Source organism: Centroberyx affinis, unplaced genomic scaffold (assembly GCF_046629955.1).
Source record: "Centroberyx affinis isolate AG114_WGS23_722 - 3 ecotype Tasmania unplaced genomic scaffold, CSIRO-AGI_Caff_v1 ptg004623l_1, whole genome shotgun sequence".
Lineage (NCBI taxonomy): Eukaryota > Metazoa > Chordata > Actinopteri > Beryciformes > Berycidae > Centroberyx > Centroberyx affinis.
In genome coordinates, this window is record NW_027282230.1 from 118,457 (window position 1) to 188,523 (window position 70,067).

Here is a 70,067-nt window from a genome sequence, read left to right on the forward strand (position 1 = left end):
TGTATCTGTATGTGTGTCTGTGTCTGTATGTGTGTGTGTCAGGGTTTGGGGAGGTGGCTGCAGGAATTGTAATGGGTCAGTCGTGTTGGTAATAGCTAGCCAGCTGGTATGGCGAGTATTCAGGGCGGGGGCAGTGCATTGTCCTCTCATGGCTCTAACAATGCCCCTCTGAGCAGTCCACACATCTACCAGTCACTGGCCTCTCTCTCTCTCCCTCTCTCTCTCTCTCTCTCTCTCTCTCTTTCTCTCTCTCTATCTCCCTCTCTGCTTTTCTTTCTGTCCTCCATATTTATTCAGCTATATTGAAGCTTTGAAGATGTGATAGCTGTTAGACCTGTATGGGCGCCATGAACCAGAGGCCATAGTGTCTCTGACCTTTGAAAAACTCAAGGTCAACCAGTAACCTCTGTTAATATTACAATATACAGGTCATTCACCCTTTCACTATAACGACCCAACTGCATTTGCACTTCTATTATTACTGTAAATGATTAATTAATGCCTGAAATAATGCATATATTAATCAATGCAACGACTTTATCTATTATTAATAGTCTACATCAATAAATTAGTCAAATGCATCTGGATGCATACCTGATTTTTATCAATCTATCCCATCCATTTATCTATTCATACACTCAGTAATTCATTCCTCCATCTGTAGAGATAGGCTCACTCATCACTTTCAGTGTTTCCTCCAGAAGTTTTTTTTTGTACCACTGGGACAGAGGGATAATTCTGGTGCTGGAAGTAGAGTTTGCTCCAAGGCTTATTCCTAGTATGGGTTTCAGTAGGTGCTATGGTTTAAAATGGGACTTATTTGGATGTTTATATCATGAAATATGGATATATATGTGTTTCTTTTAGTGGAAAAAAGTCAAAGTAATGCATTTTCTTCATCTTTAAATGTTTTTAGCAGTGGGAGCAATTGTCTAGCAATGGGGAGGCTACCTCTGCTAAATGAATGCAGGAGAAACCTTTTCACTGATGGAGAGACACCCTCTTGTGGAATTTTAGTGCAACTGGATCTGTTGAAGTGGAAGACTGTGGCCCAATGTCTGCCAGCTATTTTGTCAAGGAACACTGAGAAAGTCTGGTAGAAATTTGGACTCTAATGAATGGCATTTGGAAAGACATATACAAGTTGATAGCAGTGTTGGCTGTAAGGCCTGTGTTTAACCTCGCTCCTCATGAGAGAGACTAATGGACGGGTGGCGAGATCACAGATGAGATTGTTGCATAAGATGACTGCACTAGATTTACTTACAGTCAGCTTGTATGAGATCATTGTATAAGCTCTTTATTCACTCACAGTCTGGATGCTTTTGTCTCAATCTCAGTTTGTTAGAGGTTTACTAAAAAAAAAAAAAAAAAAGATACCTGCAATCACCAACAGAGAGCAGCAGAATACAGTCTGTGAATGGGACAAACTGGTTTGTGCTCTGACTACAGGAAAGTTTAGATGTTGGCTCCATGGGAATAGAGTGTTTAGAGACTTGTTTTGTCATGCCATGAGACGTTTGGGGCATAGAAACAAGTGTCATCGTTATATCTCTAATCTGGATATGACCAATATGGGTTTTTGAAAGCACCGATACTGATAACTAACCTTAACCCTAGTTCTAATCCCATCCAAGTTCAGTTTCAGTGCTTCAGTTGCAGTCTAGGGGATTTAGAGAGTGGTAGGGCAAAAGAGGCAGGACCCCGGCCACCTTTGGACACTATATCTGTACTGCCTTAACTTCAGATTTATATCTTCTGAGATAACAACTTGCAGCTAAACCTGGCCCTTCAAACTAGACTTAATTTCCCTGCATTCTATAGCACTGATTTCGATTTTTACACTACCTTCTTACCAACATTTTACTCTCATTTCTTTCCACACAATGATACAATGATACCAAATCCAAGGATTGAACCTTAAGTATCAGTCAGTACTAAATAGTGATCAAATCCATTACTTTTAATGAACAAGATACTCACAGATCACTGGACCCAAATCACAAAATTGATTGAGACATACTACTCCATTAATGAGATCTGTCATCTTTATATGTATGGAAAAAGGAAAGAAAGTCACTTTACTTGGATTTCTAACATGTTACACATGATTTTAGTATTGGGGAAATTCTCTGATGTGATACCTTATTTAACCTGGCATCAGCCTGATATTCAGTATCAGTATCAGAAACCTTACTTTTTTCCCTCTCATTTTGTCCCATAACATCTATATCTTCATCTTACTCTGCCCACTATTTTCTCTTGTTCAACTTTCTCTCTCTCTCTCTTTCACTCTCTCTCTGTGACGTGAGTCCTGCAGTAGGACATCACCTGTTCACCTGGTTGAGGGGCTCATGCTAATCTAAAGCCTCTTAGGCTTCTTATCTACTCAGCGCTGGTTATGTGCTTTGGGCCAACAAAAATACCGCGCAGAGTTGGCCTCTTTACCATTCCTGCTGACTCTTCACAGCTCTCTCCCATCTGCTCTAACTAAGCCACATTGGCTTGGATATCATGGTTCCTCATTCCTCCTGTCCAGGGTCGTTGCTGAATATGTGGGTCTAACTTGGTATCTTTTGTAGTGGAGATTGTTTCGAGATAATGGATAAACACTACCTCACTGGTTGTCATTTATCAGTATCCGGACTGAAAGGATCAAGGGATTTAGTTAGCTGCATTCTCCGAAGTCAAAGCTGATCCAGGAGCAAATTGAGGGCACAAAAACCAGCAAATTGTGGATGAATTCAGTGAAAATAGGCAATTTCAGAACATCTGTACAACCAGAAAGGTGACAAACAAATTTTGTTTGTGCATGCATACAGTATAGGCTTACACACACATGCACACACAACAGTTGTCCTTACACTGGGCATGTGAAGTGTCATCCTATGCCCATGTGAAAGCAGTAATGCCATAATTGCCCTTATCCTATTGACTTAATCAGGAACCCTGCCGCACTCACAGGGCGCGTTGCTTCCTGATCTTCCTGCCTGCTACCCGAGGTTGAGACAACAAAACAGTATTATTTTACACTTGCATCACATCACTAGAGTCCTTTATTCATGTATACCATCACCATCATCACCACCACCTTTCTACATAAACACACACAGACAAAAAAATATTTCATATGGCAAAACAAATAAACTTTACATTGATTGAAATAAAAGATTTAGATTAATTACATTATTTAAAAAAGTTATTTTTTTTTCATCATTTCTACACTATGTACAAAGACAGCAACCCAGTTGTTAGAATATATGTGTGTGAGTGTGGAATATACAGACGCTGCTGAGTGCACAAGAGGAACCTCAAAGAGGATCTCAGTTCACAGTACAGGGGTTAGGAGTCAAGATTTAGCTGCCAATCTCAATTGTCCTCCACAGTTTTGGAGTTGCCCCTGGTTCCCTCCTGGGGCCCACCCCCTTTCCCCACGCTTGGCCTCACCCTCCAACCCTGTGCTTCAAAATTCACACACACATATTGTACGCGGGGTGAAATGGTGGCACCACATCTCCTCCATACTTCTACTCCATCTCAGGAGCATATCCAGTCTTCATTGGACAATGGAGGACTGGAGTATAAAAAGAGGGGAGTGAGGGATTTCATTTGTTCTTTGTCTATATATCAGCTACAAGCCAAAGCGCTATAGGCGGGTCAACAAAAATAAAACACTGTTTCTTGGGCTATAAATATCTTTCAACTGTACCTCTGGCTCCATGGGAGGGGGGGTTGCATAGCAACCACCATCCCCATACTAAAAGTGCCTGCTCTCCTCGCCAAACTTTATCAACAATACAAAGGAAAAATTACATACTCTCGTGAATACAAAGCAACTGACATTTTATGAATTCATATCACAACATTTAGTTGATTTATCATTGTGCTGTTTTGCACTTTTTGTGGAAATAGGAGGAACAGAAAATTTTATGAACAATGCAAACCCACAGAGTATCAGAAACCAGAAAGATGGTGAATCTCGTTAATAGTATGCTGTGAAGCAAAGATGGAACTTGAAGTGGACTTGTGAGAATGTTTTGGGGAAAATGGGAATTCAAAAGCATGCCTAATAGCTAATTCCTTATCTCTATACGTATGAATATATTATTTATGCAAGGAGTCCGTTTGTAAGGAGTCCGTTTGTAAGGAGTCCATATGGTCATAGATTTGTGTCCTTCTGAAAGCCAAATATGTGTGTGTGAAGATACTGTGTCTACATTTTAAATGTTGGTAGAAAAAAGCAATCTCACACTTCCTCTTCCTCTCCTCATCAGGTGGGAGCGGTCTCAGTTTTTGCGGGAGGGGCTCGCTCAGCTCACCGTGGCAACTGGCGCCTCACCCCCCTCTTCCACCTGGTTGCCTTTGCCCATGGCCTTCATGTTGGCCATGATGTCACTGAATGTCTCCTTCACTGTCTTCTCCAGGATCCAGCCCTCGCTCTCACTCTCTGGGTCCTCTGGGTTAGCCAGGGTGGACAGGGAGGTGTTCACATACTGCAGGCCCACTGTCACAGCAACCTGCGCAGGACAGGAGCACAGATCAGCAGGGTTAAGAGGGCCAACCTGAGCCTGGCCCTCAGAATTCATCATACCATCCTGTGAAGAACGGGGTCACTCACTGAAAAGAGTCCTGCACCAGAGCGCAGAGCTTGGAGCGGAAAACTGATTAAACCAGTGGTTCTCAGCCTATTTAATGCTAAAGCACACAAAACAAAACAACAAAATTACAGAGCCCACCAAATTATTAATTGTAATGTAATAAAATGTAAAATGCAATAAAAAAAAAAAGCCTGATGTAATCATAGGACAAAATGAGCAGCTAGACCCAAAATTGCAATAGCTGGGTGGAAAGAATTAACTATAAACTCATTAAACTGAATTTGAATGGATCAAATGCAATAATGCTGTTTGACGTAATGAACATATTACTATTAAGCTTAGCTCTAACATGTTCCAAATCAAATCTAATATGTTATATCTTATGTAAAATAAAAATAGATATCAATCAGTATCATCATCATTATTATAACATTGGGGTCTAAAGGTTATTCTTGAACTAATCAATCAATCAATGGCCTAAAGGTCTACTGACATCATTAGAAAAGTTGTTATAAAATGCCCTAGTTTTTTACTGCCCCAGCCAGGGAGACTGTCCAGTCACAGTCTCAACTGACCGTTGAGACTGTGACTGGTCACTTTAGATCAGGAGATAGGGCTCCAGGAAGTGGGTCTGTATTTGTCTCCTCCCCTAGATTAACCCATTACTCCGTCTCTGAGCCCACTATCTGTGTCAACAAAGAGACGCTTGCATAACTATTATTAAGTCTAGGACTCCTCCGACTGTGCCCCTGATCAGCTTCTGGAGGTTTAGCCCAAATCCATGTTTTTAGAACAAGGTAAATAGTTTTATCTGCAGGATTTCTAGGACAGAGAGGTTATCTATATAGTAACATTTACTGTCTGCTTGAAGCTACTTGAACCACCTTAGGTACCACTCAGGTCACTGTCGCTCATCACTGACTTCACAGATTTGTGTGTACATGTGTGCAGCCTTGCTATGGTATGGTAATCATGCTCTTGGGCCTCAACAACAACAGCAGACATTGCCAGTGGAAGCTGAGGGGAGAGTTGAAAAGAGGAGAGATGCCATGTGTCTGCTATAGGATTACCCTTTGGGTAGAAAGTAGCAGGTGAGGTAAGGTAAGCTGCATTTCCATACCAGCAGGGCGACCTGACAGTCAGGCGGGAGGGGTGATATTCGGGCAAAGAGGATAGAGGTGTTGGGAAAGAAGATGCAGTAAGTGGATATTGCTGATAGCGTGGGTGGAGTGTGGAAAAGAGTGAGAAGACAGAAAGGAGGGGTGGGTGGGTGACAGTAATGCCAACTAGGTTGAGGCTTTCCATGATTAGACCCAGACTCTTCAGCTCACTTGTCAGACTTCTCTGAACTCACTACTAGGCAATTTAAGTCCCCACCTGACTCCCAAACAAATTCACTGTGTGTTCTTGCTGATTCTAATGGGAAAAGGCTGAACAATTATTTGAATCATTAAATGGGTCATTCCATGGCATGGAGGTGGTGTAGATAGAAACATTTAACTCATTTGTTGAAAGTGAGATGTAATATAGAGGTGTAAATAGGAATAGTCAACTAATTTGTTGAACATGAGGTGTGATATAGTGGTGTCAAAAATTATATTTAACTTATTTGTTGAAAGTGAGGTGTAATATAGTGGTGTAAATAGGAATATTTAACTAATTTGTTGAAAGTGAGGTGTAATATGGGGGTGAAAAAAGAACATTTAACTAATTTAATGTTAATGATACTCAGGTGTAATTTGATACATCAGCTTTGTTCACTACCGTATAATTTCTTTCCAAGGGATTTGTGTAAAGCATCGAGTGTTTGTGTGTTTGTGTGTGGCTTTGTGTCTGTGTCCATGTGTGTCTGCCCCTGACCTCCAGCATAGTAACCAGCAGCACCAGGACTCCGATGGTGTTCATCATGCCTCCATAGTAAGACAGCATGGCATCGCGGCAGCCGCTCTTCCAGATGTTGAGCTCCTCGGTGTAGTGGTCGTAGCTGTAGTGGGCCGAATTGTTGGTCATCTGGAGCTGGATGCAGGGCCGGGGGGAGCTGGGGTTGCAGCAGCTGAAGGGGACCCCGTCCATCAGGTACTGGCCGTCCACGTTGCTGCCGATGCGGCTGACAGGATCAGGCAAAGTGTCATGTTAGTGTCATGTTATGATGGGTTAGAGGTGAAAGTGAGGTGGATTAGGGTCAGGACTCTGCCATTCTGTACTTGTAGCATGTGTGGGCTAAAATTACTGGTAGTATAATTAGCACAGGTAAAAGTCAAGTTTAAGTCCAAGTGCGACTTCTCTGCTACAAAAAATAACTATAAACTACCACTGATGATTATAACCAGCTGGTGCAGACTATTGCATAATATATCTTTTTTTTTAAGTTACTGGATAAATTCAATAAAATTCAGTTAATGAGTATTTTGGTTGTAAAGATTGGTTGAAAAGACAATTGATTGATAAAAAAAGACTAAAATCTCAGAGAGGGTTTCTGCTGTTCTACATCTATAGTGCACCGAAATACAACAGTAGTGACATGAGCAACTATAACTGACAACACTGTCACTGTGTACAATTATCAGCCAATCATCATCTTTATCAACTCTTACAGTTTAAATCAGTTTGTACTGCAGCTGAGTATCATTGATTAGGCTCATGGATGGGGTGGTGTAATTAGCATCATTAACCCAACTTTTCATTAGCCTGTACTATATACAATATAACTAATGATATTGTCTATTATGTATTACACATCATTTCTAATATTATTATGACACAGTAAGGTATATACAGTATAGCAAATGTGATATCAATAATTAAATTAAATTAAATTGCTTGACACAAATCCTTTTCTCTGAACCTGTTTTGTTTACCAGATAAATGTTATCCTGGCTATTGATAACATGAGAGTGTGCAGACACACAAACTGGCACAGTTGTGTGTGTGCTCAGTCTGAAGAGCGGATCTCAACTTTGATTGACAGTAGTAGGGCAATGGAAAGACCAGTGTGATTGGATCACAAAGACGAGAGTGATGGAGATATGGACCAGTGCTTCCTAACAACACGGATACTTAATCATGCCCCAAATAACATTTTAGTCAATACTATGGGAAAATAGCTGTGAAGCTGACAAGTGCAGAATACTGCTGATCCATACACTACCAAATACAAAGATTGCTGTTGTGGTATTTTAATTAAAAAGGATTTGAAAAAGCCAGTTTGGTTTACGAGCAAAGATAGTCTCATGGGGCTATACAACCTTTGACAATTACTGTCCTAATGGGACCTTATTGGTTAATTTTATGGTCATTGGGCCATCAGTGTTTATGGTTATTGGGAAATCTCTGCCTCTATAATGTCCTATGGGCCAGTCAGGCAGTGCTATTCCGAGAGTGTCGCCAGGACCTGCGCTGATTGGACAGGACATTAATTCTTGAAGGACATGGAAATGTAATCCAGGAGATTAGCCACTAAGAACACACTGCAGCCTTTCAAACATTTTATGCTTACACTCAAAACTCCCTTACAACTCTCCACACACAGCTGATTGATAACCATACCTGTTGCTAAAACCAGTGTAGACATAAACAGGTATGCATAAAGTGGCCACATATCACTTAATTGATGCTGTACAATTTACTTTTAATCCCACCCCCCACCCTTTTCACCCACTGTATCTTTTTTTGTCCCTAATCACCAAAGCCCCTCCTTCCAACATTATCTATAAAACTGCCTAGTAACCTCTACCCCCCCCCCCCCCCCCCCATCCAGCCTCAACCCCCCCACCTCAACCCCACACCTCCATCACCACCCTCATCCATCAGCGACTATCACTAAAGCTTGGTATCTACCTGACCTGCTAATCCTTACAATGGAGTAAAGTGAATAACGTACTTGGGTTGACCCTCCCTCACCTCAAATCCACTTATACTGAACCCTTACTTTGCATTGACACCCCCCTGAAACACCCCACCTCAATGACACCTTCATACATGGAGGCTCAATGACAATGTCTTTAAATCTAAAAGGATAATTTCACTCAGTAAGTCACATCAGACATCAAGCAGACATAGCCAATGAAAAACTGGTGCTGTGAACACACTGCTTCTTTTATAATTGTTGCTCATTTATGCTCTCTAACTGAAAATGGTTATTGTAAGGGATTTAGTTGATTTTAGCTCTGTCACTCACTCTTTGACCTCCTTTGCGCTGAAGTCCAGGTAGCGGTTGCTAACCCACTGAATCTCAAACCAATCTTTGTAGTTGTCGTTTCCGCAGCAACGGAACTCCATCTGCATCAGGTCCAGGGTCCTCTTCATGTAGCAGCGTCCCGGTGTGTCTGTGTCCTTGTAGAACTTCATGCTGTTCTTCAGTCCCTCAGCCAGGGTGAACTGCAGAGGGATCCTCATCATGAAACACAGTAGGGCCGTCAGAAATAGTAAGGCGTTGAACCCCACACAGGCCATCAAAAAGGGCTTCAACATGGGCTTCCACTTTCCAAACTTGGAAGGGTCCAGGGAGTCGTAGCAGACTTTGCCTCCAAAGGCATTCACGCCACAGGCTATTAGACCCACACCTATGAGCAGGTTGGGCAAGAAGTGGCTCTCGTTGTTGTCCATGAGTTCTGAGCGTTTACGCAGCTCGATCTTAAAGAACAGGCCCATGCTGAACACCAGCACACCGGCCATCACAGAGAACCAGTACATGAACCAGACCATCTGGGCGAGCTTCACTCGCTTTTTCAGATCAAACTTGACCTTCATCAAAGCCATTGTTCAACCTTGGATGTGTCCTTGCCAATGAACAAGAGAGCCAAAGATAAGCTACAACAGGAGCTCCAAGATTTCTAGGGTTTGAGAGTTTAAAGAAGTGCTCCTGAATGCTCCAAGCTGCAGTCTCAGTTCCCGCTTCCTTGTCTCTCTGTGATCAGGGTCTCCTCTGGCGGGTCCAACAGGACAGGAGAGTCAGCTCAGCCTGTAATCCATCCCACAGCAAAGGAGCAGAGATGAAGAAACCAGGGGACCCCTGAAGGAGCAGAGCGGTTATTTCTTCAAGGCCATCTCCTCTCCCATTGTGCCAGAATCTCCTATCTTCACCAAGTTATATTTTTGTCCAGCTTTTACCAAAGGTTTCCCTCTTTAACACGATACGATCACGCAGGTGAGGCTAATCGTGGTGTTCCTTTCTCTTGGAGAGGTGGAGGATTGCCGAGGATCCTCATGATCAAACTCAAAGTTGCAGTACGTCATGCTAAGCCCCTGTAAGCAGCCTGATCCAATTTGCAAAAATCCCTCTACACAAGATGAGCCTGATCGTAAGCCGCTGCCAGGGGCCATAATTGGTTTGAGTGTTCACGTGGTCACGGACGCCTTGATCGAATGCACCGGGAGCCCTAACGACCAAAGGTAATGGTTAGCAAAGACCTTGACATGAAAGGGGAGCTAATAATGCAGCGTACCCATTCACAGGTAGAAGTCCACAGGTTCAACACTAACAGGATGTTTACACTGTAAAGCAAATACACTGTGTTACTGAAGCCCCAGTGACCCAGTCAGAAACAACACCTTCAGGCTCACATATCAAACCATCCTGTACACCTGTACATTTGATTCATTTATTTATACTTATAAATAACTTATACTATATTTATTTATAAGCACCAGCCCAAGACATAAATTATAAGGATACGACACGTGGATGCATGACACTCAACATGGACATATGGTAGTTACAGAAAACTTTATTCTGCATAAAACAAGCTAATAAATGTAATTTAAGCGCACTCCATAATGACCTTATTGTCACTTGCAGTCCAAGCACTTGGCTGTCAGAGTCAACAGCCTGTCTGGCACAAACACAAGACACATGCTCATGCTGGCCAAATGATCAGGTCTTTCCTGGATAGCTTGTATTCTGACTCCGTAAAGCTTCATTGTGGTTGGCCCTGGGAGCTGCAATTCAGATTATTACAAACATCTCAGCTCTATAGTTACATACAATACAATTAGAAGTCAGGCAACATAGTTAGCTTAAAAAACCACAACAGCTCCATGTCGTTGAACAGTCAGACTCTTTATTTGCATCTCTTTTCAATAACAGTTACTGTTACATTCCCCCTTTACAAAACACCAGACTAGATGTAAGTGTGCTCCATAATATCAGTGTACCACTTACAATCCAAGTGGCATTAAGGGTCTGTGGATGCAAGCAGCATTAAGGCATGTATTTTCAGCCCAGGCTTTATGCCGTCCTTTATTCAAACTCTCAAAAGATTTTTCAACCAGTGCTGAGTAATTTACGGCCTTTGTAGCTGTTACATCACTGTCTGCTTCACCATCACTGTTTATTAATAAATGTATGATAACTATTTCATTAATAATCTATTTAATTAAATTAATTTTTCAGATTTTTGCAAAGCAATATTTTGTCTTTAATAACAGACATTTCTCAGTTGTTTTGCAGCTGAACCAAGAAAATGACAACAAACAAACAAAAATCACTTTGTGAATAATACTAACTTATAGACAGTAGTGCTTTGTAGCCAACAGTGCAAAAGGCTCACATTTTCTGCTTTACACAAGACTAAGTGTCCCTTGTGATGAATGGGCCATTCTGGTGTATGGTTAAAGTACTAGGTACGCCTCCACTGGACAAGCCACGCCTCCATGCATGTACACTTCAAAATGTTTAACATCGGGGTAATGTCTGATGCTGAGCCTGCAGCCCAGCCCAAACGTTCAGCTAGAGTATCTGATTATGCCCATCACCAGTAATCTGACAACTTTAACACTTGGAGTGAATACTCTGCTAATGCAGGTAGTTTGGAGCATTCCTAATGGCATAGTAGCGTTTACCTTCTAACAGAATCACTCTGCTGTACATGGGACCAATAACATTTTCCTATTCCTAACTGAAAGAAATTAGTTTCTTAAAATGGGACCCAAATTGTATGATAAAATACAGTATTAGTATCAAATATGAGCACTTAAGCTGCAGTTACACAGGAACAGACAACCTCATTACTAAAACTACACTAGGCAAATTTACATGTTGACGGCTCCACAGAGAGAAGCATCTGAAAAATTTTAACTTCTATACCAGAAATCCTGTAACATGTCACTAAACTGCACACAGCATGGTTATATTTGTGAACATGGCCACTCTAAATCACTTTACACCAAAGGATACCAAAGAGATGAGAAAGACTCAAGATCTAACACTGTCCAGCTTTCTCTGGACAGAAAGGTCGCTGCTGTTCAGGAGATGGTTTGTATTTGCTCTAGTTTCAGTTCGGCACTTCCTGTGGGTGGAGACTTGACATGGAAATGACATGGAAAACAAAAGGCTATGTCTGGGTACAGGGAATGACAAAAACGTTTCATTTGTTGGTTTCATCAGCCTGCTACTTTGGCATATTAGTGATTTTGAAACTTGAACTCTAGGGCTCCCAGCTGGTTTTTCTATCTACATCTGGAATTACAGTCCAGTTAGGGGAAGGTGTTCCTGCAGCGAGCCAGTTGAAGTCGTCCACCTGGGTCCAGTTGTTTCGGTCCCGGTCCAGACCAGACGAGCTGAAGTCCTCATCCAGGGTGGGATAAGACCAGGAGAACGGGGCGAAGCTCACCCCGTGACAGTCCTCTATGATGGCTCGGCTGGTGACATGCAGGTACACCCGTGTGTCGGTGGTGTTGTGGGTCCGCAGCTGCTGGCAGGGGAAGGCCAGCGTACTGTCCCTACAATGGTCAACGAACACAGAACTAGACACCGGCCCGCACAGGATCTCACAGCCACTGACGTGCTTTATGTGCAGCGTGCTGGGCGAGCCAAACAGACGGACCTTACAGTTAGTCAGGTGAGTCAACAGGACGTCCTGTCTCTGGAGCTCCTCAGCTGTCTTAGTCAGAACCATATTGTCCATGCTGGAGAAGCCGCACTGCTCAGAGTTCCCCGCTCCATCCACCTTGGCACTGTCAGGATCTGCAGGTGTGCCAGAATCAGCAAGTGTGTCAGCAGGTGGAGGTGCAGCAGCGACTTCCTCTTTAGCTTTACTACGAGCTCGAAAGGCAAATTTCTTCTTGGGCAAAGCCTCGTCTCTCTTCTCAGCAAGGCCAGTTTGTAGTTTTTGCAGTGACGCTTGAGCTTGTCTTAGCTCGTATTGAGTGAGAAACACCATGCTGTCGTTGAGGAATTTCTGCAGCTGCTGCGTTTTCGCCGTCACCTCCTCCAGCGTTTGGGCTGCCGCGGCCCGGTCCGCTCCGCTGCAGCCGGACAGCAGCTCCTCGATGGCCGCCCGCTCCCTGTTGAAAGTGCTGGAGAAAAACTCGCTCTTTTCCTCTGTGACAGACTGGTTCTCCTTAGCTTCCTTCCTCCGCTCGGCATCCTCCGTCCTCGTCTGGTCCCGTTTCAGCAGCCGCTCCGGGATCTTGACCGCACTGCCTTCCCCGTCACGTCCATTTCCCCGGGACTCTCCAGCCGTTACATCCATGTTGCACTGACTGGTGTTTGTTGCGGAGTGATGCGGAAGTGATGCGGAAGTGATATCGTCACTCCGCAGCAAACGGCGTTTTCATTGGCGGGATTCTCCAACGGTTGTATTTATGCTACCGTGTAACTGGTGGAAGAGGGGAACAGTAACTTTTCAAGGCACACCCTCTGTAACTTCATACCGCGTTATATGGATGGCTAGTGTTCATCTTTGGATAAGAAAAAATATAAATATACTATGTAATATATAGTCATGTGGTATAGGTGGTATACACAAAAAGAGACGAGGGGAGAGAGAGAGAGAGAGAGAGAGAGACAGAGAGAGAGAGAGAAAGAAATATGACTGGAGCGAAGCCCATGCAGTGTCAATGGCAGTTCAAACTCAACGTTTTACACACTCCAATAAAAGATGAAGAAACTGCAAGAGAACAGCATAAAATGAAATGAAATAAATAATTACTTAAAATGTTGATTATCGGTGTCAGTGTGAATGTTGTGGAGTAGGTCTATCAAGGTAACTGACACTTTGTAACTCTAGTCCTACCTGTGCATCGTCAAGGTGTGGCACACTGATTAGAGGCCCGCCCCCTACCGTTTGTGATGGTCAAGTCCAATAACATTAGGCTATCTGCTATTCATGGAGGCAAAGAAACATTACATTTTATTCTAAATAATGGAAAATATTTTGTTGATTTATGGGTGGATTTTAGTTAATTATAATTCGCCCTATGTGAACTAGAACTAGTCGTATGCAAGTGTTATGGAATAACTGTAGGATGCTCTGGGCTGCCTTGTTCTGTGCACTACCCCAACAACCCGTGCGGTGATGGCGAGGAAACCCCGTTGACAAGGCACTGCTTTTTCATGACGGTGAGTTTCCCTTTGAGTGTATTATAATTTTGTGATAAAAATTTCAAGGAAAAAACACACACAACCTCCTTCCTCCCTTCCTTCAGGGAGGGAAGAGAGTTTGAGCGGAGAGAAAAATCTATCCGAGACAGAACAGGGACAGTGAGAAAAATATATGAGTGGGAGAGGGAGAAGGAGGAGGAGGAGAAGGAGGGGGGAGCAAATTAAAAGTTGCCAAATGGAGATATTGGGTTTCAAGAGGAGTGAGACAGGAGTAAAGGGTTTGCCTCTTTCAGTCGTCTTTATGTTATGCTAATCGGGATAAATATTTATGGCTTGACACGGTTTAGTCCGTTAGCCTTGTCGACGAATTCTAACCGACGTTTTCAAAATAGGCGACGTCGACAGCGCAGCTAGCTAACCTGGACAGGCCGATGTTTACCAGTAAAATGTTGGGGTTGCGGAGCGTCCAACCTGGAGAGCTACCCGACCAAGACACCGGGCTCTTACAAATCCCACGTTTGAAACGCGTCGGTTCGGCAAATCGAGAGAAATGTGACGTTTTTCATGCTGGCAGATGAGCCAAATAGAAGACAAATGAAAGCCTCCCCAACAGAGAAAGAGAGCACGTCAGCGACGACCAGCCACAGGCTGGAGGACAGGCGTTTTGTGCTGCTTGAATGCGATTATCATTCTGTCGATTCAGTCTATTTTTGGAAATAAAATTCGCAAGCTGTACATTAGATGGCTTTCTAAACGACGATACCGTACAGTACAGTAACGTTACTGGTGGCAGGACTGCCTGGGTCAGGGACTAGCTTGGTTTGCCTCGTAGCATGCATGCTAGGACGGGCTTCGGAGGTTGTTATTTTCATCTCAAAATTACACGAAATGTTGCGGCTTTTTGGATGAGATAATCCAGTTTTAACAACCGTAATCAGAATTTGCGAAACATTTGAAAATCAAATGCTTCTTTAACCATTACAAGGGAAGGTTTAGTCAGCAGGTACTGCAGCCTTGCCTTGTCCATTTTTCTAATGCAGGCTACTAACAGTTGGATATAAAATATTTAACGTTTATTTAATCTATTATTAGATAATTGATTACAGCGATTGATTACCCGTTTGATAATTTGATTGTGCTTATGGACATTGGGGCAAACGGGGTGGGGTTTTTTTTTATTTTATTTTTTATATCTGAACAGCCTATATTGGCCAACCCTTGAAGTTTTTTCTGTGAAATAAAATTTTGTTGTGTTAATCGTTTGGCTTCCTTTTTTGTTAGGAGGAAATAGATGAAAGGTTGACATTTCTCTAAATCATATTGTAACATGGTGTCCTTTTGAAGGACAAATAAGCCTGACTGCCTGTGCCTACCCACTTTGAAGATAAAAATGGAGCTTTCTATTTGTTGTAAGCATTGAAAACCTTGTTTTTCTGTAATAGTTTTTCCATAAGCAGATTTTTTTCACTTTGTATTTTCAAATATAGATTATTTCAGTAAATTGAATCCAGCAGCCTTGTCGTTCTTTGTTCTCGCTGAACCAAAGATGGTGGCTGAACGTGTTTCAGCAGTAAAGACAGCCTATGGGATGGTAACAGCCATTTTGTAGCATTGCAGTTGTAACGTTTTGCACATAATCAGGCACACAAGGATACTTTTCCCATAACTTTGACACAGGCTACAACATATTTTCTAGTTAAGAGACACTTTTGTTCAAATATGGCATTATTAAATTAAGATGGATATATATTTAAAAGAGATTTTCTCTCAGCAAATGCCACACATTAGTTAAATACAACCATTATATAAAAATACATGTGACTTGGTCTCCAGAAACTCCCAGACCATTACTCTGCTTGGTCAGATTATGCCAGTGTTTTTTTTTCCTGTTTGTTCCTTGTATTATTTAATATCACGATAGCTGCATACCTTTGCTGGCTGACACAACATAAAGCCAACGCCTTTTTAAATGTAGAAACTCAAACAAACAACCTTTTATGGGATAAATTGTGTAGGGTGGAGTTATTTACACTCAAAAGCCCATTTTCACTCTATGGGAGTGTAGCTGACAGGAGAGATGACCAATGTGGGACAGCAGAGGAGGGTAGGGGTGGGAACTTTAGTGTCAGGGACTAGTGTCTGTAGGAGGAGATAGGGGCCATCCTGCCCTTACTTGAATACTGAGGACCACTGCTTTTAACATCTCTCTCTCTCTCTCTCTCTCTCTCCCCTCTCTCTCTCTCTCTCTCTCCCCTCCCCCCTCCATTTTACACACCCTTTCTTTCTCCCTCACCTCTTCCCCCCCCTCCCACACTCTCACACCCTATATCTCACACATATAATTTTGCTATCTTATCACTGTATTTTCACACCCTGCACCCCACTCTATTACAGGAAACAAAGGGTGTTAAATGACTGAACCCATGCTCCATGCTCCCTGCCAGAAATCTGTGAGTGAACGCGTCAGAAACTGTCACCAACCACACCAAAGATTGGCATGCGGATAAAGAAGGCCCATTACTCGGCTGTCCTCACTAAATGACATTTGTTAACTCTTTGTGGCTCATACACTGCTGCCTCAGGATAAATACTACAAGTGATCAATTGAGCTTTACTCCCTTGATTAATGAAGCCATTTGCTCAATTCACGTAGAACACTCTAGTCGTTGGTCCATATTATAATTTAAATTTCAACAATCTCCTCCTTAGTCCATATCAGACTTCTCTCTCTTCTCCTCACCTCTCCATTCTATCTCCTTCCCTCCATCGTCTTTCAGGTGTCATGGATGATGAGGACGATCGCCGTCTTCTGGATATTATAGGGTAAAGCTGGCATTTCTGTTATGGATCACTACATAAATTGACGCATTGACATTTCCATTCTCCAGATACTTCACACTGTGGGCAGCTGTTTCTACATTTGTCCTTAAGTTTCACTAAAACGGCAAAGAAAGTTAGTATTCCTCATTGAATCCAAGGGCCTCAACTAGCTGCAAGCCCCTTTTTATCCCCTGCCCATTTTAGGGAAAACTGAATGACCAATGTGGTAAAGATAATTAACCAATTCCTAACGGCCCATTCACAAGAGTTCTTGCAAGGAATGTTTTGTGCAAGGAAATACTTTAATATACTTTAATTTCATTGTAAAACGTTTTTCTGTCACACTATTGTGAACAAGTAAAGCCAGTTGCAGCTTTATAAAGACTTTACCAGCAAATAAAAATAATTATATCATATGTTGTATTTGTTTTTTAAGTACTCCCACTGTCCTAGGCCCCTTTTTCGCTAATCTTTTTTTTGTACCTTTTTCAGAGATGTGGATGCATTGAATGACTACCTCCACGGCTCCAACAGCAAGTCTGTGAGTGACTCTTGTAGAACTCATTCAAGTTTAGTGTGTTGCATAGTGTTGTTAATGTAGTTACTTAAGTCTGCGTTCCATGTACAAAGGAAGATTATTGAATTGACTCATTCTCTGTTGAGGGTTTTGACAGCCTATTCTCTCTCTGCAGATTGGGGAGGATGACGTGACAAATGCAGCTTATGGGTCTGATGGATCCTTCTTTGCCGGCAACACTGTGAGTGTTCCCATGATTACCTGAGAGACAACTTGATCCACCCAAAATAAGATTAGACGTTACTCTATGATTAGAGATTTAGTTGTTGATGTTGGACTATGTTCTTTTTCAGGGTTTTCCCAGGCTGTTAGAGTGATTTAAGTAGTAGTGTCGCCAGTGTGGTTCATTTTGCATGGAGATGGCATATTCAAGAACGGATGCTTAGGAACAAATACAAAGCTATATGAATCTAGTTGGCCCCAATCGAGGAAAATGCTCTAGTGGATCTCATTTACAGATTAAAAAAATATGTAGTATAGTTCCCTTTTTCATGTAGTTGGTCAGAAAACTACAACGCATAGGTGGGTCACATAAGACATTGGAATGAAGGGAAAGCTGTTATATCCGATCCACAATCAAAATTCTTTTTTTCCACTTTCTTCTCTCTTTCCCTAAACGTCTTTATAGGCTGGCTCCAACACTGGCCTCAAAGATGGCTCCTCTACAATGGGTGAATTTGGCGACGATTCAGCAGGGGCAGGCCTCCAGCTCTCCAACAGCCTTTCGTTCATTGAGGATGAATTGGGGGCCGGGGGCTCCCCTGGAGGGGTGGATCTTGGGGGAGAGGACCAGCCCTTCGACATCCTACAGAAGTCTCTCCTGGAGGCAGACATCACAGAGCAGACGCTGGCCCAGGAGGCCTTACTAGACTCCCAGCCTGCTCCCACCCCGGTGCAGGCGCCCGTTTCCTTCCCCTCCCAGCTGGTCTCTGGGGGTTATGGAGGGGGGGTGGGTGTGGTTACAACGGCAACAGCTGCGTTCCCCGCAGGCCAGTTCCTCCAAGGGGTCTCCCAGCTGCCCAATGGCTCGGCCCAGCACATCCAGGTGTTGGGTTCATTTGGGGCGGGTGGCGGGGTGATGACTCTGAGCAGCCTGGAGAGAACTCCTCAGATTGTGCTGAGGCCAGGGGGGCCTGTAACTGCAGCAGGGGCAGCAACAGGGGGGCAGGTGTTTGCCCCTTCCCAAGGGCAGGTAGGCCAAGTTGGCTTACCTTTCAAAAATATCCCCCTTCAGAACATCATCATCCAGAGAGGCCCCGGTGGGACCCAGACTCTTGTCCGACCTATCCAGCCTAAACCCCTTCAGGCTGGGGCTCAGACTGTCTACAGCCTGGGCCTTCAGCCCACTCCCTCCACCATGGCTAATGTAGCTAATGCTAACACCGCTAGTCCTGGGGGACAATACACAGCCAACGGATCCATCGTAGTGCACTCGCCCCTGGGGCAGCAACAAGCGCAGGGCCAGACAAATATACCACCTGGACAGTTCTTGCTGCCCAGCTCTCTGGCACTCACTCCTGCCAGTACCATCCACAACGGCCCGGCTGACCCCAACTCTAATGCCCTCATTACCAATCAGAACGCAGTGCAGATTGTTGCGGGGCAGAACTTCACGGCAACACCAGGAGGCCAGCTGATTGTGAATCCGGGTGTGGTCAGTGGCGGTCAGGTTGGAGGGACTGTGACCCAAACATGGACAGGTTTTTCTGGTGCAAACCCCGCCCCTGTCCAGACGTCCTCCGCTGCCGGGCGACTGACTCTGGTTGGCCCAGCGACTGCGGGGGTCGTGAGTCGAGGCCAAGTGTCGGCTAGCCCTGTGCAGCGCCTCCTAGTGACCCAGAATCAGAACTGCACTTCTCTATCCCCTTTGCCTGGTGTTGCTACAGCGGCGCAGGAACAGCAAGACTACAGACAGGTATAATGAAAAACTATCTATCTACTGATGGTGTTTTCATCCCACTTTCCCCTCCTTTAATGCTATGAATCCATCACCTCATTTTTTTCTTGCACACCTGTCTCTTTCCTTGGATCTGTTATTTTGGTTGTCAACTGACTGACCTCAACCTCCACTTTTTTTTTTCCCAGAATAATCCATCGCCTGCCCTCAAACAGGACAGCCGACAGGCACAGCTCAGCAACCTCCATGGTAACAAAGGCAGGTGTTGCATGATGGTTTTTTTTATGTATGATGTGTTTGAATGTAATTTGGATCACTTTGTCCTAATGAAGCTGTTGTTTGTGTGGTCTCTCTCAGCTGTGAAAACCATGACAGCTGTCAGCCAAGATTCAACGCTAAACTCGCAGGTATGTTACTCAGTCTAAGTTTCGTTTGTTTTGTACAAATGTCTGTATATATTTGAAGGTGAATTATGCTGACGGGGTATTGATGGTGCTATGATAATTATGGTATGTGCATTTTTCACTCTATAGATCAGTGCACAGAAGAGGCCAGCCCTTCCACCACTTACCAGAGGAGGAATGTGAGTTATTGACACGCTGTGTTTTTTTTTTTTTTTTTTTTTCATTGTTCAGGTGAAGTCATACTTGTTCCAGTGTAGTTTAGCATCAGCCATTGAAGCCTCTTGTCTTTTTCTTCCTATCATCTCCAGGATTTTGCAGAAGTTGAGGAAGGATCATGCTGGAGTTCAGACCCCAGATCGCAGCCGATTCACCTCATTCGACGATGCATTGCACAAACTCCTCCCCTACCACGTGTTCCAGGGGGCTCCGCCCAACCACGAAGAGTTCTCACAGGGTAAACTGTCATGTCTTGCGAGAGAACATCTCTTACCAAGCCACTCCTTTGATGTTTTCAGATCTCTGAAAATTGTGTAAATCCATAAAATGGTCAGGCCTCTTTTGAACTTCTTGAATTTATTAGCTCGACCCGAGATCTGCAAGCAAGGCAGGGAACTGTGCCTCCAAAGTCTACCATGCTTATGCTTGTGTGTGTGAAAGTAAAATTGATTTAAGACAGAATGTGAGTGGTTTTAAATAAATAGTTGTATTCTGTCCTTTTATTTACAGTGGATGAGGAATTTGAGTTTGTGGCAACTCAGGTGCTGAAGAGAACACAGGCGATGGTGAACAAATACAGACGACTACTGATGGTGGAAGCTGAGGTGGGAACAAGCACGCACGCACATGAACGAACACTTGCATACACACATACAGTACATATGCTCCATGTTATGGTATGCAAAAGGCCGGTTAACAGGATGCCCCTTCCCTCCCTGCAGCGTTCCAGCCCATCATCAGAAATGGTGATGATTGACAGGACCTTCAACCAAGAGGAGCGCACCAACCTGACACAGGACAAACGCATGGTACTAGTAGATCCAGGTAAGAAAGGAATAAAGAACAAGGATGGGTAGGAGCAAATATTTTTCCCCAGAGTTAGTCTTATTTGATTCTTTCTCTCTTCTCTCTCTGTGTGTCATTAGACGGATTCCTGGAGGACTTCTGTTGTGGGATGAAATCCAGCTCTGTCCCGGATCCTCTCATTTCTCAGTCTGTGCCCAGCCCTACTTGGGGACAGACAGGGGGGGACTCCTCAGAGCCGCCCTACAGGACAGACTCCCAGCCCGGGTTTGGAGACCCTGGAGGGGGTGGGGGAGGAGATGCAAGCGTAGGGGGTGGGCTCCAACCTCCGCACTTAGAAAGCAAGAGCGTCCTGGACCTGAAGAAGACCCAGCAACGCTACGGGGCCAGCAACGCTAGCAACAACCGCCTCATCGCCGCCAGCAATTATCCCCAAGGTAACCTCCCGTCATTCGCGGCAACGCCGGGAGGACAGACGCACTACCAGGTGTCTCACCACCTGTCCTCCCACCCCACCCAGCCCCACTACCCCCCTGAGCTCGCCTCGCCCTCTCCCCCCGACACAGACTCTGTTCTAGAGGCGGCAGTCAACAGCATTCTGGAATGTTAAGACTGATGTGCCATCGATATGTCGCTTCGTATCATCCCCAACGTCCGCCCACCTTGGGTTCAGACTTCTCTTGTGTGTTTTGTTTGCTTTTTTTTTGTCACTTATTGTCAAAGTCTCTTGTAGTAATATCTGGTGTCCCACAGCTCTGTGTGAAGAGAGGGGAACTCTTCTTTCAGGGAAGTGATAGGTCTCTATGATATCTGTGATACCATATCCTGCCATGTAGCACGTGTTTGGGTTTATTGAGGGATTTGAGGCAGGTAGTAGGAGTCAGTGACTCCTTCAAGGTGCCAGTTGAACCCAGGTACTTAGAATTACCTAAAAAGAATCAGGAATGTGTGCAATGCAGTGGACTAACTGATGGAAGATAATATTTTTTTGTTTATTTTAAACATTCTTATTTTAAAGGGGCAGGGTCAGTGGGTCTATCAAGAATCAAGCCGCTTTCGTACCTAGAATGCAAGGGTAATCCTCTCTTCACACACGCACCCTTACAATTTGTGCCAGTCCATTGCCCCCACTACCTATGCTGAAGAACAGGGATAAGGAGGAGGGGCAAAATGATGACTCTGTGCCTGAGAAATTCTATGATTTCCTTTTGAAACGTTTACATGAAGAAGCCTTGTTCAAAAAATATCCTCTCAGTTTTGCTCCTGACATTACAAACATGCACAGTGCACACATACGTTTGTACAATGTGTTAAAGTTTGTCATAGATGAATCTATGGTTCAGGCTTGGAATATGTCCATCACTTCCTGAGACAAGCTCCATAGAGACTTTGGTCCTGATGCACACATTCATGTAGATAATTACATTGTTTCAAAGTAGTGTTGCATGTTACAGGAGCTACATGCATTCACCATACAGTTCTCATAAATACATGCTAGTTTGAGCAGACTGTGAACATCTGGAACATAACCAAAGTCGATTTGCTTGCTAGGTGATTACAGCTGCCCGCAACAAGGATAACCTCTTAATCACTTTAACGACCAGTCAGACTAGTCACATAGACAGACACATAGTATTTTTCAGTACTCCACAATGCTTTTTTTTTCTTGTCTTTCAGTCATATTTTATTTGGCATTTTTCTTTTGTACCTTAAAGGTATGTGAGCCCCTACACAGACACAGGACAAATCTCTCGCTTTTTCACAATAAACACATACACACACACACACACACACACACACACACACACACACACACACACACACACACACACACACTTTCTCACCCACCTTCTCACTTCAGTGTGTTTGTGTCAGGGGAGCTAAATCCTCAGATTGAGGAAGATATGTTACGATATGTTTATCTTTTTTATTTAGATTTTTATTTCTTCATTTTTAGAAATGACATTTAAAAGATTACTATTTTGTTCGTAGTGATGTGTGCCCCAGCTTTGTGAACATGGTTAAATGATACCGTCATTTGCTCAAATGACCCTGGAGAGTCATTGATTGTACGTTTGTCTGCCTTCTGCATATAATTATGTATTGATCATATATGTATGCGTTACTACCTTGATATGTGTGTCAGTGTGTGTGTGTTTATCTGCATACACGCACTGGTGTATGAGTGTTTTCATGTGGTCTGGTTGTTTGATTCATTCCCAAATGTCTACTCAGTCCCCCAGGATGTGTTGTTCTCAGTTCCCAGTTCTCCTTTGAATTATATATTTTTTTCAACACTACCCCACAACTCACCTCTTTCCCTTCTCAGCAGCTCAACCAAAATGAATAGGAGTAGAGTGTGGTGCTGTCCAGAATCAACCTCAAGTCCCTACATCTGTGTACTGGTGACAAAAGCTCTATGGCATAGGTTTGAAAAAGGCATAGTGTTTCCACTGGCAGCTGGTCACTAGTATGGTTTTAGCTCCATGCATGTTCCTGGTTTGGTGCGAGTTTTGACTCTAATGTAGGTTGTAACACTGAAACTGTTCTCATTGGGATATTTAATTATGATAAAAGCATTCATTCTAAACTTGTCCCTATATTTGGAATGAAACTGCTGCGACGACAGCCGAACAAATCTAGAGAAAACACTGCAACAAGGGCAAATTCTCCCAAACCAAAAGCACCAAAGTCTTGGTCAAACCTAGCCGTAAAAATGCTCCTGGGGTTGATTCTGGATAGCGCAACTTTTTTTTCTACAAATTTTTATCTGTGAAATATGCTCGCCAACAGGCTATGGGAGCAGATTGAAGGCCTTTTATAGAGGGAGAGAGAGAGAACACACCTGTCTGTCTGTTCTTCTGTTTTGTGTTTGAGTGCCAGTGGCCATCACAGCCTGCCTGTATCTCTGCCTCGGCCCTCACAGACCCCTCGTATCTGCCGGTGAACACTGACAAAACTTGCTTGTGCTTCTCTGCGTTGAAAGCAAATCTCAAATGGTGTGATTTACTGTTGTAGAACACTTCATTTCAGCATTAGGTGGGAGAATCCACTGTCATTTCAGAGTCGCTCCTTCCAGTAATGGGTATATGATTTTGTGCCTCTCTAGCACTTATAACTGCAAGAATGATGTTTTCACACTTGCACAAGGTAGGGACGTGTCAAGTGTCGTGAAACATTGTGTTATCTGGATGTACATGCGTGTCTGAGGGCCTGGCAGTGACATACTGTGCTTTTTCCCTGTTCTCAGTGGAGAGATTTTTATTTTTTTCTGCCTCCATTTTCACTGTTGAGTTGTTGTTTTTGGTGTCTCACTTGATTTGTATAGTTTGTTGTTTTGTATAAAAATGAAAAGTGAAACACAAAATATTTATAATTTTTGTATGGAGAAAAAAGAATGTAAAAAAAACTTGAGAAAATGGAAGTTATTTTTTATCGTGTTGGCTAAGAAGTGGCGTCAGGAAATCGTTACAAAAATACTGTCAGTTCTTCATTTGTAGCTAATGTGTGTTCACTACAGCAGCAAGGAGAGTCAATAATAAATTCATTTTGAATACAATCACAAACTGGTCCAGTCCGGCTGAGGAGCACTTCAGCGTCCGTCCATTACTATTCTGTTAGTGTTCACATACTGGCAGTAGTTTAGACATTCACATGCAGGGGACAAACTAAGCGTGCATAATAACATCATGTGACAGCATTTACACACAGGGCCAGAAAAACAGATTTTAACCCTCTGTTACACAGATAGGATCTTTTTATTGATATTGATGCAAGAAAATATCGTATTTTACATTGTGTCTCCCCATCTGGGCCGTTATGGTAAGATTCTCTGCACCACAGAGTTAAAAATCTGTTTTTTTTAGTCTGTTTAAATCCTGTCATGGACCCCAGCACCAATGCCTCTGCACAAAGGAACTAAGAAAACTCTGCATAGCAAGCATTCAGTTGCCTAATCCTTTGGTTTAGGAAACACAACCCAACAATGACACCTAGTGGAGCAGCTAGGGAGCATATTGGGACTATTTGGACATCACTACAGACGTCCAAAATACACACAAAACTATTTAGACTCTTCTCTTATCATGAACCAAAGCTATTTCTATGGGCTATTAATGTGAAACATAAATTTGTATTACTATTAAAAAAAAAAACAGTCAAAAGTTATTTTGCACAGGTGTATTTTTCCCTTTCATAATCAAAAAAATAAGCGACAAAGCCAAGTAAATAATTCAGATAAACACAAGTATGTAGTGTACATAAATAAAGCAACTGAAATGAGACTTCTCAAACATGTTTTACATTCTATAATGCGTGCAGACTTCATTTATATCAGCAACAGTACTCATAGTAACGTGTGGCCTTCATTTGAAGAGCTGAAAAACAAAGCATTTAGGATTTTTAGAAGCCTATGCAATTGCAAGTCAGTGGGAAATGAAACCATTACATCAGAATCCTACATACAGGTCTTTTCAAAATGTTATATTGTCTATTCTTCCTATCACAGGTCTAAGACTTCCAAATACTGGAAGAAAACAGAATGGCTTGCATGTGATGAGAAGAGAAGAGGAACTGCTGACAAATGCTGACAAGAAAAAAAATGTGTGAAAAACCTTCTAAGAGCATTTGATGAGCGATCAATTAGGAAAGACGTCTAAAAGTCCTGAACCTTCCCTTTCAGTTCCTGCCACAGCGGCTGTTTCCTCGTGCAGTCATGCCTTCCTCTGACCTTAGTGGTACTTCCTCCAGCGATCACGCTCTGCAAGAAGCAACCATTGACACACAGAGTTATTTCCAAATGGAGACAGAACGTGTCCGTGCAACCCATGATGTAAAGTATCACAGAGAGGGTTCAACACGTCACACACACTCACTTATATGAGGGTAACTCCACATGTAGCTGAGGACACAGTATCCTGCTAACAGCATGGCCACTCCGCCCACACCACCTTTCCTCACATCGATGTACCTCCTGTAATACCACTGCCAGCCTATGTGAAGAGAAGAGGGGGGACAAAAATAGATCAAAAGGAGAATAGAAGCAAGAACAGCTGTGAAATCTCCTCTTTAGTGTAAGGCATGACTGTGTGCAGTGTGTGGTCAAGAAATCTCAGGAGAGAGGATAATGGGCACACGGACCGCATGAGTTCTTATTGTATGCATCCATGTATGTGTATGATATTAATGTGTGATGTATGCTGACCTCTGTGCAGCATTTCCGCTGCCTCTCTGGGGTGGCGGGGGGTTTTGAGGGCCAGCCATCCGGGCAACTCCCTCAGCCTCACCTGCCCAAGACTCTGCTGTGTCAGGACACCTGCAAAGAACGTAGTCGTACCGTTATCCAGAAAGAATCAAGCATATTTACATACACTCACACACACGAGCAGCACTATCTTCCATGTTATTTAAAGGGTGACGGTACCCCCAGTTTCAGTCCCTCTCCACCAACCCTAAAGTAAGACACTACATCGGCAGTTCAACATTTGCACTTATACAGTATATATATGTGGAGGTAATGCCTGGTGTTATTGTCTTCTATCTCAAACATCTAGATATCACTTCAACTCAAAAAACATGTTTTAGTGTTTTTGACCCTCTCTCAAATACTGACCCCCAATTCCATAATCGGCAACGTTTTGTTTCCCGATCTCCTCCATCACCAACCCCTCATTAGCTCTCAGTGGCAGAGTCTGGAGAGGGAGAAGGAAAGGACGCGGGACGGAAGAGGAAGGAGCGGCATGGGGCGGCGTCCCTCCTGCCATGAACGGAGTGATTGATGGTGATGCTGGTGAGAGGAGTCCCGTCTTGTGACAGCCCACATTCAGCCCCTCGTTTGTGTTGGTTGTACTTCTTAGGGGTACGAGGAGGGGAGTTACAGGAGAGAGCAAAGAAGAGGTCGGTTTGGGTTGAGATGAACCTTCATCTTGCAGTGGGATTAAAGATGCTCCTTTGGACTTGACCAATGATAGCTCCATATCTTGAGAGCCGGTGCTGGGTGACCGGTCCGACTGAGCAACAGGTGTCAACAACCGGCTAACACCATGTTCATTGAGTGGTCCTCTAGTTTTGGTTTTGTTAGATCGGCCTAAAGTGGCTTTAACATCCTGGAGGGTAATCCTGGCCTGATGACCACTTCCCGATCCCCAGAACCTCTCCTTCCCAGATAGGTCCTCTCTTGTTTTCCCCTCCCCATCCTCCCAGACGCCGTCTCTTCCGTGTCTTGCACTATTTCCAACATCATCTCCTTTAGAGTCCTGAGAGACAGAAGAAGCTCTGGTTGCTGATAGGGATTGTGCAGCCTTCTCCCTCTGTGAGGCCTTCTTTTTAGGGGAACCTTTGGGTTTGGTGTCTGGGGACAGAAGGGCAGACTGGGTGTCTGGACCTTTCTCTGGAGTAGCTCTGGTCCCTGTCAGTGCTGATGTTCTGGAGGTTAAAGGGCCTGTCGCCAGGCTAAAGGGGGTCGAGACGGAGAGCAGGTCTTGCAAGGTAGATTTGGTTTCCTTCGGTGATGCTTCAGGAACTGGGCTGGACTTTGCAGCTTCTATCAGGGTGCGGAGACTCTTCTTTTTTGACTTAGAGAGGGAGGAACAGGGAGAGGGAGAGGGAGAGGGAGATGGAGATGGAGATGGAGATGGAGATGGAGAGGAGGAGACAGAGATGGTGGAAGAGGAGGACGCAGCGGCCATCTTGATTTGATCGGCCAGCTTCTGTTTCTTCTTCTTAGTTGATGCTGAAAGTGACGTAGAACTTGGGGATGATAATGAGGACAGTGACAGCGATGAGGACGATGTATTCGCACTCTTCAAAGGTGTCGCTGGTGATGATGACTCTGATAATGGTAGTGATGCTGACGATAATGCGGACACCTTCTTACTTTTCTTTGTTTGCGGAGTTGTTGTTGATGATAACGTCGGTATGGCTTTCTTGCTCTTTGGTGTTTTTTCTGCCAATGCTGAGGTCAGCTGAGAGGACAATGGCGGTAAAGACGATGCCCTCTGACTCACGGTGACATCATGTTGGGTTGGAGGAGGCTTGGAGCGCTCTGCTGCCTTGCAGTGCGGCAGGTGGCTCTTCAATCTCTTGAAAGGTTTCCCGCAGAATGGGCACACCTCTGTAAAGACAGGAACAGAGGAACAGACTGGTCTTGTGTAGCTCGAATGGGTAGAACATGGCACCAACACTGCCAGGGGAAACTCATGCTAAAAATGTATGAACTCATGGAACTGTAGGATACTTCAGATAAAAGCATCCACCAGAATATTTGAATAGGAAATCTATGAATTATATGTTGCTTGATGCACATTTTGTTTTCTTTGCCAACTACAAACATTAGGCGGAGCAAAAGCCTTACAACAGAGACCCTATCCACACAGACTAATACATTATATAGGCTATTATGAGAAGCATGTGAACTGTGACCTTTGCATCAAAGGAAAAGAGGGCCTATTAAAGACCTTATAAGTATAGACAGTATGAGAATTTAATATTCTATGGTACATACCATAACAAAACAGACGTAATCCTACAATTAATTTTAGAAAGATACTACACAAATCCCTATAGGAATATTACTGGCATATTATAATGATACCATAGGAGATAAAAATACAATAAAGTAGGCCTACTGTAAGGTCATTATAAACTCACCATTATCTACCACAGACACAGGAATATGATTGTTTTCACTTACCTGAGCTCATTTTGCACGGGTCTGCAAAACAGCCAATCAGAGTCAAGCATGTTCCAAAACTTTCATAAATGCAATACTCTCTCTGGCGTCATACAACCTTCGCACACTAAACGCACTTCATTATTTTGGAAACGCGTCCTCGCGCTACAGACGTCTGATGCCAGTTATCTTCGGGGTTCAGATTCATTCACAGCAGTAGTTGGTGTTTTTGGTACTTTCCACTTAGAGGGTAGGTTGGCTAGTTTTCCTAACTGTAATATAAAACCTCCTTGAACTGTACACGATTATGTTGAGTACGGCATGGAGGTATTAGTACAGTTATGAAAAGACCCTTTGGGTCGCACGCAGAGAGCCTGAGTGTAAATTGCCAAATTAAACCAAAATTAAGTTCAAAAAGTTGTTATATAATTGCTTGTCCGATATTAAACCTGGAAACCTGATCTGCTGAGTAATAACGGGGCTGTCTGATATATTATTATATTATTATACGCACTGTTCCTGTTTTTAGTGGGTGTGGTCAGTGACGAGATTTGGGAGCAGTCGCTGGCCAAAGACTACAAGTGAAGCAAGAGGTCTCACTCCCGCCTCCTTCCGTCTTCGCTTAAATCCTGTTTGGCAGACTAGACTAGACTGCTACTGTTTTGGCTGCGAGTAAATGAACCTGTCTCATATTCAGTCCAATATCCTTTTCTTCTGCGGAAGGCTTAATTGATTTAGTCACAGCTTAATGTGTAAGGTTATTAATGTACTGGTAGCGTTGTGAGACATTTCTTTAAAATATAAAGTAAAAAAAAAAAAAGTTTAGCAGGTGATCCTGTTTTGTAGCCTACTAAAAATTATGGATGTCAGTAATGAATATTAATGTTTTTGCATAAATTGGCTGCTGTCCAAATATTTCTTAATCTTATAATTTTAGACTGTTGTATGCTGTTCAGACAAAGGCTTCCATGAACTGGAGTAGGATGTGAACTATCTTGATAGTTACGGCAGTGCTTTGGGAGAAGAGGAATACAGGCCTTCTTTACTTTTTACTCAATCCGATCAAGGAGAACACAAGCATGTTCTTATATATCTTATGATTTAAGTGTCTGAATATATTATACTGTTTTGTTTGTAGGCCAGGACCCAAGTTTGCCTTTTGATCTTGTTCTGCAAAAACACCTTTCACATAAACTTCAGGAGAGGTTTTATGGATATGTTTCAAAACATACAAAAACTGTATTTGTACATGTAGATGACATTTATTTTAAAAATGTTTTGGTGCTGAAGATACATTTTCTTCTTACGTGTATCTGACAATGTATATCTGCAAGTATATCCAAATTATATATTTGGTCACTTAAAATATACTTCAAAATGAATCTCATCTACATGTACAAATACAATTTGGGCCATTTTTTGAATATTTTGAATCATAGCCTAGACATATTCTTAAGTACATGGGAAATGTATTTTTCCCCGTATGGCATAACATTATTATGAATAAACAATATTTAGCAATATAATGAATGAAGAAGTGGCAAATGTCATTAGAAAAGTGTATTTTATTGATACGGTTAGAGTGGCACGAGACTTGACACAGAGGAATGAATTTCAAGAAGTGATGAAAGAATTACACCAAATATAACTAGGCCTACAGCAAAAGTTATCTTCATTGGAAAGGCATTGATTTGAGACACATTCAGAATGGGAAATAAAATATGCCATTTCTACAACCATTTACATATAAGGAGATAAACTTGAAGACTATTTACATGGCAACAGATTACAGTATGTACAAGGCCAGGATTGGAAGCACAGTGAAGCTCACAGCAGCTCCATTTTAGGAGGAAGGCTACAGACTGTTGATTTGAACAGTCTCAAGAGAAGGCACAGGGTGATTTGGCAGAAAAACACTGATTTTACACAGTGCCTGGAAGTTGTCCTCTAATAAAGATCGGCCCACTAGAGAATGCAGTCACTCAAAAAAAGTATTCACCTGCAATAACTTTTTCTACAGTTTGCTGTGCTAAAAATTCAAAATACATTTTTTTTAAAGGGAAATCCCAAATAGCACAAGATAATGCACACGACAGTGTGCAAAAAACCCCAATAAGGGTGAATACTATTTGAGAGAAGCCTGGAATAACAACTCAATGCCAACAGGAACACGCTCACATGACAGGTTACATCTTACCATAACAATATTGGTTACAGTATATTCTGAAAATCTACATCAAGTAGAGCAAATCTCTGTACATCTATTAACAGACATTCATCATTCAGGCAAACAAGGTCAGTCTGTCCCTTTATAAGGCAACTAACGGGAAGGGAGTAGAGGGGGGGGGGGGGGCTGGGCCAACGTTCAGGGGTCAAAGCCAGGAGGATACAGTACCAACTTCCAACCAGCTAACGGTACCGAGGCCTGGCTGAGCCTCGCCGCTCTGCCACCCAGATTAGGATTAGATTATTCAGATAGTTCAACAACAATGACATCATCGCTAACAGTGGTTTCCATTCAACCCTGAGAAAACAGTGGACTGCCTGTTCACTAACTGGCACACCTGCCTAATGTGGCTGTGTGTGTGCACATTTGTATGTGTGTGTTTTGCCCTGTGGATGTCCAACAAACACAGAGGCATAATTTGTAAATTGTGTGAGACACATCATAGAAACTGGCATTTTGATTATTCATTTGAAGAGAGCTTTATCTTAAATTCTGCACACATACAGAGGGGCTGCGCACGCATACAGGCACAAATGCAGGATTTAAACAGTGATTAAGTTTCCATTAAGACGTTATGTAGAAAAGCATTGTGGTTTCATCCTGGCTCTCTCACAGTCAGAGTCCTGTGCTGTGAGGCGACTCTCGGTCAGAGGAGCGGGTCTCAGAGGGCGAGGCGGCGGGTGTCGGGTCTTATCCAACATCCAGCCGCTCCTGTCCCGACTGCCACAGCCAGGCCGCCCTCCTGGCCTCGGCCCCTACCTCACCCTGAACCAACTACAAGGCCAACTCTTCGAAAGAGGAGAGTAAAAACTAACATAAAAACGACAGAAGAAGAACGCTGAAATTCTATCTGATTCTTCTGTGAGGCTGGTCTCTCCCAAGCCCTCCTAAGGGGGAAGCGGGGGGCTGGTGGGGGTCCCCATTCAGGTCCTCCATTTTCACAGGCAGAGAGGGGTCATTGGAGCATGAGCTGTTTGAGGTTGTCGTGGAGAATGGTGTCCTTGACGTCCCGGAACACCAGCCTGATGTTCTCGGTGTTGATGGCCGTGGTGAAGTGGTGGTACAGGGGCTTCTGGCTGGCGTCGCGCCGCTTCCCCCGGAAACACTCCACCATGAAGGCCTGGACGTCCCGCAGGCTGTGCTCGGGCCCGGTGTAGTCGTCAAAGTAGTCCTTGAGCGGAACGTTCTTGACCTTCTCCTCCAGCAGGTCCGTTTTGTTGAGGAAGAGGATGATGGAGACGTTGATGAAGACGCGGTTGTTGACGATGGTCTCGAAGATGTTGAGCGACTCGCGCAGCCGGTTGGTCTGCCTGTCCTCCATCAACACCTGATCATGACAACAGAACAGCATGGAGTGAGTAATGTTACTACTGCCAATACTACTATTATTAATGTTGTTACTGTAGGAGTAGTAGAAGTAATAATAATAATAATAATGATGATAGGAGAGGAAGAATTTGTAAAATGCTTACAATAAATATAAGGGGCAGTATCAAAGCAAGAGAGAAACACAAACGCCCATAAAAAGAAAAAAACATGAATACGGAATAGCAATTTATATGTTTGTTTTGTTAAAGACATCTGGAAAATTGGAAATACATATGAGACTTGAATACACATAATAAACAGAGTATGCATATAGACACAGCGTGCAATGATGACTTATCAAAAAGTCACTGCACATTATCTGCTAGAGCAAACCGATTAATGTGTCACTTATCATGCTATCTGAAGTGTGTGTGCTTGCTTGTGTGCGAGAGAAAATTAGATGCTTTGTGCACAGCGTGTGTGTGTGGGACAGGAGCGAGTTTTCACCTGGTCGTATTCGGAGGAGGAGACGAGGAAAAGGATGGAGGTGACCGAGTCAAAACACTCGAACCAGCGCCTCCTTTCTGACCGCTGCCCTCCCACGTCCACCATCTTGAACGGCACGTTCTTGATCTCAAAGTCATACTCGTGGATGCCCTTGGTGGGCTTACGGGCCAGCAGGACGTCCTGTTGAGTGGGAACATAAGTCTGGTGGAGAGACGGGGAGACCCAATGAATGAATGACTGAATGAACATGAAAGACAGAAGGACACATGTTGTGGCAAATAAGCTCTTCCATCAAATTCCTGTTATAAGACTGGTAGCAGTTTCCGCATTTAGTACACCAAGGCCCTGTTCACACAGGACTGGTAATATGTGAAGACCTTATGTAATTACTGAAGTACCCCCAACCTCTGTGTTTCATGAAATGCTGTCACACAGGATAATTTGCTGAATTCACTGGTGCCCTAAAGCTTATTGTATAACATCAAAATTTTACAATTCATCAATTTCTTTGCTTTGCTAAAACTTTGAAGTTTGAGCCAAAAATGCACTGAAAACCTTCTTAGATTAATCGACAATGACAATAATTGTTACTTGCAGCACTATTGGCTAAAATCTAAAATCATGACATTTTACATCCCAGCTATGAGAAGTAATTTGGGGGAAATCACAGAGTATATTAATAATAATACATTATATTTGTATAGCGCTTTTCTAGATACTCAAAGACGCTTTACATAGTAAACAACAAAACACATAACAGACAATATCAATGAATAAGACAGAGAATAGAACATAGCAAGTAGGGAGACCTGACCAGGAGGTCAAAAGAGATTTTAAAAGCAGTTTTGAAAAGGTATGTTTTAAGGGATTTCTTAATGAATGAACGGTCCTCTGGAGTTACACACAGCATGTAAAAACGACGTTACCAGACCTCACCCAGCAAAATTAATCCAGTTGGAATAGGGCTTAACCTCCACATGGTAATGCTTGAAACATCTATTACACGTACACACAGCGTGCTGAAGCATTAGCATGCCCCTTGCTTCTCTCATTTCCCATATGGCAAGGCAGAGGTGACACCGTTGCCAGTGTTCTCGTCGTAAAAGTGGTCAGTTGATCAAAGAGCTTCTTTGCCAAAACGTCAGTGTATTCCTTAAACACTGCTGTCTGGGCTGCTGAACAACAATCTGGGTTGTTTGTCAGACTGAAGTATCTGGAATGTCTAGACATGTTGCAATATTAAATATAACGTCTACATGACTGAATATAACAATCAGTGTAAGCAAAAAACAACTTACCAGCTCGCCAAGCTTATCCACATTATCCAAGAAATACTTCACTGACTCGCCCTGCGGAAAGAGAGCGAGGAGAGGGAGGAGAAAGGGGGGGGGGATTTGCATGTTAATTCTATACAATTCATCAGATTCAGTCATTTTAAACACCAACTACAATAAATGTACAGGAGTTTGCATGTGCCACATCATTGTGCCACACTCATCAATCAGAAGAAATCTGTTGCTTCTGAAGAAATGGGGAACTACCACAGATTGAATAAGTCTTTACCTGCAGCAGCCTCAGTGAGCCACAGAGGGAATCTGTGCGTTTTCATAGATGTTTGTCTCTTTCAAAAGTGTGAGTGTCTGCCTGAGAGCCGAGCCTGCACTGAGCATGTGAAACAGGATGCAAACTAGTTTGTGTTACAGACAGTACACACGTGTTTGTCAGTGTGCCTTTGATGTATAAAGAAGTGTGCCTGGGTGTGTGTGTGTGTGTCTGTTCAGAGGTGTTTTTTCTAGACCGTTCTGACGCTGTTCTTGAACAATTAGTGCATGCCCAGACACGAGACTGCCAAGACTGGGATGCATTCCTTTATCTGTGTGTGTGTGTGTCCTGTACTCACACACACACACCAGAAAATGACTACAAAATAACAAATTTTACTCATGTCCTTTCTCCTGTGTCCCTCTACTATAATGCACCACACCTTTTGAGGTTATTGTTTTGCAAATATCAGCCCATGCATAACAGAATAACCCAGCCCAACGCTCATATTGTAACATTCAAATGACTTCAGTGCTACTGGCTGTTTGGGCTGGGTATCTCTTTGTGTTAGTAGCCACTTTTCCCTCTCTGTAAATTTCTGTACTCATCTTTTGATCTTTACAAAACTCACCCAACCTGAAAAACCTGTGTGTGTTTGTGTGTTTGCACGTGTGTGTGTGTGTGTGTCTAAGGCTAAGATTACACAGGGGAGGAGTAGGATGGGTAGCTGCTGAGCTAAAGCCACAGAAAAAAACTAGATACCTGTCCATGCAGCTAATTCTATTCTGGCCACAATTCTGGCTCCGCTTTTGAGTTTAGAAGCTCAGATCTGAGATAACTAATTTGGTTTCGACATCGTCAAAAATCCATCAGATCAAAAGGAGAATAGAAACAAGAACAGCAATGCTTCTGACGCTCTCTTTCTGTTCATTGTAAGGCATGGCTTTGTGTGTGTGTGTGTGCCCTGTAAAAGCAAAACTGAAACTTCAGGTTATATAACACTGCCAGCATCTCGTTCTAAAAGTAGCAACATTATACTCACAGCAGGTTTACTATGCATTTTGTGTGACTTAACAGTGCATGGCACTGATCAGAAAATATCGGGAGAGGGAGCGAGAGAAAGTGTGTACGCTTGATTTTAAAGACACACTTGCTTGAACTTTGCACTACTCCGAGCGAGAGGAGCCATGTGTGGCTTCAGCCTGCGTACATGTGTTTTTAATGATAATTACAAGTCAGCCTGAAGGCATCTGTGATTTGTGATGCAAATATACATACAGGGCATGGTCAAAACACAATGGGGTGTATTTACTGGCAGAGGATAAGCTCAGTCTTCCCTAACAAGAGCAGGGAAAAGTAAAAATGCCACTAACAGAACAACTCTGGGTGATCGCTTTTGCTCTGTAACACATTTCTCTCTAAACGGGAGTGATCATCGCTGGTATGATAATGATGTTAATCATTGCCATGGTCGTTTATTCACCAGATGTAATTCACACTGAGCTGTTTTATGGGAGGATCCTCCAATGGTGTTTGAGATGGCATTTGAAAAGAGCATCGTGCACCATTATAGAGCCACAATGAATGCAGAAAGCCTTTAAAGATATTATTTTTTGAGTAACCATAGTTTGTATGTGTGTACTCCTGTGAATGTGTTGTGGGGTGAAATCAAGAAGACAAAAACTTAGGAAAAAGGCAGGAGAAGAGGAATCTCCCAGCACAAACAGAAGGGGGTTGTGTGTCCAACATAATATGCAAATTCAGAGTTACATCCCTGATAATGCCAAAAGGATGACAGGTTGTGGGGGGTTGTAGTGCATTTGCGTGTGTGTGTGTGTGTGTGTTTGTACTTATGCTTGGGTGTGTGACACCGTTAGTGTGTTTGTGTGCAAATAACAGTGTGTGGGAGAGCCAGGGTTGTGTTTGTAAGCATAAAGCTGTTTAACTACAGATCAACATTCCAGCTCTGATCGCACTTATTCCCCATTCTGTCTGCACAACAAGCTGTGAGAGGCTAACAAAACGCCATTGAGAACAGTTCAGGCTTATGCAACAGACAAAAATTGTATATTCTCCTTTCTCTCTTGACTGAATGTAACTTTGAGCAGCGTTTCCCCTGTTCACTCTGCAGTGGCGGCCTCCCAACGGCTGGAAAATGTAAAAAGTTCATTCTCTGGCCCGACTGCCTGCCTAAAATAAGCAAATCTGAGTCAAATGCAGCACGATTAGTCATTAAGTCAAGATGAAAGCATCTGAAAAAAGAGACATTTTTAAATCACAGCAGGTGCTGGAACTGATACCAAGAATAAGAGTGGAAGCAAAGCAAGATCCCAGAACCTACATGAACATACTGTCGACCACCGCTGTTATTCTAGGGGAAAAGTCAGTGTGCTAAGAGATGCCTGCTGACAGCCCAGACATAAGGAGAGGGGAGGTGTAAACAGGAAGCTGACTAAATCACATGTCTGAGTGCTCTGAGAGAGAGAGAGAGAGAGAGAGAGAGAGAGAAAGAGAGTGGGAGAGAGAGGGAGAGAGAAAGTCAGAAAGACAGAGAGAGTGGGAGGGAGAGAGACAGAGAGAGAGAAAGAAAAGGGAGGACTGATGCGAGGAAGAGGAAAATCACTTTCACTTTCTATTTACATTGCTGTTGCCCTGGCCTTGGGAGTCACTAACTACGCCCTTAGCATAAGACCAACTTGAAACCAGAGAAGACCCAAACTCTTTACCCCACTGCTAGTTTTGGTGTTTGTTTTCAATCCAAATGATGTTGCAGAGCCGGGATGTTGTAAACACTCACCAAAAGTCACGTTTCAGACTACAGTCCACTTCCAGACACTGATGGACGAGTGTCTACAGACTCGGCCTTTAACTGCTAGTGGATAATGGCTTATAATGGTTTATAATGACTGGTGGATTAATGAAGGCCTTGTTGGCACATGAAGTCACTATGAGCACCGATGTGGAAAAAACCTTTGACATGTGCATTTATGTCTGGCTCCCTGGCCTCTCAGACCAGCATAGTGTGTGCAAGTGTGTGTATGATTGTGTGTGTGTGTGTGTGTGTGTGTGTGGGCGTATGTGTGAAGGGCCACTTACCAGCTGAAACTCCCTGCGGCGGTCGTAGGCGTTCTGTATCCCCGAGTCTGCCCACAGGGCTTTGATGGAGGGCAGGTACTGCAGGAAGACGGATGTCTCCACCTGGCCGTGAGCCATCATGGCCGACCGTGTGTCGAATGCCATCAAGCTCTCCCCGTGCTCATGGTTGTCCGGGCAACCCCACGGGATGTGCAGCTTCTCCCGGGCGTCCACCAGCACACGTATACCTGGAGAGGAGATGGAGGGACAACATTAGGAGAGACACACACGCACTTGCACTGCTAATATCTCTACATCAGGCAGCCCGGATGTCAAAATGAAGCCCAGGTTTGGGTGGCGGCAGAGAAGGACACGTGAACAGCATCCTATCCAACTACAACTTGATACTGCCACTCCTCAAACCTATTATATTGTCTGGTAACAGTCAGTGACCGTGAACTAACAACAGTGATGTAGCGGTTAGATAAAAAGAGTAAACTACTATACTACTTAGATGGCATCACAACCACCAAGATAAATACAAATCACTTATACTATCAGAAGAGAATTAATTCATTTAGCCCTTAAAAGAACATATCCTCATATATCTTACATCAAATTAAACTACGTGTTATGATATATAATGTGAATTTACCTCATAATGATTCTTGTCAGTCTAAAAAGGCGAGTACTGCACTCCGCAAAACCAAAAGGTGGGTAAACTGACTTTAAGTGGGTTTAGCCTCCATTACATCCCTGGTTGAGCAACAACAAAACTAGCCTAAGGGTAATAAAACTGCTAGCCTGTGTGCTGTTTATGAAGGCAGATATACGTTATGGTATTGCTACACAGCTAGCTAACACCTTTGGGGGAGATTTCAGCAGAAACATGGGTTCATATGGGTGTGCCGACAGCAGATGGAGACTGTTTATGTGTGTCTTCGTACCCAACCCAGCACTGCTAAACAGATGTGGAAACTTTCCCATTTTAAAGGCCTTTCTACCGGAGCAAAGTTGACTCTTTCGCACTTTATTCCTCGTCGAAATGTACCACCCATTAGCTCGGAGGTTACCTTTGATAACATTGCTGTAAATAGTGGCTCTGAACTCCTCTCTGGCTTGCTGGTCGAAGTCCTGGCCGTGGATGATCCGCATTTGTTTGAGGAAAGTCGACTTGCCGCTCTCGCCAGCGCCCAGCAGCAGGATCTTCACCAGCCGTTTCACGTAGGTTTTCTCCTTGGAAATACATTTGTCGATCTCCTTGGACTTTCTGAGCTGCTCCACCTCGCTGTTGTTGAGGAGACAGACGGGCAGACAAACTTTTAACACGGACCTGGACGGCAGGAAATCCGCCATGTTCGCACAAACTTCATCGATGCTGATTTGGTGCGCGTTCGCGGGGCGCAGAGGCGAGCGCGGAACCAAGCCCCTTCCCTAAACTCAGGAAGTGATGGTGAATATTTACCATATCTATCTTTTGTTTCGTCAGCACGTCCTGATTTATGTCCTGACATACATTTATATATGTATGTATGTATTTTTCTATGTATGTATGCTATTTTGTTGTACTTGAGATTAACATATGCATGCATTATGTTGGTAAATATCAACATTCTTAAACAATTTCAAAATTCAAAACTTTGTATCTGTATGTCATCGGCATTTGTAATTACATTTATACTTTCTTTAGTTTCTTTTTGGTCTGGACAAACAATATTTTATATATGAAATAACTGGAAAATCTTTTTGAAACATGGCTTGACTAACTGATAGCGGCGCCATGATACACTGTCGCCATCTGGCGGATCAGTTGGGTAATTGCGTAACACGTTTGTCTGCTACAATAAAACCGCGTTGTGATTGGTGGATTCCCCCCTTCCCTGCGCTTGTTATGTTGCCTTCAAGTGCTGTCGGAAATATTGGAATTTCGATCTCAACGCACATGGCCCCCATGAACCACCCAACAACTTTGACACCCGAGTAGCCGAGAGCATGGAAGCTGTGTCAACAACTGATGCTAAAAAATATGCATTTTATTGTTATGTGTTATTATTTGTCATGCTAAGTAAATTATTAATATTGCACATTTCCATTCTCACTGTTAATTATTAGCTGTCACACATTTTTGTTTTTAATAAATCAATTAAAACATAAGTCACATGCTTGTTGTGAATTTTCTCCACTTCATTCTGCCTCTGCAGCACATATTTGCTCTATGCCGCTTGATTTATAAAATAAAACAGCAGCCACCAAAAAATGTTATTTGGTCTATTTCGCACTGAATGTGGGGAGGTCGCGTTTAGAACTATGGAGCTCGGAAGTAGGAGCTTACGAGGAGCACCTGAAGGCAGCATCTGTATCGATTATGAGAGCTGCCTGGTTGCATCTCCTTTCCAGCATCCCCACTCGACACAGTGCACACAGGCGGCTGTACGGTTGTGCGTGTGTGAGTGGAAAGCACTAACCACCATGACAATTAGAAACACTCTCCGGGATCACGGGCAGCGGTACCGGCCTCGGATGGCATGTCTCAAGAAGGTAGGCTGTGCTTTTATATCGCTGATGGTGATAACCCTGCGCACGGCTTATAGACTATAGGCTATCTGCAGACGCACCTATCTAGGTATATATAGTTCACTCCTATGTGGATTCTCTAACACAATGCAGTATAGATTGGCTGTTTGTCTCCAAAACCCATGTCTGTATTGGTATTTGTTCTCACAAACATATTAGCCAGTAAAATAATCTGTATTCTATATAGTTCCTCACAGAAATCCTGCTCTCCTGATGCCTCTAGTCCGTCTGACTTGAGATACTCAGGCTAGACATTTTGTTGGAAAGCAACATAGTGTGAACCCCACAGGTTGCCTTGGTTTATGCTTTGAGGAAACTGCAACAAAACAAACAGATCATGAGCAACCTTTGTCTCTGTTATGCATTAAAGCCTGAATTTTAGTCACCTGATTTATTACAATCAACAAAAAACAACATTGGACAATAACAACAAAGCATTCAGAAATGCATGTAACTGAGCAACATGGCATCAAATGAAGTGATGATTTCCTGCTGTATAGCTGTCATACAAAACGTTAGACTGCATTCTGCTGCAACTGCTCCACAGTGATAAGGTCATTCAGTTTAATAAGCATTAAGCCTGGATCAGTATCAGTGCCTCCATCTACACTAACCAGCCACTGGCAACAAGCTAATCCAGGCACAATGCATTGGAAAACAACAGCCTCACCTGTTCAGAACAGAGCTACATTCAAGTCGCTTTCCATTCAGTCAAGACAGGAAGCTGAAATTCAAATATTAAAATAGCTTTTCGGCATGAGCAGTCTGCCTGGCACGTTGCAAAGCAATTGAGAATGAAGGCTCTTTCATTAGCAAACAATTTGCAGTGTCTATCTGCGTTTTGGATTGAGTGAATTGATGGGCTATTGATCGTGCTCTCTGGGGGAATTCTCACAGCGGACTCATTTCCAGGACCACCTCGTGTTTTGGAAGCCCAATGAAAGCCCACTTTGGTCCGGCTCAGCCTGGGGCTTAGAGGGCCTCTCCAGGATGACTTCAAAGCACAAAGCCACTTCAAACAGGCCCGAGAGTCAGTCAGCTACACACACACACACACACACACACACACACACACACACACACACACACACACACACGGGATAAAGAGTGCAGCAGAATGAATTGAATTAATGACCTGGATGATCACAAGTAGCCTGCAGTATGCTTTCCAGTACACACCTTACTTACTGGGAGGTGATATAACCAAGAAACTGTTTAGGGCAGTGAGTCACCGCCAAACCTCCCACACTAGCCAAACATCAGCCATGATCAGGGCATGAACCGAACCTTTTCATCAACTGGCCGCATTTTCTACAGCATTGCATTCAGATTCAGACTTGCAGTTTAACTTCTCAGCAGTTTTTGGAATGGTAAAGAGTGACTGAACACAGTTTGTCTCAAAGATGTCAGATAAAAAAGACAATAATATGCAATTAGATGCAAATTATACAAACCTGTCAATACATAGAGTAAAGTGTAAGGGTAAGGTCAGTCCATCATTATCATCATCATCATCACGTTGGATCAGATTCCACAGTCAACTTTCCATTTCTCCATATAACCTGCATTTTATCCTCCGGCGATGTGCGTGCCCCCTCTTGCCCTCCATCAAGACGGCCTCCACAACCTGTTGTCCAAGCAACCCGTTGTCATGGTGACCCGTGGCCCCCCACAACCAGCCAGTTGTCGTGGTAACCTCTTCTCACCCCTTCTTATTCCTGTTTTTTTTTTTTAGGCGGAGGCGGTGCTGCTGGAGATGCAGGATCCTAAAACCGGAGTTAAGTCACAGCCTCAGAGATTGGTTATCACAACTATACCCCATGCTATTACGGGTGAGAGGAGGGCACACACACACACACACACACACACACACACACACAAATGCACGTACTATACACATTTGATGTTATTCAGAGAGTGCCTGCATACTCTCACTGGAGGATACCGGAGCTGTGGTATCAAACTCAAGAGCTACAGATCCCATCTCCATGACAACCCCCATGGTCTCGGTGTCAGAGAGAGGGAAAAAGTAGGAGGCGAAGGAGGAGGATGATTGAGCGGGTGAGAGGAGGCAGTGAGAGGAAGAGAGCGAGAAACAGAGATAGAAACGAGAGGAGAGAGGGAAAGAGAGAGGCGGAGGAGGAGAAGAGAGGAGAAGAGAGGAGAAGAGGGAGAGGGAACCCGGACTCCTACGTCATGTGTGTTTGGTAAAACCAGCCACTTACAAAATGAATGAAACTAAGCGGCAGCAGCTGTTTATCTCTGTGGTTTATACAGGAGAAGTGGGATGAGGTTTGAGTAATTCTCCTCTCCTCTCCTCTCCTCTCCTCTCCTCTCCTCTCCTCTCCTCTCCTCTCCTCTCCTCTCCTCTCCTCTCCTCATAAACATCTTCTTCTCCCTCTTTCCTCTGTTTTCTTGCTGTGCTTCCTCTCTCCTCCTCTCCTCCTCCCTCTCCTTCCATCTGTCTCCCCCCCCATTAGCTAGAGAGACTCACAGACTATTGACACAGCCAGTAGTGCCATATCAGAGAGGGGTCTGGCATTTAGAGGCACACACGCACACACACACACTCACACACACACGCAGAGCACTTGTTTCTTTTTTTCCTGTCAGATCCGATCATGTCTTGTGTATCATTGCTTTCATAGAAACCTCAGATACTTCTGTACCTCAGACTGACTGCCTGCTTCCTTTCTCCTCAGGTGAAGACATAGTTGCATGGTTAGCTGACAGATTCAACGTAGACGCACAAGGTGAGAGATGAGGCAGCAGATGGCCGTCCATGCATACATATTGTGCATGACACATACAGTGCGTCATTCTGTCGGATGGAAGCCTTGTTTTTCCAAAAGCGTTCAATGAATTAAGAAAAGCAATCTCATTTTCATGTTTATTGCACAATCTGCTTGAATGGGTTTTATGTTCCCTAAAATCATGAAACTTTCTTAAGCCATGACGTTCCACATGAACCTTTAATTCAAATGGAAATCACTGTTGAAATGATTGTTTTCTCTCCAGAGGCGAGGAGTTTTGGTACTATGCTGGTGGCGTTCGGATACATCTACGCTCTACAAGACCACAAACGCTTAGTCATCAAACCAGATGCATCGCTCTACCGCTTCCAGGTGAACACAACATTTCAAAACATTTTCTCATTTCAGCTCACTTGCATTTTTTGCACAGTGGTGGAAAAAGTACTCAAATCCTAGCAATACCATAATGGAAAAATACTCCATTAAAAGTCCTGCATTCAAAATGTTACTTAAGTAAAAGTATAAAAGCGTTAACAGTAAAATGTGCTTAAGTATCAAAACTAAAAGTACTCATTCTGAAGAACAGTCCCTTTCAGAGTGTTAAATTATTGATGCATTAACCTGTAAGAAATATTTGAATGTTGCAGGTCTGACTACTCCATATAGTGTTGGGTATTTTTTAAACAATGCATCATATTTTATGAGGTTATCGTATGTTTTGCATGTAAAACCATATTCTGCAACTAGTAACTATAGCCATCGAATAAATGTAGTGGAGTAAAAATATAAACACATAAAATTGTACTGAAGTGCAGTACTTAAGTAAATGCATTAGTTACTTTCCACCTCTGATTTCATCTGCACCTTTCTCCACACTCGTCCCCAGTGGAAGTTGCTCAGTTCAGTCACAGTCTTCCTCTGTGGTTTGCTCAGTTCAGTCACAGTCTTCCTCTGTGGTTTGCTCAGTTCAGTCACAGTCTTCCTCTGTGGTTAAGTGTCTTGCTGAAGGACGACTCAGTGGTAGCTGCTGAGGAGCTCACACTCCTCTTGTATTTATCCAGCTAGTCCTGTATCTTGCAAATGGGGAATGAGGCAATGCTTGACCCACTTGACTTCATCCTTTTAGCTTCTTTGAAGAGTCGAGGTCGTCTGAGGTTTGCCTCTTTATTTCTGAATGATTGCTGTACCAACCAGCTCAAACATGCAAATATAACATCACGTTTTAACATAATGAGAGGGTGAAAACAGGCAGATTCAAGGACAAATACAATACAATACAATACAATACTTTATTGTCCCTCAAAGGGAAATTTGTTTTCACAGCTTTGCAGGCCTCACATAAATACATAGATACATAAGTACATAAATACATATATACATATATACATATAACACACATAACATTCAGCGTGGCAGTTTGTTCAGTGCCTCGATAGCAGAGGGGACAAAGCTCTTCTTAAAACGGGCCCGTTTCCAGGTCAGAGACCTGGAAGAAAGAGAGAGAAAGAGAGAAAGAGAGAAATAGTATGTACTTTTTCCACATCTTTATTTATTGATAAGAAATTCAAATCAAACTAGTGTTTATTAAACCATGGACAGGGACCCGAAATGGGCCGGGTCTGTTTCCCAGAGCAACAAAGAAATATACCCAATTTTGGTCCTGGACTATAAGAAAATAAATCCAATTGAAACTAACTCCCACAAAAAACACCGTTGACGGGCTGTTAATTCTGCCTTTGTCCTTTCCCAGACACCGTATTTCTGGCCTGCACAGCAGTGGCCTGTTGAGGATACAGATTATGGTGAGTTTGACTGGGATTGTACACATTTTCTATCCCATGTTGTGTCATCAGCACTCAGTTTACAGTTTACACCCTCTCAATACGATGTTACTGTTTTATTGAAGCAATCTACCTGGCGAAGAGAAACATACGCAAGAAAGGGATCCTGGAGCTGTACGAGCAGGTGAGAGAGAGAGAGAGAGAGAGAGAGAGAGAGAGAGAGAGAGAGAGAGAGAGAGAGACTCAAACATAATACTAAATTGTCTGGCCTGTAACAGAGTGTTGCTTTATGTCCTCAGGAGCAGTATAACCGTCTTCACAAGTGGATGAACCATAAATGGGATTTCATAGTGATGCAGGCTAAAGAACAGTACAGGTAGGTGTGAGAGAAGCAACTCAATAACATCACATCACTCAATTTAGGCTCAAGAATATGTTGCAATTCTGTCTGTTGTGTGTGTGTGTGTGTTTGATTCTAGGGCGGGCAAGGAGAGGAAGAAACCGGATCGTGTGGTGTTTGACTGCCAGGAGAGAGCCTACTGGGTGGTTCACAAACCTCCGGTGAGAGTGCACACACACACACACACACACGCACACACACACACACACACACACACACACACACACACACACACACACACACACACACAGACTGTTGTCAGACTTGTACGTTAAACACAGGATACAGCTTCATGCAGATATCAATGGATTGCCAGCAGACAGAGAAGTCTGAAAATAGCCTCCGTACTTTTGTAATGAATGAAACACCCCACCTGTACACTTCCCAGGACACCTCATTATTTCTACCCATGATGCCTCATTAGCATTACGTGTCCAGTCAGAGGAAAAGGGCACGGCTGATTAATATTTCACAACGTGGAGCAGTGGTTCGGGCCGCGGGCCTCGTGCTGCTGGCGTCGTGAGTTTGAGTCTCACTGTTTGTCGCTTGTCATCTTCTCTCAAGTAAAAACTTGTCAGAACACATGGAACATGGAAACTGGACTGGATCTTACTTATTGACTTCTCAAATAGGGCTTGTCTAGAACCATGATGTAAGAAGCATAAAAGGACCGAATATGTATTTTCAGTCATTTAAAACAACATATTTGAAGACATTAATGCTAAGAAATGTTAGTGGTATAAACAGCATCAGCTAATGCAAACCAACCAGCAGTCTAATAGCTAACTTAACAATAAACACTTAAAATGTAAGATACAGTAAGTAAAACTATCAATACTTTAAAATAACTATTTAATTGTCTAAAATCTGTGTTTAAATTAATAATTTAGAGGCTTACTTTTTCCCTGCATCAATTTTAAGGCAAGTGGAAGGTTATCTTAAATCAAACAACAAATTAAAATTTCAAATTTCAGAAGTTTGCTCTCAAGAATCCCATTTATTTATGTTTATTTATGTTTTTTCTTAGGAAACAAAACAGAAAGTTAAAAAAGAAAGTAAATAATAATCAATTTTTAAAAAAAAAGAGAAGTTTTATGAATCCTCAGTCATGCATGCCAGTGTACAGCTACATGCCAGTGGCTCATGTCATCAAAAAGAAAAGGAAGACATGGTTTTTGCATATTACAAATTTTCTAATTTTCTAAATCTATTTTTTTCATGAAGTAAGATGCACTGGCCACTTGATAACTCCAGGAACATGCCAAGACAAATATCCAAATCAGGTTTCTACCTAAGCTTGTATTATTGTTTATGGAAAGATCAGATCCTGTGTACCTGTAAACATGGTTCCACTTCACTGAAGGTTTCTCCTTTTCTCCTTATGTTCTCCTTTTCTCCTTTTTCAAGGCCCTGCTGCAAATGAACAAACGGATCTAAGTGTCACTTGTCTGCATCATAGTCAATTCTCAGAATCACAGACAAACATGAGATCCTTGTGACTGCTGACAGGCCTCTTGTTGTCCCATATGGCCAGGAAATGTGTGACAAATTAGCAATTTATGATTAGCATTATAAAACAGCCATCTGCTTTAATGACAAAGGCCTTTGGTAAACAGACTTTTTGTGTATCTTTGTGTGTGTGTGTGTGTGTGTGTATGTGTGTGTAGCCAGGGACGGTCACTGCCATGGACTATGGACTAGATCGACTTATAGATCCTAATGCAGACGAGGTAACAGGTGAGTCCCTGTGTTTCTGTGTGTGTGTGTGTGTGTGTGTGTGTGTGTGTGTATGTCTCTCTGTGTGTGTTTGTGTGTGTGTGTGTGTGTGCTTGTTCATTCGCACATGCATATCTTATATGAGTTAGAGAGAGAGAGAGTGAGAGAGAGAGAGAGAGAGGGAGAGAGAGAGAGAGAGAGAGATAGGCATGACCTCTATGGGCATAACTCCAGTCAATCAGCTTATATTTAATAAGAAGCTTTAATCCACAGATCCAGGTGGAGTTATAGGATACTTACTCTCACTTTCCTCTTGCCGAGTTCAACTGATAGATTCACTGAAACGGATCTATTCATGGATAAGTGTGAATGGATGGGTGTTGTGACATTCTCATCTGATTTATTTATCTTCTGTTGCTCTCTTCTCTTCTCTTCTCTCTTCTCTTCTCTTCTCTTCTCTTCTCTTCTCTTCTCTTCTCTTCTCTTCTCTTCTCTTCTCTTCTCTTCTCCTCTGTCTTTCTCTGCAGGCTTTTCCTCATAATGCCCAGACTTTTAAAACTGGTCAAGAACACACACAGAAAACACACACACACACACACACACACACACACACACACACACACACACACACACACACACACACACACACACACACAGCACAATATCCCACTTCATTTCTGTAGACCTCAAACATACATGTTTAATCTATATGACACATAATCTATAATCTAATATTTTCTTCCCCAGGCGAAAACGCCTGACTTCTTCGAGAGAATCGTAAGTCTGTATGCTATGAGATTTTACAATCCACTCATAATGACTTACCCAACATGTTTTCCATTACACTCTTTCAACTAAACCCATAGCTGTGTGTTAGCCATTAGCAACGATCCATAGAAATTGATCTATTTTTCCTGACATTTTTATGTCTGTTATCTCTCCTCTGCTTCCTGTAGATGATTTTTACCCAGCAGTCCATCATGAGGCCCAGGGTGAAGTCATCTGTGTCCATTGGAGCGTAAGCCAGCCCATCAGTTTTCCTATCCAACTATATCTGGGCCAGTCCGGTCTCTCAAAATAGCATCCATGCAAAACCTTTACTATATCTCCACTGACCTGCACAACATGTAGGACAGGTGAAAGTCATGCGTACGTGAGATAAGATGAGTAAAACCGATACAGATAGTGTAACCTGAGATGGAAATGTTATCAGCCTGCCGCAGATTTTTTAAGGTGGATTAATGTAAAATGATATAAAGTTCACTTCTCAGCCACCAGAGTGTGCAAGGAATGAGGTTTGTGTTAAAATACATAATCAATTCTATATTCTCAGTAGATGGGGGTTTTCTATAATGCCAACCAGGTTACTGTGAATAATGTGCCACCTTGACTAATATTTCATGTCATTTCCTTTTACACCTGACTGTACTGATGCATGCATTTGTATATATACTTTTAGAAATGGTATGGAGGACAGGAGTCTCCATAGCTCTGCTTTATGCTGAAGTTCCCTCTCCTCATGTGTAACGACAGTCATTTCTTCCCCGCTCCCTTTCAGGCTGGTGAAGTACACCACCACCTATAAGAGCCATGACCCCTTCCTTGCCCAGTGTCTTCCCAGCAACCCCTGGGTGACTGATGATGTCTCCTACTGGAGCTTGAACATGGCCAAGTGAGTCCAGCCGGCAGCGAGCCCTCACAGGAGGATATATCATTCATCTAATAGTAACAGTAAACTGAAGTATTGGTGATTTAATTGAATCCTGAAAACCCCCCTCATAATTTCTATTTGAAGGGTTTCATTCCAAAATGCTATATATGCATTTTGGAAACAATTTGCTACCTGAAATTCATCAGACAATATTTGAAAAACAGATGACTCTGTCCTGAAAAAACCCCCAAATATTTTATAAGCAAATGTCTTAAGATGACTTCAATATTAACCTATAATGTGCAAAACTTTCATGCCAGCCATCAATATGGGAGAGTGGGTGTCATTTTTTGAAATGGATGTCTCATTTTGGAACAAAACTCTTTATTTGTTTGTGTGTGTGTGTGTGTGTGTGTGTGTGTGCGTGTGTGTGTGTGCATGTGTGTGTGCTCCAGTGTGGAAATCCCAACTAAGATGCGTGTGGAGAGGTGGACCTTCAGCTTTGGAGAGCTGCTCTCAGACCCTCGAGGACGAGATGACTTCAGACTCTTCCTGAAGAAAGAGTTCAGCGGTGCGTTGTAGTCGTTTTTATTAGATCAGTCACAAAAAGTGTTACTTAAAGCTTGCTGCAATGTTGATTCATTTTTGGGGAGGCATTTAGAAGTCATAGAAGGTGAATGATGTAGCTTTATTAATACTTTAATACTAATAAACATTATTTATATAGCACTTTTCAAAACCGAGTTACAAAGTGCTTTACAACAAAAAAAAATTGAGTTTACAAAGTCCATAAAAAATCATATGAGATGAAGGAAAAATAGAAAACACCATCTAAAAGAAGGAATACAATGAAAGTAAAAGTAAAAAAGAAAAAACAACAACTTTGTGTCATGAGTAGTAGTATGATAACAGGTTGTTCCTCCTATATACAAAGTTCTTTCACACTTGATTATATTGATATATGATCTGGATTAAATACTAAATGACAAAAAAAAAAAATCTTCTCTTCTCTTCTCTTCTCTTCTCTTCTCTTCTCTTCTCTTCTCTTCTCTTCTCTTCTCTTCTCTTCTCTTCTCTTGCCTTCCCTTCTTTTCTTTTCTCTTCTCTTCTCTTCTCTTCTCTTCTCTTCTCTTCTCTTCTCTTCTCTTCTCTTCTCTTCTCTTCTCTTCTGAAACTCTACTAGGTGAGAACCTGGCGTTCTGGGAGGGGTGTGAGGATCTGAAGTGGGGCACTGCAGAGACTATGAAAGAGAAAGCCCAGCATATCTACAAGTAATGTCTTTATCTTACCTCTGTGTAGAATATATCAGTGTTTCTACCATGACTTTCTGTGGCAGTAGAGTTTGGGAATAAGTTAGTAATCGTTTGGCTTCACATCGGTCACAGTTTAGGTCCAAGTCTGGGCTCTACTGTAGGTTGTAGCACCAAAATATTTCACATTTTTTAAGCAGTGGTGGGAATGTTCTTGCCGTACAGCCCAGCACTGCTCAGTGAATACAGGAGAAACATTATGTAAACAGTGTTATTGATGCTCGCCAGCAGCTACTTGGAGTCACTTTGTGCACAGTGGTGTTGCAGTGTTTTTCTGTGTTTCCCTCACCCTCCTGATCCCAGGACGTTCCTGGCACGTGGCGCCCCCCGCTGGATCAACATAGATGGAAAGACGATGGAAGTGACGGTGAAGGGCCTGAAACACCCACACAGATACGTGCTGGACGCCGCCCAGACTCACATCTACATGCTCATGAAGAAGGTCAGTAACTACACACAGTAATGGTGTAGATACTAGGACTGATTGGGTATGTTTGTCGGGACTGATTTGCGATAAGTGTGTGTGTGTGTCTTTGTCCTGACAGGACTCGTACGGCCGGTACATGAAGTCCCCAGTGTTTAAGGACACCTTGAAGAAGGCCATCTGTCCTGAGGAGCACAAGTTCAGGTAGGTGTCAATTCACAATTCACATGTTTTTGCATTTAACTAATCATTGTATTGCTTTTATTAAAAAAACAATGCAGCAGTTGAAAAAGTCTATAATCTCAAGCAGGCTGGTAAAGAACAACTGCACAGGACAGAAATACCATTCTAAGAAAAAGAAAAGAAAAGGCTTTTTAGCAGCAAAAGGACGAGTTAAGAGTCAAGTGGGTCTGGAGAGCAAAAGTTCACTCTGGCCTCATCTCACGCATCGATCTTTGTCTCAGACTCTCTATCTGCGATGGGCTGATATTAGCGTCCCTGTAGCTCCCTGTAACTAGCTCATCCATCACTCTCCATTTCTTACCTCGCGCCTTCTCTTTCTCTCCCTCCTCCTCTCTCTGCTGGTTCTCTGTCTTTGTCTTTCTTCCCCCGTCTCTCACCTCTCTCTCCTCCCCTCTCGGTCTCTCTGCCCCTCCTCTCAGTGAAACCCAGTTGGAGCAGAATGCGAGGAAGCGGCGGCCCAGCGTGAGCCCCATCGTGCTGCGGCAGCAGGAGCAGGAGCAGAAGGCCAAGCTGGCCGCCACCGGGCCTGTCGACATCACACAGGTCATGACCAAACTCAGCAAGCAGGGCAAGGAGATACCCCCTCCTCCGCCTAAGAAGTGAACCCACTGCATAATGTTAAATGATGTGTGGGTTTTGCGTACTAACAGTCAAGGTTGGGATCAGTTCACTTTCATTTTAGCAAATTCATTTGATTCAGTCATTTGGATAGAAACTGTAGTTCATTTGCTAATGATGACATGTGACTTTTTTGATTTGGTTTGGTAATGCAATATCTATATATGCATATCAATACCCAGAAGATAACATGTGAGAGTATTAAAAAGACCTAAAAAGACCATCTTCACATGCCTCAAGAAAGATCTACTTCCCGAACTGAATGAACTGAAAGAGAATTAACCCCAACCCTGCTGACCACTGTAGTGTTGGTAAATGACCAAAGACATACAGTATGTCCACTTGCTAGTGCTACAGTGATGATGTAGTAATTTTGTTGCGAGGTCTAACAAAGATTGACTGCTTGCTGTGTGAGGAGGGAGAGTGGCTGATGTGGGAGCGCTGAGATATAACAGAGGAAAAGTGAATGTAGCACCTTATTGCACTGCGCACCCCCAGGCAGTTTTGGAAAGAGACGTGCAATACTAAAAGTGCAATCTTAATTGAGTTGCCTGGTATTAAAGCCGGTGTCGGATATGTAGGTGGAAGTACTAGAAAGCTAAACAGAGATACTGAATTCTGTGACTGAATGTATTGAAGTCTAAATCACACAGACCATAGCCATGATATTAGGATGCAGGAGTGTGGAGTTAGTGTCATCTTCAGTACTGACAACAGGCAGAAGACAAATGGCCATACTGGGACACTGAACACATAGCATTTTCATAAATCACTGTTTGTTTTGCTTTCAATTTCCCATAGTTTGATCAGTTCATACTGTAACTGTTGTCTCTTGAGTTGTTTCTCATGTTGTATGTGTTGTAATGTCCGTCTTCACTCATAGAACGTGTTGTATGTTTGCTTTGTCATCGGTCATAAGTCAATAAAACACTCACAAACCACCTCATGTCTCTCTGTTTGTCTTTGGTTGTCATTCGATGTTCCCATTTATTCATCCTGTGCAGCACATTCCTTTTCTCAAGCTGTCATCCTCATCTGTTTGAAATGATTGTCAACCATTTCTGATGATATTGGACAATTCTCACTTCTGACACACATTGGATGCACGTGATTCGATTTTTGATTATATGCCATGATATAATGCTGAGGTACAATTTCCCTTTGACAGCCAGATAATTATAGATAGAGATAGTACATGTGATAAAAAGGAGGACTATTATTATATATTTGAACAGTATCATTATCATATCAAGTGATATCTGCTCCTACAAAATGACTGCTGAAATTAAACTGCATGAAAGTAAAGCACATTATCAGTAACTATTAAAACTTATGAGCTACGTTAAGACTTTTGCTTACCAAATAGTTATGTTTTGAGGATAGAATCAAATGTACATGAATCATTCTGGAGTGAAACCTTTTTAGGACGCCCTCTGACTTTAGTTTGTTGCCCTTTGACATCACAGCTGTGTCGCTTCACCGCTCCTGTCCCCCACCTGGCCGTCTACTCTGGCATCAGTGACCCCCCTTCTGCCAACACCTCGCCCCTGCTTCCTTTCCTCGCCCACACCCCGACCTGTCCCTCCCCCATCAGCGTGGCCATAGACAGCACCTCGGCCTCTGAGCGGCGGGGGGAGGCGGGGGAAGGAGAGGGAGAGGCCAACGCTGAGGCCAGAGGAGGAGGAGGCGGGTCAAAGTCCCGTATGGCTCTCTCTCTGGGCCGTCTGCTGAGGCGAGGCTGCACCCCCTCCACCGTGTTCGCCAGCCTGTCGCCTAAATGTCCTGCTGCTGCTGCTGGGACGAGTAGCCGGATTCAGCCAATCAGCGCGGATCAGCCCAGCCAGGGTCCGCCCAGACGGATTGCCAAGTGAGTGCCAACCTAGAAATACACTCATAAATATAAAAATACATGTAACTAAGCACTTACTCAAGGACCTACACATCTATGCAGTGTTGGGGAAGGTACCGTAGTGTAGAAGTGTAGTTTTACAAGAGAAATATAGTTTTCTTAACTGAGGCTCAAACTACTTTTAAAATGAGCATATCTATATCTGCAATGTCATATAATACAAAGTCACATGACTGCAAACATTGCAAATTTGGGGTGAAAAAGCATTCTTCTCTTTAACACCCAATAGTAGTTGGTAATAATAGTTGGTAGTTGCAGTAGTTAACTATTCCTCAAAATGAAATGAAATCAATGAAAAGTAATCAACTACTAAAAACGCTTCATGAAATTGAATTTAGTTTAACTACCTCCAAGCTACTCCAAAAATGTAATTACATGTAGTGAAACTACCTCAACACTTACATGTGCACACACACACACACACACACACACACACACACACGCACACACACACACACACACACTTCTGCGTGGAAAGGCTAGAATGCAATCCTCACACTCATTTTAACAGTTAGTATAAACAGCAGTGGTGTCACAGTCCTCTCTGCCGTCTCTCCCAGTTTTTTCCAGATCAAAGTGGATATTCCTCCAGAGTGCCGTATCTACCCCATCGACTCTGAGGACGAGGACGAGGAGGTGTCCCGGGGAGGCGGGGGCACCAAGGAGATCATCTGCCCCTGGGAGAGCCAGACCCCTCACAATGGGACAGGCTAATCCCGCAGGCTGGATTTACACAGGCGCAAAGGATGGGATTTTTAACTCTTTGTGGCACAGATGCAGGGAGAAACCACACGGTTGATCTGATGTTCCCTTGTTCAGACAGAGATAAAAACATCTATTACAGAGCACAAAAAAGTGTTTATTGTTCCTGTGTAAATGCGGCCGTAGTCTCACCACCAGGCCAGGCCATCTGTACCAAGCTCTATACTGGCGAGCGATGGCTGTCGATCTGCTGTAGATGGAGCATCAACTTACTGTGTCCAGATCACACCCCTTAACCATAGCCTTATTGTAAGCGGCCCTTACTGACACGAGCACCAGCTGCACAGTCCAGGCCAGGAGGTTCAGTTTGGTCAGGCCCAGCTCCACTAGAGAACAGCGGGGTGTCGGTACGTCCACGAGCTTTCACACCTGAACTGTAGCTATCACATTCAAACCTCATCCTGTATCTATTATTATTGACCTGTAGCCCAACAGCAGCCTTACCCCAACTCCACAGATGTTCTGCCTTTAGGTACTCTAACAGTAGTGCCGACCAATAGTGACCACTTTGTCATCACATGCCAACATTTCATTTTTCTCAACACCTCAGACTTCTTTGTTCCTCAGAAATGTCTATGAAGCAAGCATGTACGTGTATATTATTTTGGGGGGAAGGGGCACAAGCAAAAAAAGGGCAATCTCACACCTGACATTATTTTTGCGCTGGGGCAAGGAGCACCTTTTTTCACGAGCGTACTTCATTTTCTCATGGCTATCCTGGTCTGTTTTATTAAATGAAAATGATGATCACCCAAAGTTATTGTACAGAAAACTACATCAGTGTTCATATCCTAGTGAGTGATAGGCCAAAGCAGATTGGGCCTGAGCCTCCTTTGGACACTGCCTGTGCACACGCCTGCTAAGAAGTATAGATTATGTATTTATATATTTAGCAAGTTGAATAATGTTCAGTTTTCTGAAGTCAAGAGGAGTGTGAGGTCTGTTCTTGTGCTGCTAACTAGAGTTTAGATGCCTAACCCCCAATCTACTTACCTCTTATACACATTCTGTGAAACGATTGGATAGACGCATTGTACGTAACACAAGAGCACATGCACAGTTTGTTTACATGTCGCTTTATTGCTGATCCAGTCCTGTCTGTAATCTTCGAGGAGGAGGATGGGTTAAGAGGGTTTGGGTAATAGTTTTGTATTTGGCTCTTCTGCTGTTTTGTACACTTTGTATAGCTGTCGTACACTGTAGACCGCCGAGCGCGAGGTGATGTTGATATTTTTCCCACGTGTCTTTCCAAGGGGGACAGTACAATGTGAATTAACTGTCAGAATGTATTATCTTTACCATGTTTACAGATGCAAGAATGTGAAAAATACCTTAAGTAAAAAAATTGTTGTGTTTGATTTATACATTCCATGGCTTGTGTCAAGTGCCTCAATAAATGACTGTCTTAACAAAAAGGTTCACTTAATTGATAAGGGACTGATGCATGTTAAGTGTATTTTTTTTTATATTCAATTGAAATAGCTGAAGTTTTTCTAATGTGGTGTCACATTATTTGCACAGTTAGTGGTGATGATATTGATTGACCAGTAGGTGGTGATATAGGAATGGCAATTTCATCATGGTACTATCAGCACTAGTGGTGGATGGGAATCGGAGATCCAGGGTGTTAATTCACTGAATGGCAAGAATGGCAAGGTATCTGCATTTGCCACCAAAATATTTTATTTAATATTAACGATTACATTTCTGGAGAGAGGTGAAGCAATGACTGATCACTGGAAAGATGATATTTGGCCAATGTGATAAATTATTAGACAAATTATTAGACAGATCACTAAAATATCTTGCACAGACATACACATCTTAGAGGGAACATCGCCCCTGCTCCTTTGATGTGATTTCTTTAGATATGGCTTCCAAATAAAATTCTGGGGATCTTTGCTTGATCTCTCCTCTCCATCATAATAATAATAAAATAATAAAAATGACATGACAAGTGCCACACCTCGCCAGTGCGCAAGTGTGTGCATGCTTGTTGTCAAGAGCTGTCTCACAGCTTTAAGTCCATGCATCTCACTGACTGAGCTAGATAAAACTACTATCACAAAGGTTAGTGAGCTGAGGCAGAGCTTTGATCTGTGTGGTTTTGGCACCTCGGAGCTGAACATCCTACTGCTGTCTCCCACTGCCCACAAAGGGACGTCCACACACGGTCCATTCATTTATTAGCTTACCAAGGAGGAAAGAATTTATGCAACGCACTTAACATTCGTCTGAGGTGTGCATATATTACAATACATTTCTGTGGAGGCACCTTCTAATGAAGCCCTTGGTGTTTGGTGTTACATCGGAATGAGGCTCTCGCAAACCACATAAATCCTTATCGTGCCTTAATTATTCTTTTTTAGACACCAATGTTTTTCTGTACCTGTACCTTAGTTTGTAAGATTTGTCCATTATCTATCTCCTGATGTACAACTCTAAGATATCCTAGTTACTTATGGGCTTGATTTATCAGGCTGCATTTACACAGGAACAAACTAAATCAGATTTTTAACTATTCATCATGGCACAGATCTGATGTCACAACTGCTGCCAAAACGGGGAAATATCAGATTCTGTGTCCTACATTCTAGTTTCGGCACCCATCAAAAGATGAGATGTGTGCCCCAATACACAAAATGTATTAAAAAATCTGATATTTTGTGTGTGTGTGTGTGTGTGTGTGAATGTCCCTAGTCCCTTGTGTGTGAATGTCCCTTGTCACTCATGGGAAGACGAGTGGCAATGAGTAAACTGGTGCTGAAAATGGCTGTGGAAACAGACACAAACACACACACACACGCATGCACAAACACACACTGTACACACACACACACATGCTCAGCGACACACACCCCCACAGGCACACATATAGGCAAACACAAACACGTGCCTGCCGCTGTATGTGACCTCCCTGTCACATGATGAATGACCAAATCAGAAGCGTAATGAAACGCCGCACATTGTTGAGCCCTCCGCCTGCTGCCGCTCCTTCCCTATGTATGGTGTGTGTATGTGTCTGTGTCCAAGACCTCAATCAGGACCACAGGTGACCCGGCGCCTTGCTGAGTCTCCTAGGTTTGACAGGACCACATAATTACCAGTGAACCCCACCTCGTAAAGTCACCAAGGAGGGAAAGTGAGTGGGAGGTTGGAAGCCACAGGATGGACTAAAGGATGGAGAAATAACCTTGAAAGGGGCAGCTATATTTGGGTCACCTTTGTTGCCTTTCCTCTCCTCTCCTCACCTCCTCCCTTTTCTTCCTCCTTCTTAACCTTTAACCTCCTCACACCTTCCTCACCTCCTTTAATTCTCCCTCTCCCTCCTCCCCTCTCTTCTGCCTTGCCTCAAAGGCTTTGATCATTCTGAGTGATACTCTGCTGAATCGACTCTATTCAACACTCAAACATCGTCACATAACATTTCCAGCATGCAAACCCAAAAAGCACTTGAGGCTGATGATATTACTCATTATAAAAACAATAAGAAATTAACTTCATTTAACAACCAATTTGTGATCAGATTAGCAGACTGATTAACAGATTAACATATTAACATAAGACTTTTTGTTTCGAGAGAGAGCAAAGAGATATACAGAGATTAAGAAAGAGAGGGAGAGAGAGAGAGAGAGAGAGAGAGAGAGAGAGAGAGTACTCGGTCATGACCAAGTCAGGATGTCAGGTGAAGTGGAGGCAGAGTAAAACTGTAAAATCTCTGTCAGCTGTGCCTTGGGGTACAGTTTCACTAGAATAACAACCAACCATCTCTCTCTCTCTCTCTCTCTCTCTCTCTCTCACACACACACACACACACACGCACACACAAGCACACACACAAATATGCGCAGACATGCACACATACCTGCACATATGCACATACATGCACACACGCGCATGCATTTATGCACGCCCACGCATACAATCTTTGTCTCACGAGAAGCGGTATTAATACCCAGCAGGCTCTGAAATGTCAGCCGATCTCAGAGGAAGCGCACAAAGTCCCGGTTTATTTATGTATCTGACACGTTTCATGTCTTTCTGCTCTCAAGCTATTTTTGCTTTCAAAGTCTGTCTTTAGGAGGAAGAGGCAGGACGGAGATGAAGACACAGATAGACAGACTGGCCGAGCGCTGAGCCGGGTGTGTGGGCCAATGGCTACGTTCCAGTGGAATATGTGAGAGATGAGCGCTGTGGCCCTGAGGACTCCTTAATTTAACCCAATCTTGTGGTACCTGCGCCTCGGGCTATTTCCCACTTCTCTGACAAAAGAGACTCGCATCGGGTGATAAAAATACCACAAATGTGGGCTATAATAAATATGCATGCAGCACTGGTTGTTGCTTTCTAATATGAGTTGATCAAGTTTATTCTCCTACTCTCTGCCTCTCTCTTTTCATTCTCTCTCTCTCTCTTAGTATTCATCTCCACACTTTACTCCCAATCTCCAGAGCTGTTTACTCATTGAGTGATGATTGCCTGTTTAAACAACGTCCCTCACCTGTGTACACAGCTCTACACACACACACACACACACACATTTCCATGGCCTTCAAATATCATAGAAAACCAGTGATGCCTCAGCGCCTACCTAGTGTCAGACTGAGATCTTTAAAATCTGACCAAACCTCTAATATTACATAATAATTTACATAGACGTACACAGACATTAGACATATGTAGCGTAGCTGTAGCATTGGCATAAAACTTTAATTTAGGTTTGGCTTACAGTGTAAATAGGCTACTATATTTACTTCAGTTAACATTTCTGGGAGGCAGAAGTAATCTGATTGGTTGAAGTTCAATGGGCGGAGCCAAAGAGCCACAGTTTTGCGGAACGCAAGTTAGCTAACTGGCAAACTTGAATGGCATAGAAGGAACTCTGGTCAAACTATACAGCCTATAAAAATATGTATTTTTGTAATTTTTTAAATTCTTTCATGGCCATGGCATTCATGATGTTGGAAGGTAAGCAAGCTAGCTAACTAGCTTACCTAATTAGCTATAGTGGCTAGTGTGTACTTACAGGTCAGCTAGCTAGGCTAACTAGCTAACGTAGATAAGTTGTGTGGCAAGATTGCATTTTTTCAGTTAGTAGTTAGAGCAGTAAGGTTTAGCTACATCCTCTCTTTTTTGGCTTTTTAACTGGGTTTCAGTCCAACATTACTTGCCAGAAAACCTGTGGTTCTTTGGCTCTGTGTCTATTGAGGTTTAACTCAACTAGTGAGATTATCCCTGACTCCAGAACAGCTCTGCCTCAGAGAAATGTCTGCATAATTAAAACTCCAATCTGCTGTTTTGTACACATTAATATTTACATTTTAGAGAATTTTACCACTTTGTTAGTTACCTATCTCTTCAGTAAGGTCTGCATGTCTGCACATGTAAACACCTGCCTTGAAAAATGCCTAACCCCTGGCTCAGCAGCAGCATTGTCAAATTCATTTGAGAATGGTTCACCAAGCTTCAGACCCTAAGGACAGTTTTGGATGTCTGGACCGAGGCCTTTTGAGCGTAAAAAGCGCTGTCCATGCTGCTGAATCTTGGCGGCAGGTGTATGCAGAAGTCAGACGTTTCAAAGGAGAAAACTATCAAAGTGTTGACAGCCTCTAATGTCTAAATGCATTAACGTTTGTCAGGTGTGATGCAAACACAGGTATTGATTCTCTATCCAACTTCATATACACACAAGCACAACTTAACATATGTAGACCATGCACACACACACACACACACACGCACACTTTCTGCACAACGTATAAACACACTAAATTGTAGAAATTCTTCCTCTCTCAGCCAGCCTTTCTCTATCATGGCTCACACAAAGCCTGATAAACATAATTTTGTTACTCACAGAATCAATCTGAGTTAATCTGTGGATTTGATCAGGCTGCTGGCCGGAGAACATATGTTCTCTGCCGGCTGGTTTACACACAGTCCAGCTGCTGAGAGCTCATAGATTGAAACAGCTGTCTTCTATTGTACATTTCAATCCACCAGCAGTGTCACTGTGTCTACTACACACATCCCATCCTGCTATAGATGCCTCAGTCACAAGTCTCACATCTTTCACACTCTATTTTAACACTCGGTTGTATTTATAGAGCTGTGTTAAAAGGCCTGTCACCTGACCAAGCTGCCTACTGAGGAAAAAGGAGGAAGAAGAAGGCATTTATTAGGAGTGATGTTAACCTGCAGAGACAGCACTCTTTAAAACTATGAAATGCCTGTCCGACAATGTGAGTGAGAGAGTGAGAGAGGGGAGGAGAACACAGTAAAATTGTGTTTATTTCTCCTCTGCAAAATGACTGTCACAACTAAAGCGTGAAAAGAGGAAAAAAGTGGGAGGCAATCAGACAATGTTTTCCCAAATCTCTCTCTTTCGCTCTGCACTCAGCGTTGCTCACTACTTTCTCTCTCTCTCTCTCTCTCTCTCTCTCTTTCTCTCTTTCTCTCCCTCTCTCTCTCTCCCCTCTGAGCACACACACATACAGACAGACACACACATGCGCATGTCAACAAGATTCCAGTCAACACAACTTAAAAAATATGTTTTTCTTTCCGTGGAACGAAAGCAGTGAGAAATTATGAGGGATTGATTTTTTTTTCTCTCTCCTGCTTTTCAGCTGGCTTGCAGGAAGATGATTGCCTTCACAAGCGGCTCTTTGATCAGGAAGAGACGGGCAGCATACAACACTCCAAAACACATTTGTATGGGCGTAGCACTTCCAAGTTCATTGTCATATTTTCTTTGTCTCTTTGGTTGTACTGACTTTGTGTGTTTTCCTTGTCGATATTCCTCGGGGAAAAAAGATGTTTATAGGCTTATTGACTTATGAGAAAAAAACCCCCAAAACAAGACAGAGGCATACACACATACGCTGATATATAACGGACACTGGCCGGAGGTCCCGATTGGGAAGACAATATTATCAATGGGACTCATTTGGACCTGTTGATGGCAAGGGGATGAAAGGGAGAGAGGGAGAGAGGCAGACAGAGAGAAAAAGGGAGAGAGAGAATGAAAGACACAGAGAAAGGCAGAGAGATGATTTAAGGAGAAGAAGACAGGCTGCGTGACGGGATGATGCCAGGAGAGCGGGTGAATAATACTGAGGATACGGAGAGAAAACAGGAGCAAAGAGAGGTGGGAGAGTGGGAGGGGGGTGTGCTGAAGTGAGACAGAGTGAGAGAGAGAGAGAGAGAGACAGAGACACAGAGAAAGAGAGAGAGAGAGAGAGAGAGAGAGGGAGAGAGAGGGAAGCAGGCTAAATCCTCACACCATTATTATCAGGACTCACATGCAGCCCCTCCTGTGATGGAGTGAGTGAGAGAGAGAGAGAAGATAGAGAGAGATAAAGAAACCATGGAGTTGGAGAGGAAATGGAAAGCAGGATTACTGGTGTGACAGCACCGGCAGATGAGTGGAGCAGCGGCCGGGGGAGAGAGAGAGCGAGCGAGCGAGAGAGAGAGAGCGAGCGAGCGAGCGAGAGAGAGAAACTCCTGCGAAAAAAACAAATCAGTGCAACAGGATGAGGACCTGCTAGTGCACAGCCAGCCGACCCTGCAGACCTGCCATCTGTCCCGCTGTTCTCTCTGTGTTCCTGACGCTCCCACCATCAACCAGACATCTGGATCGCCTCGCAACCATATGGGGGAAAAAAGCAACAACACTCCCCCTGTCCTCTCCTTCTTGGTTGTCCAGTACCTGAGGAGAATAGATGGATCCCTAACTGCGGAGTACCAGCATCGTATGTAACTGGAACGCAAAAAGGAGGGGACAAAAAAAACAACTTTTGCTTGAAAGATGCAGAGGTGCGCGCCGGAACCTGCTTTTTCTCCTGTGTGAAACTTAAGTTGTTTTTTTTTTTTTTTGCTCCGGTTAACTTCCTATGGATCCGTGGCGTCCCTCGCTCCTGAGGAGGGAGAGGGAGGAGAAGGCGGTGGAGAGGGAGGAGAGGGACAAGGGGAGAAAGGAGGGGACGGCAGGGAGGAGGAGGAGGTGCTGCTACTGCTGAACTGTTAACCGCTGTTTGAACGGGTATTTTATCACTATCTCTCTCCCTCCCCTTCACTCCTCTTCTTCTCCTCTGACCAGCGGGGAGCCAGAGGGATACTGACAGAGTGAGACAGAGAGCTAAACACCGTGGGTTTACTCACATACACACACACACACACACACACGCACAAACTGTCTGGCTGCTCTTCTCGGGCTCACACACTTCTCTCCCTCTGTCACCCTGCTCCCCCCCCCTCCTCGTTCTCTCGCTCTCTTCATCACTCTCTTTTTCCATTTCGCTGTCCTGTCTTCACCTCCATGACCACTTGTTAACGTGGATGCTTTCACACTGACACACACACACACACACAGAAAGAGAGAAAGAGAGAAGACGGGGAGAAAGTGAGAAGGAGTTAGAAAGTGGAGAGAGAGAAAAAGGAGAGACGGAGAGATCAAATATGCTTGCTGTCATGTTGTGATGTCTTCCAGGGAGTGTGCTGACATCCAAGCAACTGAACACACACACTCACACACACAGAGTAATATTCATACGTACTTCCTCTCACACAGACACTTGCTCTAAATGCGTACTCCTACAGGTGCTGAGAGGGGAGAGAGGGAGGTGAAAGCCAGGTGAAAAGAGAGAAACAGAAATAGAAAGAGAGGAATCAAGAGTAAGGAGGAACGAGGGGGAAAGCGCCTGGAGAATGATGGAGCAGCGGGAGCCGAAGTCGGATGACAACAGAGGGCACAGGTAAGTGTCTCTCTCTCACTCACTCACACACACACACACACACACACACTCTCTCACACTCTTTCCCTGTCACTTTATCTCATCCGCTGTCTGTGAGCTATGACTAAGTCAGTTTTTACACGGGAGAGAGGCACAGGTAGATAGTGTAGACAGGTAGAGCAGACAGAGAGAGAGAGAGAGAGAGAGAGAGAGAGAGATAACAAGACAGAAGCAGAGGGGGGGAATGGGAAAGAGTATGAGTATGCATAGATTAGTGCAGTCCTACTTTCAGTTTTCATAAGTGAAGTGCTTCCTCGAGAGAAAGCTCCAGTCTGCTGTTGCTGGCAGAAACAGGACAGCCAGTTGTTACTATAACAGGAATCGCTATAACAGGACAAATTAGCATGTTTCGGTGCCGATTCTCAGGTTTGGGGGTGTTAGGTGGTTGTGTGTGTGTGTGTGTGTGAGAGAGAAAAAGTCAGACTGTGTGTGTGTGTGTGTGTGTGTGTGTGTGTGTGTGTGCAATTCCTGTCTGCCTGCCATTAGCTCAGTGTGACTCGTTTATTTATGGATTATTGATGTTATTGTGGTTATTTTACTGTGGTATCAGTTATCTGGTAATGTTCATTGATTTGCTGTATGCAACAGCTCTCATATGTCTCCATTAGTAAAAGAAGCTTTAGGGGTTATGAACTGCCTCAGCTCCAGTACACATATCATGTTCCTATAGTGTGTGTGTGTGTGTGTGTGTGTGTGTGTGTCCATGTCCGCTTTAAGCAGGTGTGGCAGCAGATTGAGTATCACTGAGATTTTGATTACTGTACAGTTGAGTGGCAGGGGGCCAAGCCGATCTCCGAGTGTGTCCCCCCCTCAACGTCACTCATCCCGGGCCGATACGTCCGGCCTGTAACGATTTACTGTAAAGCTGTCAAATATTTATGTGTGAGCGCACGGACCCCCCAGAGAGCTAGGGTTGCTATGTACAGGCGGAGGAAAGCAGCAGTTAAAGCCTTAATTATGATAAACGATATGCCAGAAACTATGTGATATGTTTCATAATAAGCTCAGGGGTTATACGTGACACGCTCATTTATTCATATTGTATGTGTAATTTGTGTGCGTGAGGCTTATGGGCTGTGTGTGTGTGTGTGTGTGTGTGTGTGTCGGTGTCGCTTTTGCTGCGTGTGTGCAAGCATATGTGTGAGTGTGCTTACATTAACATAAACTTGTGTGTGTGTGCAACAGTCACAAATCAACCTGCCTCCTTCAAGTCATCCATGATTAGGGAGAGAGATGGAAGGATGGAGGGATGGAAAGAGGAGAGGAAGGGTGGAGGAGTTGAGCTGGTTGACAGTGACAAAGTGATCGCTCCCAGTTCCCTCTTTATGGCGGTGTTTACACTGTCATATCTGTCATATATGGAAGCGTTTTAAAACTGACTTCAGGGTTGTGGTGATGAAGGCACTTTGTTGACTAGAGCCTCGTTTATCCAAACTGTGAATGGGATGGAGCTATGATGGAAGTCATTCGTTTGACTGTAATTTGAATGTAATGTAATTTTAATTTTGAAACATGGATGCATTTGCATTGTGAAGACCTTTGTACAGTTAAAATGCTTTAAGTCACAAACATCAATCAGGAATTTCCAGTGTCAATATTAGGAAATTCCAATATAAGTGCTGCAAAATAAGTAGAATGTATTTTCACATTGGCAGTTGTCAGACTGTGTCTCAAGTCTGAAGTCTGCATAAACAAGGAACTACAGAATGCTGATGTTGATGTGTCCAGCTGTTAGAGTACCATGCCTACCTTTAAGAGAGGAAGATGGTCTAATATTAGGGATGCCGCGATCTATCGGCCAGCAATCGGAATCGGCCGATATTCAGTATAAATATTAGATCGGAGAATTCCGATAATGCTTTAATAGTCGCCGATTGCAAAAACCGATCGATGACGCAAAACACGTGAGTCATTTCTCAGCGGAGTTGGCGTCATTGTCACATGCTAACTCACCTCAAAACATGTCGGCGGTGTGGATGTTAATTAAAAACGCAAATCTTCATGGACAACCAGTAACGTCGCAGTCCGTCACGCCCGCTACTTCCCCTCATTTAATTCTCTGCTTATTTAATGCATCAATTCATCACATGCCATGTGCGTTTGTTTACATAATGGTCTGCACTGGACGACGGTTGAGACCCTGACAGCGGAGAGGCAACTGAAAAGTCTAATTTCTCTCTCTCTTAAGAACATTCATTTATACATAAACAAAGACTGAAACGGATATATATCTTCGGAGGGTGTCTCCATTTATTTAACTCGACTCAACAACACAGGCAAGTGGCAACAGTCTTGTGCTTCGGTTATCTAACTAAATCATGTTGCGCTACCTAGAATGCACATGGTTTTGTTTACATAATGATCAAGTAAATATTGAGGTAGAAAAAAAGAAAATGTGGATACTTTTTAGCCAGGACTCAATTTGATGGATGAAATGTATGTAAAATGGAAACTGTTAGACCTATAATACTGCTATACCAGCTGCTATAACAAAACAAAAAAAACTATCGGTATGGCCGATCGGTATGGCAGATATGGCTCATAGACGATCGGCGATCGGTGGCAAAAAACGTTATCGGGGCATCCCTATCTACTATGCTAGCTCTAGCCTAGTTATTCAAATTGTTCCCAAATAATGCAGTCAAATCAGTTTTGGAGGCACAGTGAAAACAAAGTTCATGACAGACACATTGATAATGCTCTGGTGATGATGCTCATCCCATCAACTAGATCCTCTGCTAATTTCCTCAACACCCCCTGGGGATTCAGTATAGGGAAGGGACTCCAGCATAACCCAGCTAAGTAATTAAATCACTGAACGTTCCCTACTGTATATACCCCAGGGGGTATGGTACATTAGCGGAGGACAGGCTTGAACATTAGCGTATTAGCTGAACATTTGGTCCAACATTTGGTCCAGCAGGTTTTCTCATGATGTACACGATTCTATTGTTCATTTTGGAACATTTTGCTGCATGCTCTGAATACAATAATGAATCACTGTTGGACTTGTTTTCCCTTCCTTTAGAGGAATTGCTTGGAAAAGTCAAATTCTTATTCTCTGTTTTGCCTCCTGAAGTGCAATAGTTGGGATGGAAACCAGCTGATAGAGACAGGAGTTTGTGTTAATATGCTTTTCCAGTTCTACTTTAGAGTGCTGAAGGTACCTGCAGCACTAACGGAGGATAGGTAACTGAATGGAGGGAGGGTAGTTAGCTGTGGACAAGCAGATCCTTGTACAAATTTTTCCAGGATTTGTTTTCATGCCTTTGCTCCACTCTTACCATTGCTACCACACAGTAGCCTAATCCTGCTTTCCATTTCTCTACCATGGCTATCACTACAGCTGTATGGTCAATTTTCATTAATGGCACACTGTATTATTCAGAGCAGGGTCGGGGTCAATTCATGAACGAACTCATCAATTCCAATTTAAAATGAAAAAAAAAAAAAAAAAACACACCAGGAAACAGGAATTGAATCCAACTGAATTGGAATTTCAGGAAGTTTAATTTAATTCACTGAAATTCTGTGAAATTCCATGTTTTTTCTGTTTTTTCTTACCACATACACATAGTGTTATATGTTATCAATACTGAATATCATAAAATGTTAAAGGTTCCTTTCAGGTGGTACTTGATTCACAGCATGTAATCGTAATACATACATTATGATTGAATGTATTTGATTTATTTAACTGTCTTTCATTTGATTCTTAGTGTTTGATTCATAATGTTTAACCACAACCTCTCTTAGAAGTGGAATTTCATGGAATTTAGTGGAATTCTATTTTGTTTCCCGTCATTCCAATTCAATTCCAGTTCTGTTTCCATAGAGCTGGGTGCAGTTCCAGTGTATGCGCATGCGTGTGTGTATTAATGTCTATGCTGACGCAGATATGTCCCTACCTGGGGTCCCAGTGAGGGACGAGGGCCTTCATCCCTCTCTCCATCTGGAGGTCTTCATGATGATAGAAATCCTGTGTGTGAATGTCTATGCTCACTCACTTGGTGTGCGCACGTGAATATCAATTTTGAAAACAAGCTCACAAACATAACAGAATTTAAGGATAGTCTGATTACATCATTGTTGATAATCTGATGGCTGGTATTTTCCTATTAACCTCTGTCCAAAGCTGGCTGCCATTCTTGTCTTAAATCTCTCAGTTTTTTCATGGCATTAATATTTTTTGTTCTTTTAAATAGACCATAGTTAGCTGATTGCTGTGTGTGTGTGTGTGTGTGTGTGTGTGTGTGTGTGTGTGTGACTCAAATTTGTTATTGTGATCCATCCTTTGTGTTCATATCCTTACTTTTATAATCGCACTCTGTTATATTGCTGCTAATCTGGAGCAGACAAACCCACTCATCCAACCCCCTAACTACCCCCCCCCCCCCCACACACACACACACACACACGCACACACACACACACACACACACACACACACACACACACACGCTGCTAATCTGAGCTTCCATTACTCTGCCTTTTGCCAGAGATTACAGTGTTAACTGGACACCAGGCCCTCTGCTCTCCAGTCATATAATCTACCCAGTCAGCATTCTGAAACTCTCTCACTTCTTTTCTCTTTCTCGCTCCGTTTCTACATTTTCCAGTCTTTCCTACCTCTGTTTCTCTAATCTCTTTCTGTCTCCACCACTAACTTTTCCAGCTTTGTGTTTTCAGGTATATTATTGCTCTTTCAAAATTACAACATAGGCTATTTGAAGATTACATTCGCTGTACCTGACCACTGCTTGTGACTATAAAGTGGCACTCAGTATAGTATAAAGTATAAAGTCGCCCATCATATTTTTAACCTGCTGCTTTTCCTGTATTGATATTGCAGCGGTCACTGTACTCTTTGCCAAATCCTATGAATTTGAATTCTTAACATGTCTAGTAAAACTTAATAGGGGCATTGTAAACCTATGGTTCCCAATCCTGGTCCTCAGGAACCAGAATCCTGCTGGTTTTCTGTTTTACCTGGTAGTTGATTACATTCACCTGGTGTCCCAGGTCTCATCCAGCCCCTGATTACACCAGGTGAATGTAATTAACTACCAGGAAGTGTAGAAAACGAGCAGTGATTTTTTCCTTGTTCTTTCTGGTGGCTGAAAAGTGAGCGGTATATGAACTCCAGAACATTTCCTCCAGAACCTCCACAGTGCATTAAGACTTCTACCTTCTACATGCTTCAGGCGAACACATACATACGTATTGTACACCATATTGTACACCAGTGAACAAAACAAGGATGGGAACTAAATATACTGAACACTAGCCATGCAGTGCTGTTTGGCTGCCATCTCCACATCAGCTTGACTTTCATATTGTGTCTAGTGACTCTGGTCTGATAAGCATCCTGCACATACTAGCGATACGGTGGAATTACTGTCTCTGCACACAATTGCAGCTCACACAGTTGATAAATCTATCTCAGAATATGAATCTATTCAGATCCATGGGCTTTCATAATGTTCAATAACAACACCTATTAACCTTTCGGGTACCAAGCAAGGCCCTGTATTTCCAATTATTAATCTAACATTGCAACTCCCAGCATGTAAAACCAGTGATATGGATAGGATAATAGATATGAGGGCCAAAGAGCAAATGTATGAAACATCACTGCACAGAGATGACATTGCTCAATATTTATCTGATCCATAATCCAGTGTAAGCTTTCATCACAGGTCGAGGATTTCTTTCTGACAACATGAGCAAACATCAACCTTTTACATGAAGAATTGAAAATCACAATTGAAATCTGAAATAATAATACCTAAACGTTTGAAAATCCATTTGAGTTTAAGGAATCAGAGACCCTCTGAGTAAAATGCTTGAATAACCAGAACCAAACATCATACACATAACGTATCATATGTAATATACACAAATACATGCAAAACCTAATCTGCTCTGCTATTACCTACTCCCTGTCTGTCATGTCTGCCTCATATCTGACCCTGTATTGACTGAGCGTTAATCTGTCATCAAACATGTAATAACAGGGATGGATTGTCTTTCATAGGTTCAACAGTTTTTCTATTGCTGTAGGCACTTCAAGCCTGGGAGCTTAAAACCTTATTAAGATGAATGATTGATATGCCAGGAGCATGAACAGGGAGACGGGGTGGGACACATTCAAGCCAGCCTTGCTTTGAACGTTGCTTTGATCCAAAGCTAGGAGGTGCTGTTAATTATCAAGATGTCTCTGATGACCACAGAGATGGAGATCAACCAACCCACACTCCAGGAAGCGCATATCAACTAACTGTCTGTCTGTGTGTATGTGTGTGTGTGTGTGTGTGTGTGTGTGTGTGTGTGTATGGAACATATTTTACCATAAGACCACCTGTCCTTATGAAAGATTCAAAGGTATTGATTAAATGCTCACAAAAACAAGGAGAGGTCTTCAAACATCAAATAGTGGTTTGATCCAAAAGCAATGGTATATTCATTTCTTGATGTGTATGTTGTGTTTTTTTTTTTTTTAAAGGTTTTACATCTATTTTATATAAGCCCCTCATTTGCATGTAAATTCTGCTTTGATTCTATTAGTAATTGTGAGCAAGAATATAGTAAAATCAACTCAGCTCAGCTCAACATATATTGTCAGGTAAAAATTTTGACATCATCCAATGGGCTTTGAGAAGGTTTCATAAGCCCAAGAAGGCAGGGAAATTTCTCAACCCATAGAAGAGCATGTAATCCTTCAATTAAAATAAAACATAAAAAACCATCAAAACGAGGTAAACCAGCGGCTGGGTAGATGATGGTGTACAACGCTGGAGCACCTGTCTGTCAATGGCATCCTTGTTTTTGTAATTGGATGTCTCCATCAATTATGAAAATCAATTACTATGTTGTGTTGAGTTTGTGAATTTGATTAGACAACTTGACAGGCCACATAAGGGTATTTTTGGCAGCTGCATCGAGGCTGACCCAGCTGCTGACCCAGCCTGCGGGGTTAAACCAACAACATTGAAACAACCCAGAAAAATGACCCAGCAGGCTTAACCCAGCATTTGGTTTGAAAAAACAATCCAGCGTGTTTTTTATTTTGGGAAGTGTGGAAATATACTGATTTGAGCAGCAATTGGTGCTCGAGCTGTTTTACTTTCTTTATTTCTATGGAGAGCCTGATGACATCACACCATGTGGAGAGGCACTGGCTGAAGTAATGTAATCCCAATGATGAGGGTCGACGACCTGGGTTACAGTTTTTGGCATTGCGCTAGCTCTGTGTGTGTGTGTGTGTGTGTGTGTTGCCGAAGCAGTGGTGTGTAGAGATGAAGAGGTGATTACACTCATGACACAGGGGGCTGGATTATGGAGGATTACATGCACACACACATACACACACAGTCGCACACACGCACACGCACGCACACACACACACACACAGTATCCCTCATGAGACAAGATTCTAAATGCAGGGCTAATACTGTCATACAAAAGGGTCAGAGAGAGGGAGAGAGAGAGAGAGACAGAGAGACAGACAGGGAGAGAGAGAAATAAGGGCTGGATATGTACTGACGGATTATGAGGCATTATGTCAAAAATATCATAAAAGTAAAGCAGCTTGCATGTTTGACTGTTGCTCTCTTTCCTTCCATTCTCCCTTCCCCTCCCTCTCTCTCTCTCTTTACCTCCTCCCTCCCTTCCTCTCTCCAGGCAGTAGGGTGCCAACATGGCCGTTCCTCGGGGACAGCCTCCTCCCTCTCCTCGGCCTCCTCTCCTCCTCCTCCTCTTCCTCCTCCTCCTCCTCTCCTCCTGCCCGCCCCCTCTGCGGGCCCGGCCGCTCGTCGTCCACCCGTCCATCAACGTGGCGGTGGTGTTCAGCGGCTCCAGCTACCAGAACGAGGTCAGGGGTCGCCTCAGCGGGGAGAACTTCGCCGACCTGCCCGTGGTGGTCAACCCCGTCACCGTGCTGGTCAACGACACCAACCCCCGCGACCTGCTCACGCGCCTCTGCGACACCATGGCGACGGAGAGGCTGCACGGCGTGGTGTTTGAGGATGACGTGGGCTCGGGTGCTGGCGCTCAGGTGAAAACGCAGGAGAAACAATTTAGTTTAGGCTTTCCAGATAAAACATCCTTTCCAGAGTCATGCTGTTCAGTTACTCAAATCAGTGTTTCTTAAAGCTGCACAAGGCAAC

General features: G+C 43.2%; 7 protein-coding genes across 9 annotated transcripts in view; 3 read left to right on the plus strand and 4 right to left on the minus strand.

Annotated features, from left to right (window-relative positions):
- Nucleotides 1-3,089: 3,089 nt before the first annotated feature.
- On the minus strand, nt 3,090-9,356 carry prph2a (peripherin 2a (retinal degeneration, slow)). Its single transcript, XM_071544640.1, has 3 exons — nt 8,776-9,356; nt 6,459-6,705; nt 3,090-4,517 (listed from the first exon to the last, which is right to left on the minus strand). The coding sequence occupies exons 1-3, from the start codon at nt 9,354-9,356 to the stop codon at nt 4,311-4,313; spliced, it is 1,035 nt and encodes a 344-aa protein (XP_071400741.1). The 3' UTR covers nt 3,090-4,310.
- Nucleotides 9,357-10,643: 1,287 nt separating this feature from the next.
- tbcc (tubulin folding cofactor C) lies at nt 10,644-13,081 on the minus strand. The gene has a single exon (XM_071544639.1). The coding sequence runs from the start codon at nt 13,067-13,069 to the stop codon at nt 12,023-12,025; it is 1,047 nt and encodes a 348-aa protein (XP_071400740.1). The 5' UTR covers nt 13,070-13,081; the 3' UTR covers nt 10,644-12,022.
- A 1,075-nt stretch (nt 13,082-14,156) lies between these two features.
- bicral (BICRA like chromatin remodeling complex associated protein) lies at nt 14,157-21,248 on the plus strand. Of its 2 annotated transcripts, XM_071544636.1 has the most exons (13): nt 14,157-15,329; nt 16,315-16,370; nt 16,698-16,743; nt 17,233-17,281; nt 17,433-17,498; nt 17,946-19,232; nt 19,403-19,463; nt 19,572-19,621; nt 19,748-19,797; nt 19,927-20,072; nt 20,345-20,439; nt 20,557-20,659; nt 20,761-21,248. In XM_071544636.1, the coding sequence occupies exons 3-13, from the start codon at nt 16,703-16,705 to the stop codon at nt 21,246-21,248; spliced, it is 2,436 nt and encodes an 811-aa protein (XP_071400737.1). In that variant the 5' UTR covers nt 14,157-15,329; nt 16,315-16,370; nt 16,698-16,702. The 2 variants fall into 2 exon arrangements, with proteins under 2 accessions (XP_071400737.1, XP_071400738.1); XM_071544637.1 differs by lacking the exons at nt 14,157-15,329; nt 16,315-16,370 and having other exon boundaries at nt 16,628-16,743.
- Nucleotides 21,249-25,256: 4,008 nt separating this feature from the next.
- LOC139665577 (mitochondrial nucleoid-associated protein 1) lies at nt 25,257-28,673 on the minus strand. The gene is made up of 5 exons (XM_071544638.1): nt 28,329-28,673; nt 26,250-27,749; nt 25,842-25,952; nt 25,513-25,629; nt 25,257-25,397 (listed from the first exon to the last, which is right to left on the minus strand). The coding sequence occupies exons 1-5, from the start codon at nt 28,336-28,338 to the stop codon at nt 25,369-25,371; spliced, it is 1,767 nt and encodes a 588-aa protein (XP_071400739.1). The 5' UTR covers nt 28,339-28,673; the 3' UTR covers nt 25,257-25,368.
- Nucleotides 28,674-29,836: 1,163 nt separating this feature from the next.
- Nucleotides 29,837-38,334, minus strand: LOC139665584 (guanine nucleotide-binding protein subunit alpha-13-like). Of its 2 annotated transcripts, XM_071544645.1 has the most exons (5): nt 38,040-38,334; nt 36,988-37,214; nt 33,648-33,698; nt 32,350-32,550; nt 29,837-31,861 (listed from the first exon to the last, which is right to left on the minus strand). In XM_071544645.1, the coding sequence occupies exons 1-5, from the start codon at nt 38,320-38,322 to the stop codon at nt 31,490-31,492; spliced, it is 1,134 nt and encodes a 377-aa protein (XP_071400746.1). In that variant the 5' UTR covers nt 38,323-38,334; the 3' UTR covers nt 29,837-31,489. The 2 variants fall into 2 exon arrangements, with proteins under 2 accessions (XP_071400746.1, XP_071400747.1); XM_071544646.1 differs by lacking the exon at nt 33,648-33,698.
- A 1,101-nt stretch (nt 38,335-39,435) lies between these two features.
- Nucleotides 39,436-51,299, plus strand: LOC139665583 (regulator of G-protein signaling 9-like). The gene is made up of 17 exons (XM_071544644.1): nt 39,436-39,504; nt 41,276-41,372; nt 42,243-42,293; nt 42,559-42,665; nt 44,044-44,095; nt 44,200-44,258; nt 44,374-44,450; nt 44,554-44,635; nt 46,142-46,204; nt 46,938-46,967; nt 47,147-47,208; nt 47,749-47,862; nt 48,297-48,412; nt 49,025-49,112; nt 49,455-49,593; nt 49,697-49,779; nt 50,238-51,299. Exons 1-17 carry the CDS (start codon nt 39,436-39,438, stop codon nt 50,419-50,421), a joined length of 1,473 nt encoding a protein of 490 aa, XP_071400745.1. The 3' UTR covers nt 50,422-51,299.
- An 18,299-nt stretch (nt 51,300-69,598) lies between these two features.
- The window catches only part of LOC139665569 (glutamate receptor ionotropic, NMDA 2C-like), a gene marked incomplete at its 3' end in the record, with an annotated part of 20,806 nt that continues 20,337 nt past the window's right edge, over nt 69,599-70,067 (plus strand). The window contains exon 1 of the mRNA XM_071544621.1: nt 69,599-69,955. Within this exon, the coding sequence (XP_071400722.1) occupies nt 69,599-69,955 (357 nt within the window). The remainder of the gene's footprint in view (nt 69,956-70,067) is intronic.

Excerpts from the sequence above, each read along its gene's own strand:
- bicral (XM_071544636.1), top strand. The coding sequence starts at position 16,703 with ATGGATGATGAGGACGATCGCCGTCTTCTGGATATTATAGG. Across the intron at positions 17,282-17,432 it reads ACGGCTCCAACAGCAAGTCT|ATTGGGGAGGATGACGTGAC; the intron begins GTGAGTGACTCT and ends CTCTCTCTGCAG. Across the intron at positions 19,464-19,571 it reads ACAGCTCAGCAACCTCCATG|CTGTGAAAACCATGACAGCT; the intron begins GTAACAAAGGCA and ends GGTCTCTCTCAG.
- LOC139665583 (XM_071544644.1), top strand. The coding sequence starts at position 39,436 with ATGACAATTAGAAACACTCTCCGGGATCACGGGCAGCGGTACCGGCCT. Across the intron at positions 44,451-44,553 it reads CAGGCTAAAGAACAGTACAG|GGCGGGCAAGGAGAGGAAGA; the intron begins GTAGGTGTGAGA and ends GTTTGATTCTAG. Across the intron at positions 49,113-49,454 it reads AAAGCCCAGCATATCTACAA|GACGTTCCTGGCACGTGGCG; the intron begins GTAATGTCTTTA and ends TCCTGATCCCAG.
- tbcc (XM_071544639.1), bottom strand. The coding sequence starts at position 13,069 with ATGGATGTAACGGCTGGAGAGTCCCGGGGAAATGGACGTGACGGGGAA.
- LOC139665577 (XM_071544638.1), bottom strand. Across the intron at positions 25,953-26,249 it reads TGCCGATTATGGAATTGGGG|GTGTCCTGACACAGCAGAGT; the intron begins GTCAGTATTTGA and ends CGTTCTTTGCAG. Across the intron at positions 25,398-25,512 it reads GTGGAGTTACCCTCATATAA|AGCGTGATCGCTGGAGGAAG; the intron begins GTGAGTGTGTGT and ends TGCTTCTTGCAG.
- prph2a (XM_071544640.1), bottom strand. The coding sequence starts at position 9,356 with ATGGCTTTGATGAAGGTCAAGTTTGATCTGAAAAAGCGAGTGAAGCTC. Across the intron at positions 6,706-8,775 it reads AGCGCAAAGGAGGTCAAAGA|CCGCATCGGCAGCAACGTGG; the intron begins GTGAGTGACAGA and ends TGATCCTGTCAG. Across the intron at positions 4,518-6,458 it reads TGCTGGTTACTATGCTGGAG|GTTGCTGTGACAGTGGGCCT; the intron begins GTCAGGGGCAGA and ends TGTCCTGCGCAG.
- LOC139665584 (XM_071544645.1), bottom strand. The coding sequence starts at position 38,322 with ATGGCGGATTTCCTGCCGTCCAGGTCCGTGTTAAAAGTTTGTCTGCCC. Across the intron at positions 33,699-36,987 it reads GCCGCAGGGAGTTTCAGCTG|GGCGAGTCAGTGAAGTATTT; the intron begins GTAAGTGGCCCT and ends CTCTTTCCGCAG. Across the intron at positions 32,551-33,647 it reads TGGATAAGCTTGGCGAGCTG|ACTTATGTTCCCACTCAACA; the intron begins GTAAGTTGTTTT and ends TCTCTCCACCAG.